The 72,089-nt window shown below is 41.7% G+C and overlaps 2 protein-coding genes across 2 annotated transcripts; both read left to right on the top strand.

Annotated features, from left to right (window-relative positions):
* Positions 1-22,622: 22,622 nt before the first annotated feature.
* On the top strand, positions 22,623-27,621 carry LOC110721192 (short-chain dehydrogenase reductase 2a-like). Its single transcript, XM_021900334.1, has 3 exons — positions 22,623-22,739; positions 22,865-22,927; positions 25,450-27,621. Exons 1-3 carry the CDS (start codon positions 22,720-22,722, stop codon positions 26,252-26,254), a joined length of 888 nt encoding a protein of 295 aa, XP_021756026.1. The 5' UTR covers positions 22,623-22,719; the 3' UTR covers positions 26,255-27,621.
* Positions 27,622-28,092: 471 nt separating this feature from the next.
* LOC110721191 (RING finger protein 10-like) lies at positions 28,093-50,366 on the top strand. Its single transcript, XM_021900333.1, has 9 exons — positions 28,093-28,458; positions 28,571-28,617; positions 29,181-30,398; positions 30,732-30,820; positions 47,750-47,852; positions 47,926-48,030; positions 48,581-48,698; positions 49,351-49,530; positions 49,837-50,366. Exons 1-9 carry the CDS (start codon positions 28,239-28,241, stop codon positions 49,986-49,988), a joined length of 2,232 nt encoding a protein of 743 aa, XP_021756025.1. The 5' UTR covers positions 28,093-28,238; the 3' UTR covers positions 49,989-50,366.
* The last annotated feature ends 21,723 nt before the right edge of the window (positions 50,367-72,089 follow it).

Raw genomic sequence — 72,089 nt, 5'->3', positions numbered from 1 at the left:
CTTCTGCGTTCACCCGGGAGATAATCGAGGCGGCACAACCAGCCAAGGTTAAAAATGTGTTGGTAGGTACCTATGATGGTACCACCAACCCGGAAGATCACCTCATGGCATACACCAACCTCATGTACTTACAAGGGTTGGATGATGCCACTTGGTGTCGATGCTTCCCGGCTACGTTGAAGGGCATTTCCCAACAATGGTTTGGCAACTTGCCAGCCGTGTCCATTGATAGTTTCAGGAATCTTGCCTTCCTGTTTGCTTCCAACTTCTCAATGAACATCCCTGCTAAGAAAACAAGTCTTGACTTGAACACCATTAAGCATGGGGAGAGAGAAGGGTTGCGCTCCTATGTCAGGCGGTTCAATCTGATTAGAATTCAGATCCAAGGACTGTCTGATGAGGTAGCTTTTACAGACTTTTTTAAGGGTCTGAGAGACGGGTCGACTTTTAAGTTCGACCTAGTCAGAAAAGGGGCTTTCACTTTACAGGCGGCCCTGAGGGAGGCGGAAAGTTATATTCAAGCAACCGACCTCTGCACGCCTGGTAATCAGTCGGACTCTAAGAACTCTGACAAACAGAAAGACAGCCAGCCTGCTTAGCCGGCCAAGAAGAAAGAAAAGAGCAAGAAAAGAAAAGAAGTCTGGACGGTTAGTGACTCTGACCAGCCGTCCCAGAAGAAGAAGAAGGAATTTAAACCGTACGTCCCTAAGTAAGAGTTTAACAAGGACTGCAACTCCATCCTCATGGAAATTAAGGACCGGCTATCCCTAGAGAAGCCGAATCCAATGAAAAGTTCCATTCAATCAAGGAACAAAAACAAATTCTGCCAATACCACGAGGAAGTTGGCCATGACACCAATGACTGCTTCAGCCTTCAACGGGCGTTGGACCGTCTGGCTGACAGAGGGATGTAAGTCCTACATTTCTAAGTCCAAGGGGACTAATAAGAAGAATCCGGGGCAGTCGTCCAAGACACCCCAGCCTGCTAGTAGTTCGGACACTAACAAGGAGCCGGTCTACACAATAGCAGGCGGGTTCTCATGCGGTGGCCCTACCATCCGAGGCACCAAGAGCCATCTTCGAAAGATGGACAAAGATGATGATAAGCAGGCGTCTGCTAGCTCCTCCTTCCCAAACGTCGTGATCACTGAGAAGGACATGACGACTCGGTCGTCATTGAATGTAAGGTTGCCAACCAGCTGGTTGGACGGATCCTTATTGACACCGGCAGCTCATCAGACATCATCAGCCTCCGGTGTCTGCAAAAGCTGAAATACAATGTCAGCAGCATGCATTCGGTTACCCACCCCTTGGTTGGTTTTGGGGGTGGAATGGTTTACCCAGTCGGAAGGGTAGATTTATCAATCCGGCTGGGTGAGAAAGGAAAAGGGCGACACCTGGTCGTCAAGTTTTTGGTCGTTGAGGAGCTGACCGCCTACAACATTATTCTGGGCCGGCCAACCCTCAACGAAGCCAAGGTTGTAATCATCCCTTCCCTCATGCTCATCAAGTATGAGAGGGATGACAGCTCTGTTGGTTCCTTGAATGGGGATCAGAAGACGGTTGGGAGTGCTATCTCTTAGCCGTCAAAGATACTGTGGCACCAGACGGCCGGGAACCAATAGACCTTGACAATGTCAAGGATGCCGACCCAACCCCAGCCCTACCAGCAGCCGGAAAGAAAAGAAAGGCACCGCTGCTGGTGGAGGTGAAAAAAGAGAAGAAATAGCAATCACTGACCGGTGAACGGTCAGATGAGCTCCGTCCCCAACCGGCTGCAGAACATGTTGATATACCTCTGGACAACAGCCGTCCGGAGCGTACTGTAAAGGTAAGGACGGTTGCTTATGCTAAGTTGGGTGCAAACTTGCACCTTCTGCTGAAAAAATTCAAAGACATTTTTGCCTTTGAAGTGGAAGAGATGTCAGGCGTCAGCCCAGATCCGGCAAAAGAAAAGAAATCACGGCGAGGAAAGAATTCAGGCGGCAGCTGCCAAAGTTAAAAAGTTGTTGGAAGCTGGGTTCATTCGGGCATGTAATTTCCCCGACTGGGTGGCGAATGTTGTGCTTGTAAAGAAGCCGAATGGTACCTGGTGTATGTGTGTTGATTACACAGACCTCAACAAGGCATGTCCCAAGGACAGCTATCCGCTTCCTAAGATCGATAGTCTGGTCGATTCGACAGCCGGGCATGCCTTGATGAGTTTCATGGATGCCTACTCCGGCTTCCATCAGATACCCTTGTGGAAGAAATATCAAGAGAAGACGGCCTTCGTCACTAATCAGGGGTTATTCTGTTACATTGTGATGTCGTTTGGCTTGAAAAATGCGCCGGCTACATTCCAACAGATGATTAATACGGTCTTCATTAATCAAATTGGGAGGAATGTGGAGGCGTACATAGATGACATGATAGTCAAATCCAAGCAGCAGGCGGATCACCTTGTTGATCTCCGAGAAACCTTCACCACACTCAGGCAGCATAAGGTTATGTTAAATCCTAAGAAATGCGTCTTTGGTGTTGAGTCTGGGAAGTTTCTCGGATTCGTGATTAATCAAAGGGGGATAGAGGCTAACCTCGAGAAGATACAGGCGGTAATTGACATGAAGTCACCCCGCACTGTCAAGGAAGCGCAAAGACTAACCGGTTTCCTGGCGGCATTAAGGAGGTTCCTCAGCCGGTCAGGTGACAAATGCCTTTACTTCTTCCAATTAATCAGGAAGAAGACCAGATTTGAATGGGGGGATGATGCTGAGGCGGCCTTTCAATAGATGAAAGAACACTTGCACTCTTTGCCAAGGCTTGTTAGTCCACTGCCTAAAGAGGTGTTATACATGTACCTAGCCATTTCAGATCATGCCCGTAGTGCTGTTTTCCTTGTTGAGAGAGAAGACGTTCAACTCCCGATCTATTTCATTAGCCGTGTTCTAAAAAATGTTGAGCTCCGGTATCCCATGGTTGAAAAAATTGGCCTTGCTCTATATATGGCCTTCAAGAAATTGAAGCCGTATTTTCTAGCCCATCAGGTGGTAATTTACACCGACTAGCCCCTCAAGCGGCCAATGTCTACCTTGGAATCATTCGGCAGAATGTTGAAATGGGCTATTGAAATGCTAAGTCTTGAAATCACTTTTGAACCTAGAAAGGCAGTGAAAGGTCAGGCGTTTGCCGACTTCATTGTTAAAATGACACGACCAGTGCAACCGGATAACATTGACCAGGTTTGGAAAGTGTTGTAGACGGGAGCTCAACAAAGAACGGCTGCGGTGCAGGAATTATATATGAGTCCCCTGAGGGGGACAGATTTGAATATGCACTACGGTTTAAGTTTCAAGCCTCAAATAACGAGGCGGAGTATGAAGCCCTGCTAGCCAGGATCTGCATGTGTAAGGCAGCAGGGGCAACTAAAATTGATGCCTACTCTGATTCATAGTTGGTCGTTAGCCAGTATGAGGGAAAATATGAGGCAACTCATCCGGCTATGATCAAATACCTTCAGGCAGTCAAAGAAGAGGTTGGGGCACTTGAGGAATTCCGTTTGAATCAAGTGCCTAGGTCGGATAACAATCAGGCGGATGCGTTGTCCAAATTGGCTTCATCCGCCTGCTATGATACGCCTCGGTTGGTCTTTTGGGAAGTTCTTGAAAAGAGAAGCATATATGAAGGTCCCATCGGAATTCTGGACCGAAGCTCTACCTGAATGGATGGCATCTGGGCATATTTAGCAGACGGCATACTCCCTGATTCACCACAGGAAGCAGCCGTCATGAAGAAGCGAGCAGAAAACTTCAAGTTGAGAAACGGAGAGCTCTTCAAGACGGGTTTCCTTAAACCTCTATTGAAGTGTGTTACCCTAGAAAAGGGGAAAGAATTTCTCGAAGAATTGCATGCTGGGTAGTGTGCCTCTCATATAGGCAGCAAGTCCCTAGCCGTCAGAGCCAGGCGGCATTATTTTTGGCCTACTCTTGAAGCAGACGCTAAAGAGTTGGTGAAGAGATGTGACAAATGCCAGAGATTTGGCAAACTTATTCACCGCCCGGCTACTGACCTGACGGCAATCCACAGCCCAGTTCGTTTGCTAAATGGGGCATGGATATCTTGGGTCCTTATACGCCTGCTCCAAGCGGAAAGCGCTACATTTTGGTGGCTGTGGATTATTTCACCAAATGGGAAGAAGCTGAGCCGGTTAAGAACATCAAGACAAAGGATGTCATCTCTTTCATCTGGAAGAGCATCATCACCCGGTTTGGGGTACCTATGTCTATGGTTTTTTATAATGGTCCTCAGTTTAAAACCCCTCATCTCAAGAATTGGTTGGGAGATCAGGGTATCTCACATTGTTTTGCATCAGTCGGCCGACCCCAAGCAAACGGCCAAGTTGAAGCCTTCAACAAACTCATCTCAGACGGCATAAAAAAGAAAATTGAAAGAGCCAGTGGCTTATGGGCAGAAGAGCTAATTCATGTCCTATGGGCCATCTGGACTACTGCTAAAGGGGCAACCGGAGAAACCCCATTTCTTATGGTATACGGTGCTAAAGTCGTCTTGCCCAATGAACACTACGAGCCGACTCTCAGAGTCTTGCTCTATGATGAAGAGGAAAATTGGGAAGCCATGCGACTGGCATTGGACTCCCTCCCGGAACGCAGGGGCAACGCTGCCCTGCGCCATGAGATATACCGTCTGATAATGACCAGAGCCTACAACAAAAAAAAGCACAAGCGTCCTTTGAAAGTTAACGACTTTGTGTTACGAAAATTGGAGGCAATCGGTAGGGTTAATGAGGCTGGAAAGCTAACCCCTAATTGGGAAGGCCCCTACCGGATTTATGAAGAAGTCAGGGATGGCACCTACCGTCTGGAAACCCCAGACGGCCGGCGTCTGCCTAGAACTTGGAATGTAGATAACTTAAAAAAGTACTACTTCTGAGAAATGTAAATTTTTGTAAACAGTAAGTCAATTAATGAGAATTCAGACTTTGTTTGCAGAATTATTTTGCTATTTTTTAATGCTTGCCCGCCTGGGTAATACTCAGACGGACTCTTTGTTTAACTAACTAAGTTTGATACTTAGTGTAATTTAATGTTATAATTGCTTGTCCGCTTGGGTAATACTCAGACGGACTCTTTGTTTAACTAACTAAGTTTGATACTTAGTGTAATTTAATGTTATAATTGCTTGCCCGCCTGGGTAATAATCAGACGGACTCTTTGTTTAACTAACTAAGTTTGATACTTAGTGTAATTTAATAATTGCTTGTCCGCTTGGGTAATACTCAGACGGACTATTCGTTCAACCTACTAAGTTCGACATTTAGTGTAAAATCAATGTTGTAATAACGCTCGACCAATGGTCCGATTAAAAACTGAGCACAAAAACGCTTAGTGGCTATACAACCGGTCTCAAACAAGACCAAAGGCCAAAGTGGCCGGATGGTTTCTTATTTTATAAAACCACCTGTCCCAACATGGACAAAGGCGTCCGGCGACGCCTCTCCGGGTGCAATCGTCGCAGAGAACAGACTGTTCGTCGGTTCTACGTACCTATGCAGACGGCGAAAATTGAACTACCGAATTAATCAACTCATAACCGCCTGACTAGAATAATCTATGAAGAACGATTAAGTTACCGAATACCGGATGCCTTGAGGCATCAGTCGGTCACCGGCTGAAGTTCTCCCTTAGGTTATTTATTACAAAGTTGCACTTTCTCTCCCTATTGGGGCAAAAGATTTTGTGTAATGGCTATGTGATAACCCCAGACGGAATATAACCGCCTGGGTTAGAAGCTCAAAGAACCCGCTCTCATGGCCGGCTGTGCACTTGGTTTGTGGCAATCACCATTTGTGATTGATTGGCCTAAAAACACTCCATGCTTCTCCTAGTATCAAGTCTTTTCAAGCCAATCAATCAATTTGAAACAAAACCAACCACACAGCCGCCCAGGGGCAAGAGCACTCGGATTGCAAATTGCCGCATGCTTTTTTAAGTTAGGCAAAATATTAAAGAATTGCAAACATACGCAAAATTCAAATTGAAAAATTCATTCAAACACAAACATATATAAACACCTACTGAGTCGGAATACTTCGTTAATATTGATAATGGCACAAAGGCCAGAATAAGTGTTAACCGAACACATCCGGTGAAGAAGGAAAGAAATAAAATGTTAACCCAACTCCTTAGTTGGTAAAGATACAACAATACACGGCATACAAGCCGGTAAAGAAACAAAATGGCATACTGCCACAGAGAATGGGGAGGCCCGCCTAAGGCTGAGGTGGATACTGCTGCTCCGGCTGATTTTGGCTGGTTTGGCCTTCATTTTGCTCATCCGCCGCCGGCTCCTCGTTATCAGAGACTTCATATCCCTGTTCGGCAGCCCAATCTTTGAAGCGAGGCGGAGGAGCCTCACCCAGTATTTGGGCATCATACACCTCAGTGGCGTAATCATACCTTAGTTTATAGACCTCAAAGTCTATATCTGGGTAGAGGAGGCTCCAAGTGATCTTCAGCCGAGCCAGATTATCACGCTCATTCTCCTCCATCAGCCGCTTTTGATGTTGGGCTAGCTCGTCCGACTGCTTGTTTCGCAGATTGACAAGCTCAGCCCCCAGGAGGGAAACGTCTACTCGGAGTTGAGTGTTTTCTTGATCAGCATCTTCTAATTCCTTGATCTCATATTTGGCATCCTTCAGTTTTTCCTCAAGGTCATCAGCCCGGCTGTTAGCTTCGTCGTTCGCAACCGTCAAGCTCCGGATCAGCTCCTCCTATTTCAACTCTACTGCTTTAATCTTTAAATCACACATATAATTAGCATATTCAGCAGAGTTGAGGTTTTCAAGGTGATCGGCCCCCTAGGTGTCGTTAGTTCCTAAAGGTCGAGTCAAGAATAAAAAGAAAACCCACGTCCTAAACTAACCAAAGGTAGCATAGTGGAAGAGGGGTCGAATCCTCAGGGAAGGTCAAACGTCTCTTGCTTAGATCACTTATAAGTCAATTGAAAAGGGAGGAATAAATTTTTGATGGATTTATCTATAGCTACTAGGGAAACAAATAAACTAAGAACTAAATTAACAAGCAACAAGCAGAGGTATAAAACTTCGAAAATCAAGGAATAGCAAACACTAGGGGATAGGGGAGAATTCCTAACTAACAATGATTTCAACAATTAGAGGCAACAAGAATGGTTCAATCGGTCAACCAAACAATTGGGGCCTATGGTCCAACATCTAGGATTCCCTCTCGGGCTCACCTAAACACCGCCTACCCAACCCCGCCTCGGTGGTCGAGGTCATCCCTAACCTAGTCATCATCACATACAAGCTCACTCTCGCGCAACTAGCATGCAACACAAAATAGGGTCTTAGAGGTGATCAATCTCTAATTCCTAACAACTAAAACCTAGGTTGGAATCAATTGCAAAACTTCTCAATCTACCCAATCTTGCACCACATATCATTCATTTCATCATTAGTTCATCATTTCCCCCTCCCCTAGCTAGAAACCTAGCCTAGAGAAGGAAGGGTCATACCAAAGCACACAAGAACATTAACAAAAGCAAAAACTAAGTTTAATGAGAGAAACATGGCTAAAACCAGAAAATAGGATGATTAAACTTTACTAAAGAAGTTAACTTTGAAGAGAATATGTTAAGTCTACTTGTAATCTATTCTAAATAGCATGAAATCTAAGCAAATAAGGATAATATTATACTAATAGCAAGAAAATAAAGGATCAAAACCAGAAATTGCAAGTTTAAACAAGGAGGCAACTAAGACATTAAACTATTCTATTGACTTGAAATAACAACTAAAGATAAGCTAAAACTAATTAAAATAGATAAATAAAGCAATAAATAAAGAGTAGGGATAGAAATAATACCAAAAGATTTAATCTTGGATTGAAAATGAAAGAGAGTAACAAAAAGTAGTGTTTTAGATGTAATGAGGAACTAAACCCTAACTAATCTAAAGTGCAAAAGAAAGAAAGAAAGACAATAAGCTGAAATCTGATTTTCTAATATTTCTCTCTACATACCTCTCTCCAATTACAAGGAAGAGAGGTATTTATACCCTCCTCTAAAACCTAACCCAAATCAAGGCCCAAAATTTTAGGCATCACGTGCAGAGTAAAATAATTAGAGCCGTCGGCCTACGCGTGTAGCAGAGTTCAAATCGGTCAGGGGAACACGGAGCGCCCGCTCTAAGGCCAGAGCGCCCGCTCTGAAGTCTCGCAGAAAATGCTCTGATTATTCTGGGAGCTAGAGCGCCCGCTTCAACATGAGAGCGCCCGCTCTGAGGTCTCGCAGAAAATGCTCTGATTATTCTGGGAGCTAGAGCGCCCGCTTCAACATTAGAGCGCCCGCTCTGAGGGTTGGGTACTTGGTTTTTCTGCAGCAAGGAATACAGAGCGCCCGCTCCATATCTAGAGCGCCCGCTCTGAACTCTTCTTTCCTTCATATTTTGGGCTCTAATGCTCCAATCCCTTTGACTCCAAAGCATGCCTAATCCTTGCATCCAATCCTTGCTTTCTTAGCCACGGGAGGACCTGTAAGATGGAAAACACAAATCATAGGAAAGGTTCTAATAGGAGCAAATTGAAATGGGTTAAAGGAGAGGGAATAAAACCTTAGGAAATGAGCCAAAAATGACTCAAAACCACTCCAAGTAACAAATATGCTCAATAATAACAAAACTAAGCTAAAATAGAGGAAAAAGGGCAAACAAAGGGCTCAATCGGGGAAGAAACGAAGTAGAAAAGTGGGCCAAATGGCCACTGATCAAATTCCCCCCAACTAAGTCCTTTGCTCGTCCTCGAGCGAAGTAAAATAAGCAAACAAAAATAACCAAAAGCATAAGTCTATACACTAACTCACTTTCGTAGGAATCACGGTCGTTTTTAGCGTAAACGACAAGCCATTTAAACCCCCAAGTCACTTAGGAGGACGAGTATGCTCTCGTGAGGGTTTTCGAGAGAGATTGACCCACAACTTCGCACTAAATCAAGGCAAGGTTTTTAGAGACAAATAGAAAAATAGAAAAATAGAAAAATAAAAAGGGAAAGAAACACAAACATGAATGGTTGAACTTTCACTACATTGCAATCACAAGGATGCGCAAGCTTCTTGACAAGATAGGTGGACAAGCTAGCTAATGCTCCTGGTTGAAGGCCACATAGCTCATGCTCAAAAGCTTGGACTATAAAGATCCTATCCTCCAATTGTCCCTCACCAAGGCAACCTTCCTCATCTCGATCATGTACACTAGGCGGCTAGTCGTCTCGAATTCCACAAGAGAATTAGGAGAACAACAAGGAGGTGGGCAAGGTAGGATTGCCCTAACTTAGTAAATGCAAATCCAATCTAAAAGCTCGACCCATGACTCTCTCCACCGACATTGACTCAATCACTCAAGGTCCAAAGGGCTTTTAAGGTGCAATGAAATGGCTTGGGGTAAGGGTTAAAAAAAAGAATTCTGGCTGGTGGTGTAAGCTCCTAAGAGTGAAACATTAATGAATCGAGCAAAACCAAGGCCAACTAACCTTAGTTGGTGGGTATTATACCCCCCAACTAACTCTAAACTATATACAAGATCGATGCCTTACTTATGCATTCTTATTCCAACTTTTTTTTTTTTTTTTTTTTTTTTTTTTTTTATACCAAAAGATTTAATTGGGGAAACAAACACGTCCCTTGCAATTTACATTATAGACATCCACTATGCCAAACTTTTAACTTAGATACAAAGCCAAGCTCGAGTTTCACTCATTTCTATAAAGGTGAAAATAAAATTAGGTTCATAAGGCTTGTAATGCGGGTAGACAAAAAGTGGAAGGCTCAAGGGGGTACGCAAAAGGTGAATGTAAACCCAAAAACCTGAAATTTGAAAGTAAAGGTGTCCTAGGAAATAAAAAAAAGGATCTAAAAAGAACGAAAAATTATGCCCTTATCCCGAAATGAATGCCTTTATCATCCTATGAGTCGATTCGGTCGCGGTCTCAAGAGTCAAATGGAGCGAGTTTTAGATCAAGTAGCAAAACACTAAGTCTCCAAATTTCTAGCCACCTAGCTTTCATTCACAAGATGAGCTACGCCCACAACCACAAACCGAGGACAAAAGGGATCAAGGCCTAAATAGCCCAAGATATGTCCAATAGGAGTCATTTGAGCAATGAAGCTATGTGATTTTCAACCAAAACATTAAAGACCTTGTAAACCTATCAAACCAAGGAACCAACTCATATATGTTCATACATTGTAGCTACTAATTCAGCCAAACACAAAACAAAGTTTTAACACTTGCCTTGGATAACACTAAGAGAAAGAAAAAGAAAAAGAAAACATTGAAGAGCAACAAGAGAAGTAGGACTTCGTTTGGAATAAATTCCATAAGTGGGGGCGGTAGAAGGTACGTGAATTGAATGCACGTCCTCCTAGGCATAAAGCCGGGCGCCTCTCACGAGGTGTGAACCTCGCCCCGTTGCTACTCTTCAACAAAAATAGAAAGGAAGGGATAGAAGGATAGAAGAGGAACTCAAGAATGAAAGCATCAATTCACACAATTCTCAGTACACAATTCCAAGTATGCAAACATCCATGAATCAATCAACTTAATCCTAACTCCGCTCCTAGGAACTAAGCAAGATAAAATAAATAGAAGAGAGTTTGGAAAGATCTCACCGGAGCCATGCCAATCCAAAACATAAAAAGAATGATGGGTTCCAAGTCAACCAACCTTGGCTCCTTCCAAAAGTAGTATACAACCTGCCAAAAAGTGAGAAATACCAGAACTCCAAAGCAAAAAGATTAGAAAACAAAATAAAGAAGAAAAAGGAAAAGTGATCATGTATAATACAAACCAACAGATACAAGCCAACAGATTATTAAGCACAAGCAAGCATAGGAAAGGCTGCTCATCCCCAAAATGATCTTTTCATTTGCCCCTAGATATGAAAATGCTAAGGCACCCCCCCAACTAAAACCAGGCACCGTCTCGGTGCGATAAAACATGTAATAGTCAAGGGTGGGGGGGGGTCAAAAGAAATGATCATCTATTCCTCAGAATCTTCCTCTTCCTCTCCCTCTACAACTACAGGGGGCGCCCAATCATAATCAACATCGCATGGCGGCCCATATGGCTCCCACCCACCGTAATAACCGGGGGGAAAGCCGTCGCCCTGATAAGGATAGGCGGGATCACCGAGGTAATCACACCCACCTGGGCGCTGGTAGTTGTAGGGGGGGAAGGAGTGGGGAGGGTCATGCAGGGTACCGGGGCCTTGCCAATAGGGGTATTGGCCGCCGGTACGAGGAATGGGGTTCCCATTGTCATCTACCTGAGGGGGCTCCCAATTCGGGACAGGCCCGTGCTGCGGAGGGTAGTAGGGGTAGTTGACACATGGGCTAAAATGTCCCTGGTCCACATGGTAATCATAAATATGGTTTTGATAAATATCAAAAGTGGGACCAGGAGACTGAGCAGGGGCCTCCTCTCTTTCCCTAGGCCGGGCTTGAGCAAGGTTCCTAACCTCCAGAGTGAGGCTAGCGAAAGCTTGCTCAATATTAAATGCAGAAGAGGAAGAGGGCTCACCTCCCCCCGGAAACTGGGGGGGCTGCTGAAGATGTTGCTGTGCTTGAGAAATAAGCTGATTAAATTGCTCTTGTTGCTGCTGCTGAAACTGTTGCTGCTGTTGCTCTTGTTGTTGCTGGAAATGTCGTTGTTGCCGCCTCGCTTGCCTTCTTACAACAACAATATAGAAATTTTCCAAAGCAACACACCACAACAACCCAACAATTTCCAACAATTCTACACAATGACCACAAAAACAAAACTCTCCAAAACTTTGCACAACCACCAATTCTAAAATCAAAACTTTCTACAAACCAAAACCTAGCAAAAATCCACAATAATTTTCCCTTGCCAAAGCACCACAACCAACAACACACTACAATTCACAACAAATTTTCACCACATAAAACACAAAACCCATTCATTCACCATCAATTCTCCAATTAAGCCAACCTTAATAAGCAAATATCCAACGAAATAGGGAAAATTAACTTAGTAAGAGTAGGATTATACCAACAATTGGAGACAAATTAGCCTAGAGTTGAAATTGAAGAAGAACCCGACTTGGCCCGACGCGAACCCGGTAGAACCCGCTTCAATTCTTGATGAAATCCGGACTAGGTGCTGAATTCTTGATGGAGATGTATGATTTTTGGAGATAGGGGATGAATAATTTGTGAATTTTAGAGGAATTCGTAGTTGGAAGGTGGAGATTTGGAGGAGATGAAGGTTTGGTTATGGAGGAAGAAGTTGAGGGAGTTTGAGGTGAGAGTTTGGGTGCTCAAAATTAAAAGGGGATAAAACGCAAAGTCTGAAATGAGGGTCGGAGCGGGCGCTCTAAGGGTAGAGCGGCCGCTCTAACATTTCGCTGAAAAATCAGGTTTCTGGGTTGAGAATCAAAGCGCCCGCTCTAAGACCAGGGCGCCCGCTCTAAAGCTGCGCAATTTTCCCACGCTTAGTCAATTTTTCACCCAAAACTCAGAGCTCCCGCTCTCTGACCAGAGCGCCCGCTCTAGCTTCTCGGATTTTAGCACAAAAATGTAGAATTTCTGAGGGACCTTCAAAGCGCCCGCTCTACACACAGAGCGCCCGCTCTAAATTCTCGAAATTTTGGCCTCAAGTATTCTGAATAATTCCCAATGATGCAGAGCGCCCGCCCTCTGTTTAGAGCGCCCGCTCTAGACTGTCGGATTTTTGGCTTTAAAAGCATTATTTCCCAAACCTGCAAACACTCAAATATCACTCAAACCAAAATCGTTAGTACTTCTATAGGATGCGACCTAAGTACCCGACTCAACCATTGATTGGTTGAGCCAAGAGGTCGTGCCCTTCGGTTTATAGCATTTTGGCTAACGATAACCAACATAAACCATCCCCTCTTTGGGGAAAAATCCTCCGGATTTTTGCAAAGTACTTAAAACAAAAAGTAACTAAAGAGATAGTTCAAATACAAATATTCACAATATACTACAAAGCATGCTAGTTTAACGTCCCTAGCTTGACGTTACCTCACGAGCAATAAAGTTAAGGAGGGGGAACGGTGTGGACCGTCTCAAGCATTAGGCAACCGATCTTTCCAATATCTCCTTCATCATAGTATCTTTTGATCCGTTGCCCATTCACCATGAACCGGCTCCCATCTTCATGATTTTCCAATTCCAACATTTGATCGATAAATGGCAAGGGGAAATGATCTTTTCTAGTGGCTTTATTAAGCCTCCTATAGTCAATGCACATTCTCCACCCCGTGACAGTGCGGGTGGAGATATCATTCCCCTTGTCATCTTGTATGATGGTCATGCCTCCCTTTTTGGGAACCACATGAACCGGGCTCACCCATTTGCTATCGGAGATAGCATAAATGATCCCCGCTTCACGTAGTTTGAGGATTTCCTTCTTAACCACTTCTTTCAAAGTCGGATTCAACCGCCTTTGAGGTTCAATGGAAGAGGCATGATCATCCTCAAGATGAATGCGATGCATACACAAGCTAGGGCTAATCCCCTTAATATCATCAATGCTATACCCGATAACACTCCTATATTTTTTTAAAATCTCAATTAATTTTTGCAATGAGGTGTCATCGAGGTTAGCATTGACAATAATAGGATATAAGCAATCATCATCCAAATAAGCATATTTGAGAGAAGGAGGGAGGGGTTTTAGTTCTACCTTGGGAGGAGGCGTGGAACTCTCCTCCTTAGACTCACTTTGGATCGATGGGAGCTCATCCACGGCTCCTTGAGTCTCGGGATGAGTTTCACCTTCAAGGCTTTCAACCTCCAAGGCACACAAAGATTCTCCTTCACCCACCTCCTCACATGGGAGGTCTTCATCACCCTCGTACTTAATTAGCTCATGAGACTTCACCATTTCATCAAGTTCGGAGTCCACCAAGTCCACCCGCCAAATCTTCTCTACCATAGGTTGCTTCAAAGTCTTTGAGAATTCAAACTTGTACTTCTCATTGGCCACCTCACATGTAATGGTATTATCTTTGCAATTGACGACCGCTCCCATGGTCTTGAGTGCCTCTCTTCCAAGGATAAGAGGAGTATGAGGGTCCTCCTCCATATCCATCACCACAAAATCGCAAGGCACAAACAAATTCCCAATCTTGATAGGAACGTCTTCTAACTCACCGCATGGGAATTTTGTGGACCGGTCGGCTAATTGAATCACCTTTCTTGAAGGTATCATCTCGAACTTGAGCTTCTTTGCAATGGATAGTGGCATGAGGCTCACACTTGCCCCAAGATCGGCTAGTGCACCCGTGGTCTCCATATCACCAATCTTGACCGGAAGAGTGAAGCTTCCCGGATCACATTGCTTGGTAGGCAAGGTTCTTTGCACTAGGGCACTAACTTGATGAGGAAGAGTGATACACTCATCACTTAGCTTCTTTTTGTTGGAGAGGAGTTCCTTGAGGAATTTTGCATAGGATGGCATTTGAGTCATGGCTTCAAGGAACGGAATGTTGATGTGAAGGGACTTGAGCATGGCCATAAACTTGTTGTACTTGTCATTCAATCTCCTCTCAACAATCCTCTCGGGATAAGGCGGTGGTGGTTCAAACCTTGATGGTTGATAAGATGATGATGGTTGCTTGTCTCTCCCAACTTCCTTGCTTTTTTCACTACCTTCACCCTTCTTCTTCTCAATGCCTCCTTCAACACTATTCTCAATTCTTTGACCTTGGTTATCTCCATGGACCTCCTCAACCTCTTGCTCTTCACCCTCCTTGTTGTGCTCCGATTGATCACTCCTAGGCCCCTCATAAGACTTTCCGGACCTAAGAGAGATAGCTTTGATATGATGGGTGGTAGCCGGGTTGGTAGTAGGTTGGCCCGGGAGCTTCTCATTGGCTAGATTGGTCACCCTCTCGGCGAGTTGAGCCACTTGATTATCCATCATCTTTTGATGTGCGGTGACCTCTTGATGCCTTTGATCCGCTTTTCTCTCACTATTGGTTATTCTTTGATCCATGGCGGATAGGCTTGATTGGATTCTATTGAGAGTTTCCATGAGCATTTGTTGATTAGGATCATTTTGCATGGAAGGGTTGGGTTGGAAATTCTGAAATTGGTTGGGTGGTCCTTGCTTGAATGGTGCTCTAGGGTGATTGCTAGCATTTGGATTTGGAAAGGGAGCCATTTGACCCGTGTTGTGGCTTGGGCCACTTGCATCTTGAAATCTATTACCATAATTGGCATTGGGGACTCTCCAATTATCACGTTGATTGTTCATGTACCCCATTGCCGCTACATGCTCGGGATCTCGACCACCACAATATGATATGTCGTGGTTGGTACCCCCACAATTCTCACAAGAGAAAGAGTGTACTTGATTGGTGGAGGAAGATGAAGACCCTTGGCTATTTCCCAGCTTCTTGTCAATGACTTGTTCCATAAGAGCCTTGAGTGAACCTTGATCAAGCTCGAATTTGCCCGAAGCTCTCTCTTCACCTCTTCTTCTTCCACCACTCGTAGAATAGTACCTCACAACTTCCTCTATGGTGTCCTCCAATTGAGCTTGAGGCACCTTGCTAATATGTCCACCACATCCGGAATTCAAATTTTGCTTGGGTATGTCGTCAAGACCATCATAGAAGAACTTGATGAGAAGTTGCTTGTCAAACTCATGGTGTGGGCAAGCTCTCACATACTCTTTAAACCGGTCCCAAGCTTCCCCCAAAGATTCATACCTTTCTTGCCTAAATGATGAAATTTTCTGCCTCAATTCGGTTGATTTGTCTTCGGGAATGAACTTGTTCAAGAAAGCTTTGGCCGTGTCTCTCCATGTGGCCAACGAGCCGGGCTTTAGGTTTTTGAGCCACCTATAAGCCTTGCCTGTGAGCGAATACCGAAAAAGGTGCATCCGGATGTGTTCTTGAGTGACTTGGTTGGTTTGGATTAAAGCACATGTCTCGAGAAATTTGTCCAAATGCTCTATCGGATCTTCATGAGCTGCTCCAGAAAATTGATCTCCACGCACCATTTGAGTGTAGTGCGGGTGGATAGTGAAATTTGTTTCCGTTGTAGGAAGTAGAATCCCAGATTGCAATTCATGACTACCCGGATTACCAAAGTCACCAAAAAGAGCGCCATTGGCATCCCCCATGTCTGAAGAAATATCACTAGAAGAATCAAAGAACTCCTCCTCCTCACCCGTTTGTTCAACAAATAGTCTCCTCACTCGCCTTAGAGTGCGGTCAATGTCGAGATCGAGGTCGTGAGTAGGTGGTCCCTGTGATCTTCTAAGCATTCAACACAGCTAAGCAGACAATTAGCGAATGACAACAACGGAGAAATAAATGAAAAATAGAAGGATAGAAGTAGAAAACAATTGAAAAACAAGATAACTAAGCAATAAACAATGTTGCCACTTTCCCCGGCAACGGCGCCAAAACTTGATCGGCCCCCTAGGTGTCGTTAGTTCCTAAAGGTCGAGTCAAGAATAAAAAGAAAACCCACGTCCTAAACTAACCAAAGGTAGCATAGTGGAAGAGGGGTCGAATCCTCAGGGAAGGTCAAACGTCTCTTGCTTAGATCACTTATAAGTCAATTGAAAAGGGAGGAATAAATTTTTGATGGATTTATCTATAGCTACTAGGGAAACAAATAAACTAAGAACTAAATTAACAAGCAACAAGCAGAGGTATAAAACTTCGAAAATCAAGGAATAGCAAACACTAGGGGATAGGGGAGAATTCCTAACTAACAATGATTTCAACAATTAGAGGCAACAAGAATGGTTCAATCGGTCAACCAAACAATTGGGGCCTATGGTCCAACATCTAGGATTCCCTCTCGGGCTCACCTAAACACCGCCTACCCAACCCCGCCTCGGTGGTCGAGGTCATCCCTAACCTAGTCATCATCACATACAAGCTCACTCTCGCGCAACTAGCATGCAACACAAAATAGGGTCTTAGAGGTGATCAATCTCTAATTCCTAACAACTAAAACCTAGGTTGGAATCAATTGCAAAACTTCTCAATCTACCCAATCTTGCACCACATATCATTCATTTCATCATTAGTTCATCATTTCCCCCTCCCCTAGCTAGAAACCTAGCCTAGAGAAGGAAGGGTCATACCAAAGCACACAAGAACATTAACAAAAGCAAAAACTAAGTTTAATGAGAGAAACATGGCTAAAACCAGAAAATAGGATGATTAAACTTTACTAAAGAAGTTAACTTTGAAGAGAATATGTTAAGTCTACTTGTAATCTATTCTAAATAGCATGAAATCTAAGCAAATAAGGATAATATTATACTAATAGCAAGAAAATAAAGGATCAAAACCAGAAATTGCAAGTTTAAACAAGGAGGCAACTAAGACATTAAACTATTCTATTGACTTGAAATAACAACTAAAGATAAGCTAAAACTAATTAAAATAGATAAATAAAGCAATAAATAAAGAGTAGGGATAGAAATAATACCAAAAGATTTAATCTTGGATTGAAAATGAAAGAGAGTAACAAAAAGTAGTGTTTTAGATGTAATGAGGAACTAAACCCTAACTAATCTAAAGTGCAAAAGAAAGAAAGAAAGACAATAAGCTGAAATCTGATTTTCTAATATTTCTCTCTACATACCTCTCTCCAATTACAAGGAAGAGAGGTATTTATACCCTCCTCTAAAACCTAACCCAAATCAAGGCCCAAAATTTTAGGCATCACGTGCAGAGTAAAATAATTAGAGCCGTCGGCCTACGCGTGTAGCAGAGTTCAAATCGGTCAGGGGAACACGGAGCGCCCGCTCTAAGGCCAGAGCGCCCGCTCTGAAGTCTCGCAGAAAATGCTCTGATTATTCTGGGAGCTAGAGCGCCCGCTTCAACATGAGAGCGCCCGCTCTGAGGTCTCGCAGAAAATGCTCTGATTATTCTGGGAGCTAGAGCGCCCGCTTCAACATTAGAGCGCCCGCTCTGAGGGTTGGGTACTTGGTTTTTCTGCAGCAAGGAATACAGAGCGCCCGCTCCATATCTAGAGCGCCCGCTCTGAACTCTTCTTTCCTTCATATTTTGGGCTCTAATGCTCCAATCCCTTTGACTCCAAAGCATGCCTAATCCTTGCATCCAATCCTTGCTTTCTTAGCCACGGGAGGACCTGTAAGATGGAAAACACAAATCATAGGAAAGGTTCTAATAGGAGCAAATTGAAATGGGTTAAAGGAGAGGGAATAAAACCTTAGGAAATGAGCCAAAAATGACTCAAAACCACTCCAAGTAACAAATATGCTCAATAATAACAAAACTAAGCTAAAATAGAGGAAAAAGGGCAAACAAAGGGCTCAATCGGGGAAGAAACGAAGTAGAAAAGTGGGCCAAATGGCCACTGATCACAAGGGCCCTCCGTTTGGCGTCATTTACCTCTTCTTGTTTCCGCCTGAAGGGGCCTCGGAGGCCATCCACTCTCAGCATTACCTGAGAGAAGAGCAGCCGGATTATGATATGCTTAGTTCAAATAAAGGAAAAGTATTGGGGTTGTGGGATTTTTTACCTCAGCCAGTTGGCCCATTATCTGGTCGAATTCCACCACCTGCAAGTCAGGTATGGAGTTCTTCTCCGACTGGGTGAGGGTCCTCACCATCCGTTTTGCGAAACCCACAAGATCCGGCTCGTCGGATGTCAGATCTGCACCAAAAGTAGTACTTTGTGAGTAAGAGGCAGCATAGTTGGAACTCATCCGTTGCCGGCTGCTGATTGAACCCCCAGAGGGGTCTACCTTAGTCTTGACTCTCATAAAGTCAAGTGGCCAAGGTATCTCAATTCCTCCCTTACCTTGGGTATCCGGATGGGGCGCAGGCTTCTGCTCCTCCCCAGTTGTTGCCGCACCGGCTGCAACATTAGGTGGCTCGCCACCCTTCGATGCCGTAGAGGCACCGGCGCTTTCTGCTGTGAGCGTTCTGAGCTTTCGCTCGAAATCTTCATGCAGCAGGAGATTTGCCTTCGGTCGTTGGACGATCGAATTTGGCAGCAGAATGTGTCTGGGGAGGGGGGTCCTTTCTGGCGGCCTTCGCAGCCGGAGCTTTCTCCAGATCTTCTCCTTGCCTTTTGAGAAGCTTGGAGAAGGATCGTGGTATTCGCTTTGCAGAGTCCTGAGAAATGAACAAGGGTAAGTATCCCAACCGGCAAATTGCCTTAAAAAAAAGTATGAATACATATAAATTCGGGCGGTCTTACCCCGCCTTTCTTAGACTCTTTTGCATCGACGACTGCTTTCTTGGCAAGTGCAGCCTCTTTGCACAGCAGCGCCGCCGACTTAGCCGGTGTCTTTGCCGGATCGACCATCTTCAAGGCGTCGGCTGCATGAACAGAATTCAAGGTTAGAAGAAATTGTGGCAAGTTTGCAATAAAAATAACACACACTCCGGGTGTAAGGTAATCTACCCTTGGGAAACATGGTACTCAACCCGCAGGCGGAAAAGAAGCACTCGTCTTTGAAGAAGTCCGGATTGGGGATCCAATTCTTGGGAACTATAATGTGAGTCCCATCCCCCATGGGCTCGGTTGTTGTTTCAAAAAATCTCGGATCTATTATTTGCTCCCGGACCTTAGTAGAAAGCTCCAGGAGAGGGCACTTCCTGCCTAGAAGAGCCGGCTCTGTGTTGTACCGGCGCAGTGTCCGGTTATGCCTTAGAGTTGGGGAAGAAATCAAGTAAAACTTGTCCTTCCACTCGGACCATTTGGACACTTTGTCCTAATCCCGGGGTGGAGGGGGAACCGGAGGCCGGCTTCGATGACCGCCTCATAGCAGACAAAGTAATGGTATGCATTATCAATATCATCGTTCCAGGCCATTACAGCGTCAGCCGGCGGAACGATGATGTCCCAGCCCCTTCCAAAGGGGTGCTTTTCTTTAAAAGCCCTAAAGCCGCTCTTAAGTAGGGCAATGTTACCCGGCAGCATCCTAGTCCGTTTGGGGTTGGGGTTGTCGGCGACCTTAGGCGGCTACTGATAGTCAGCCGCAAAATTATCTTGGTCAGAGCCGGAAGATTCGGCCCTTGACCCTTCGCCGGCCTCAGCATCGCCGGCTTTATTAGAGGAGGCGGCTCCCTCGTCGCCTACCTCTCGTACCCCCGAGCTCCCGGAAGTAGAGGGAGCCTCTTCATCAAACCTGCTCTCATCCAAATCCCTCTGTTCCCCGTCTAGGACAACCTAATTGACTGACACTGATATAGTGCGCCGGCTCCTAGACCTTCTGGCCGTCTGTTTCGTTCTGGCCATTGTGTCCTGCACAGACGCAGAGAGGGAGGAATTCGGGGATGAGCACATCGGTTCTGACAGTCCAGAAAAGGCACCCCCTGTTCTAGACTCAACCGTCCCAGGGGATCGGCTGAGTGTCCTAGGCAATGCCGAGTGTGTGGATTGAGAACTCGTTTATATTTTCTAAAACTATGTATACAGGCGGGAAAGAAATGTATACAAGTTGAAAAAGAGAAAAGCTAAAATGGTACAGGCGGTTACCTTACTTTAACTCTGAAAAATCTGAAAACCGCTACAGCCGGTAAACCGGGTGTTGAACTGCTAGCACACGGAAACTCGAAAATGCTCTGACGCAGACGAAGGCAGAAAATCTCTCTCTAAAAGCTCTCTCTTTCTCTCTCTAAAAAGTCAAATGAACGTAAGGTGAAAGAAAAAGGGGGGTAAACTTCTATTTATAGAAGGTGAAAACGGGGGGAAATTTTTTGTTTGAAATTTAAATTTACTATCCGTTACTGTTCACCTCTGATAGGTGGACACGTGTCACAGGCCCCACGTGATACGCACGTGTACCCTAGACATGTGGACCAATGAGAGGAGGCCACGTGTTGAGTTCAGAATGGCCCACGTGGCTTAATATCCTCTTGACACATGGCCCCCTTAGATACATCTCTGAAATGGCGGCCTTCAAGGGCCCAAATCCCAAAAAGCGCCGTAAAACGGCGTAGCCCACTAAAATCTAGGTCAAGTGACCTAGATAGGAACACATTCTCCAATGACCCTATAAATAGGGAGATATTTCCCCACTTTTGGGACACATCTCATTTATTACACCTACATTCTCTCTCATCAGAGAAACACCTAAGTTTGGAATCTAAGCAGATCCCCACCTAAATTTCCGTACTCTTTATTCCCGTTCAAGTTACTAACTTGATCTTCGGAGGCGGAGCTCCAACCACCCGGAGTCTCCGTTGTTTTGCAGGTACAACTCAGCCGGACCAGTCTTTGTGACGTAACTCTCCCGAGGGACAAAAACACCCAAAACAGAAACCACCTCATATCTCTCCCTCCATCCCCGAAACCACTAATCTCCTTTATCTAACCCCTGAAATCACTGCAAATCTCCATAATCATATCTGTGTGATCCATTTTGAGGATGAGAAAAAAAAATTTAGGGTGTTTTTGGGGGTGGGAAAAAGAAATGTGGGTGATTTCGGAGATAAAGGATTGTACTTAGGGTGGTTTTGGGTTATAATTAACCCTTATGATTGACAAAATTAACAATCAGTAGTCATCAAGGGATATGATGTAATTTTGTGAAAATTCGAGGGCATATGATGAATTTTAAAAAGTTCACGGGTATATGGTGACTAAATAAAAAACTCATGGGTATGTAGTGTATAAACAAAAAACTCAGGGGTATATGGTGAAAAACCCGTATTTTTTTGGGGTGTTTAACCTGGTTCCCTATTTGGGCTAATTCGGATTCAAGGCTTATTTATGAGTGGTTCGTTAAGTTCAAGTCCCCTCCTAATTATTGTTGCGAGAGATTAAACACACGATTCTCCCTACCAAAAATATCCTCAATCACCACTGCACTGACAGTCAATTAGTTCCTCTCACAATTTAATGCCCATGCGGCCATGCCCTCGAGTATAAATTCTTAAACACGATTTCTCTTGAGTATGTTTAAAATCTTAAACTTTATACTCCTACTTAGGGGTGTTCATAAATCGGTCTGGACCGAAAAATGGACCGGGCCACCTCGGACCGTACCGGACCGAATTAATCGGTTCGGTCTTCGGGTCTTGAAATTCATTTTTCCGGTCTTCGGTCCGGTCCAAAACCCTATAAAAACCGGTTTTGGACCGGACCGATTTTTTTATTAAAAATATGTGTGAAACCTTAAATAATGGTTAAAATTATCCTTAATAAACTTAGAAAACTTTAAATTTATAAGCTTTTTTGCACTAAACATACAAAAAAAGACGTAAAAATGACGTTACAATATAGTTTTTCCAATACTTTTTTTGTGTTTTTCTAAACTTTATAAAAAATTTAGTATTCTTTTTAAAAAATTCTTAAATCAGTCTAAAGCGGTCTGGTCCGGGTTTTGGACCGATTCTTTTGGTCTGGTCTGAGTTTGGTCTTAACTTAATCGGTCCGGTTTTCGGTTCTTAAAATTCTAATTTTCGATATTTGGTCCAATCCGGGTCGGTCCGATCCGATCCGATCTTGGACCGATGAATAGCCCTACTCCTACTAGTACAATAGTGGTGTAGTAGGGCCCTACTCCTTCCTTTATAAAATAAACACGATTTGTCTTGAGTATGTTTGAAAGTTGGTGTTCACTTTCCCTTCTTTTTTCCAACTCTCTTAGCTTGTTCTCTCTTATTCTCCCTCATCTATAATAAACTTTTTTCTAACCAATTTCAACAAAATGCTACGATTGTTGCAAAGGTATGTAAGTATCCATTTATTTTTGACAAAATTTGTCACATGTGCATACATAGTTACATGCATATATTCACTGTGAATTATTGGCAAATTTCTTTGTTTTTCATTTGTTTTTCCCTTTTTATCAGAGAAATGAAGTGGGTGTTCTATCACCAAGCAAGATTTTCTTCCTCCACTTCTTCTCCTGGAAGGTATGCCATTGTATTTAGTTTTACGCGTTTATGTTTTCGTTAATGTGTAGAGAGACACAAAGGCAATGACATATACAGAATTTGATCAACTATACATGCCCCACACATTCAAATCCTGCAAATAAATAAACGTCTTTTTTCTTGAAAATAACTACATTATTATTTTCAAGCAAATCAAGTCCAAGGTAAGAAGATACAAACTCATGTAGTCATGTGAGTAAGATTAACTTTGATACCTGATGATTAATAAAGTGCTTGTTCCTTAGGCTTTAAAATATTGGAGCAATTGAAATTCATGTTAGAGTTGAAACTTTAATTGAGGTTGAGTACTCTTATTAGGCTTTTTGGAAATTAGGTGTGACGTGTGAGTCTTACTTTATTTAATTTGTTGTTGGCTTTTATTTATTCTATTTTACAAAATGATTAGTTGTTTGTTGGTAACACTAATTTTGTTATCATTATTTGAGAGTTGGCTGCTAACTTTGTTTGGTCAGCCGTTAGCCTTGGCCATATAGAATTACAATTTACAAGTACTATGTATGTACGTAGTATTAATAATAATCATAGTAGGTTTGGATGACAATGGTAAGGGAAATAGAACGTTGAAAAGTCTTTATCAATAATTGATCTTGCCCATTGGTGTTTAAGCCTCCTAAGCTACTTCTACAATATTGTACCTATACGAGGTATAAAAATATCAAAGACTTGTTATTGTCTAAATAAGGGCTTGTTTGGTTCACCTTATTTTTTCTTATCTGATCTGGCTTGATTTGGTTTGATCTGATTTGATCTGATCACTTGACCAAACTTTGACCTTAAATGTACGATAATCTATCGGAAAAATATAACAAGTAGGGTCTTGTTAGATTCGTAATAATGTGTATGTTATTAATATGTGATTTTCATTACGAAATTAATGATATTTAGCGATAAAAAACTGTACATAAAACAATAATCTGATCTGAACATATTTTTTCTGAAATAATTAAAAATAAGGTGAACTAAACAAGGTCTAAGGGCCTGTTCCGATTGACTGAACTCAACTGAATTGAACTGAACTGAGCTGAGCTGAGCTGAACTGAACTGAACTGAACTTATTAATTAGTGATTTTTAACTACGGATTAGTGATATTTGATTATTTATTGATTATTTATTACTATACATATGTGTATATACAAATGTACATATTAAAATATTTACGAAAAATATACTATATAATTATAAAATTTATGGAAAATATATTAAAAACTTGAAACCTCTAAACATTTTAAACACATATTGATTATTATTATTATTATTATTTATTGATTATTATTATTATTATTATTATTATTTATTGATGATGATTATTATTATTTATTGATTATTATTATTAGTATTATTATTTCAATTACTATTGTTATTATTATTATTATTATTATTATTATTATTATTTATTGATTATTATTATTATTATTGTTATTGTTATTGTTATTATTATTATTGTTGTTGTTGTTGTTGTTGTTGTCGTCGTCGTCGTCGTCATCGTTGTAATAAGAGCTTAAAAGAATTAAATTTGACTTTATATCATTAGCAATATCATTAGACATAAATTAAGAGATGAACTGAACTGAACTGAACTAAACTGAATTTCAACGAAAGAGAACAGGCCCTAAGGGTGACCTTGTATCATTTCCTATTCAAATACCCAGTATGTACTCTCTCTCCATCTCATTTTATACTATGTTAAAAAAAGTGAAAGTACAATTATAGACAAAAGTTAGAGAGAGAAAGTATTTTCTCTAACTTGTGTCTATAGTTGTACTTTTCACTTTGTTTTTTTAATTTAAGGCAAATGAAAAATTCAAGGGTAATTAATATTATTGGGTCTCCAAAATAGAAAAACAAGAAATAAAATGTGAGACGGAAGAAGTATTTAATTATTTAAAAATATTATTTCCACGATTTTTTTTAATTTTCACATTTTGACTTCAGTATTATCATGAAATCTCCATTGACCGTATGTTATGATCTATATACATATTGAATATACAATCATATGGGGTGTTCCTGATTCACTACTGAACCACAACACACCTATTTGCATCATTATAATTTCTATATAAGGAATCTTGGGTTTAAGCTCCAAGCAATTTTGGGCCTGTACAAGTGTACATACGTCAACATTCTTTCAATTTGCACTCATGGCCTCATGGGTGTGTGTCTTCGGCCACCCTGTACCATATAATGATTGTGTTAACTCTTAAGTAATAAGAATCTCATTTTTTTCTTTCTACCATATCAATTTTTTATTTTTTAGTTGCTACACTTTTATTTTCATGATCTTTAGACAGTTTTTTAGGAGGAAAGAGACAGAGAGAAAAATAAGACGGACCCATGTGGATAGGAGAGAGATAGAGAGAAAAGAATGTCAAAAATGGAAAGTATTGTAGTTAATTAAAATTTTCAAAATAGGAAAATGTAGCAGCTAAAAAGATACAGAGGAAATATAATATTTTTTTTGCCCTATTTCAAAAAATAGGCTTGAAGGTAAGATTGCTCTAATTACTGGTGGTGCAAGTGGAATTGGTAAGACAACTGCCCAAGAGTTCATCAAACAAGGAGCACATGTCTTCATTGCTGATATAAATGATAAACTAGGCCTAAAAGCAGCCTTTGATTTAGGCTCAAAAGCTCAATTTGTCCAATGCGATGTTACTGTTGAGGCCCAAGTAGCCCAAGCAGTAGACACCGTGATGGCCCACCATGGAAAACTCGACATCATGTACAACAATGCAGGCATAGTAGGCCCATACTACCCACCTAGCATAACAAACCTCGACTTAGATCAATTTGACCAAGTCATGCGGGTCAATGTCCGAGGCACGCTAGCAGGGGTCAAGCATGCTACTCGGGTCATGAAGCCAGTTGGTTCGGGTTCAATCCTTTGCACCGCGAGCATATCTGGGATCTTAGGCGGAATTGGGCCACACCCGTATTCCATATCAAAATTTACAATACCTGGGTTAGTAAGGTCATTGGCTAGTGAACTATGCAAATATGGGGTAAGGATTAATTGCATATCCCCAAGTGCAGTTGCAACTCCTTTGGTAATGGAAAATTTTAAGAAAATATATCCAAAGGCAACAAATGAACAAATAAAGGAAATAATTGGTGGATTAGAGGAATTTAGTGGGACTCAATGTGAAGAAATTGATATTGCAAAAGCAGCATTGTATTTGGGTTCTGATGATGCTAAGTATGTTACTGGCCATAATCTTGTTGTGGATGGTGGCATTACTTGTTTTAAGTCTCTTACTTTACCATCTCCTGATCAATTTGTGTAATAAACTGTGGGAAATAAAATACTGTAAAATCAGAAAATATAGTTTGAAATGTAGGCCGAATTTGATTAATGTAGGTAAAACACTGTGACGTGTTAATAACACTGTCTTAGAAGCAAAATTCGCCCCGACTATGGTGCAATCGAAAATGGCGTTGCCCCCCCAAGAATTAACACAACGATCTCTCTTAATGTGCACTCAAAAAGAGAGACTAGGAACTCACAAAATGCTCAGAATTATTTTAGAGGAAAACTGGAAGTAAAATAGAGAAAGGAAGGAAATTGTTTGTGTGTTTTGAAAGCCGCGAAAATAAGTTTTTTATAGAAGAAGGAAGGCATAACTGATGGAGAAAATAAAGCCACAAAATAATTCGTGGGAGGAAAATCAGGGGCAGTTACAAACGTTTATAAAACCGAGTCAAACGTTGTTGCGAGCTTTCGTAACTAAACCTTCTCATAAAAACTGGAATGTCAGTTACGACTTGGCCCAAAAAGGAAGCCCCACCACACCGCGCACGTGCCACAAACACGAACCGGTCGGACGGCGGCGGCGACGCGCGTGGGGATACCCCCTTCTAGCCCACAACAATAGGGAAAGTACTTCAAATACCAAAGTATAAACACACATATTTAAACCAAGTTATAAAACCTTCCTTATCCCACCAATGTGGGACAAAGAGTTTTCCTCCAAAACTAAGAAACTTTCCTTTGCATTATTTCCAACATAAACTAAATGTTAGCATCATTGTTTTTTTTAGTAATTGAAGCTCTATTTTTGTATAATGTTTCTATTTTATTATTTTAACATACTTTTTTTTATGACAATAAATAGCCAAGTTGTGCAAATAAAAATCAACAAAGAGGTTTAAATATAATCTATTCTTGACTTTTCTATTATTCACCTAAACAGGTTAGAAACACTTTCAATAAATTGATTTTGAATTTTTCCACTATCCACAATATGTGCATTATTTTTTGGTAATTTTATTTGAGAAAATAAATATTATCATGTAGATTTTTGTTATATACATCTATCGCAATGCATATTTTAGATATTATGAGTAAATTTTAGTTATGATTTAAAGTACTAACGATCATTGAGGAATTTATTCGTTGGCAAGCTTAAAACTCAAAATACTTCATACAAAACTATATTAAGAGTTTAAAGTAGAGTAGATCATGATCAACTAGGAGCGTAGAATTCTTTCCTAAAAAAAAAAAAAGAGCGCAGAATTCTTAGCTTTGGGTAGAAATTTTGGGCGCCACTATTATCGGTCCAAAATAGCAGATTTATAACGGATTTGTACACAACTTTTTTGGTCTAGACCTGGGCTCGACCCTAAGACGTGGACTAAAATGGGCCGAGCTAGACCACCCATGATCAAGTCTAGTTTTAACATCTCTTTTAGTCCTTTATATGCATTTTAGGATTAAAAAGTTAAGAAATTCGTAATGCACAATGCAGAGACATTAAAAAGGATTGTTAGGATTGCAATGATCCAACCGATGATGAACGATTCCAACGATGCTGCTTGTGTTCAATTTTGAGACCAATTCAAGCTACTTAGCCACTCCAAACATACAATTTAGATCGAGATTTTGATAACCTTGCCTATACCCTAATTCAAGCAATTTGGCCAATTCAGACGTACAATTTGGATCGTGATTGTGATAACCTTGCCTATACGGCTATATCATTGAATCCACTAATTTTTTTTTTTGGTAGATTAGTTACTGTGTACATACTAGTCCAAGGTAAAGTTAACAACTAACAAGTCATAAAAGATTATCATCTAAAACTTTCATTTTCGCAAAGCATAGATTCGTTGAGGGATGCGTAAGATGCTCCAAAAATCCAACACCTACACCACGAATATTATAAAACCATTCTACTAGATTCGTAAAAATTCTCAGAAATTAAAACTTTTTCGAACAGAGTTTCTTCAAACTCAAAATAAAATTCCCCCAAATTCTCTCTCCATAATTTCATGTCCATCTTGCCCTCTCACACCCATCAAGGTTCAGCATCATCGTCTTCGTCTTCCTCTGCTCAAAACCCTAATTTCAATCATGGCTTCCCAATCTCCATTGATGAACCTCAATCTCAACACCAACAGAGCTCTATCTCTTCCCCGCAAACTCCACCTCTCGATTCGCTTCGGATCTCCGACCCTCAATCTGAAGCTTCCTTCCCCAATTCAATTTCAGGTGATTTTAGGGTTCTTACTTTCGAATTCGGATCAATTGAGCTAATTAGGTTGTTTGTATTACTTTTGAATTTGCTTCTTATTGCAATTTATTTTGGTGGTTGTGGTTTTAGGTTCAATGGCTGAAACTGCAGGAACTTCTAACGGATCTTCCAAAAAGGTACATTTCAAAGATGTTTTTTTCCTAGTTTTGTGTCATTTGGAATTGTTTTCTGAGGTCTATTTTGAATTAATTAATGGAAGCCGGAATTCCGTTGAATAGATATTGCTCGCAGTGGCAGTGTATTACCATAGTGGATTACAGAAAGCATTTGTTCACTTTCATTTATCAACTGTGTGGGATAAGCAAATAGGGTATACTAGAATAGATGAGGGATAATCATTATGGAGTGAAGGGAGAACTCATAGATTAAGGATGTTAAGAACTGATTTATTTTCATGTAACGTTCTCTGTATCTTTTCTGTAAAACATTTTTGCATGTTGTGGGGGTGGAGGGTGGTGTTTATTGTAAGTAGCTATATACTCTATTTTATTTTTGGAAATTGTATGATATGAAAGAGTATGCATGTGCTTTTAAGTAGGTTGGAGGTGGTAGAACAAAATTCTCTCTCAAATGTTGAGCAAGTTCTTTGCCAGTATGAGTTTATGTGCGTGTATATGGATGTCGTTTTATTTATTTATCTTTTGCACATTTTGATTATATACACCCCTTATCTTTTTAGGTGATTGGACATGGGAGTTCAAGTGGTAAGAAGACATCTAATCACAGTATCAACAGTAGAGTTCAATCTCACTCTGTTGCTCAAGGAGGTGTTGGGTCTCCTCCATCCAGTGGGGAAGTTTCTGGCTCTCCGCCAAATGGTAGAGCAAGTGGTTCTGCGCGGAGAAGGTATCAAACAGTAAGCGGTAATCACTTACTAAATTTTCAATATAATCCAATCTCTCGTGCTCAACCTAGGGGTCCTCCACTGAAAAAGCCTCAGAAGATTAAGCCTTACAACAAGGACCTTTTCCTCCAGGCTAACTACAAATTTGTTGTCTTGGATTCTGGAAGCTATACTATTGAATCTATGGATCCTGACAAAACATTACAGTGGGAGGATATAATATGTTTGAGATACTCAACTCCGCACCCTATTCAATGTCCAATTTGTTTGGATACTCCTCTCTGCCCACAGATCACGTCTTGTGGACATATATTCTGTTTTCCATGTATCTTGCAATACTTACTTATGGGTGAGGAAAATCATAAAGCAGAATGCTGGAGAAAATGCCCACTTTGTTTTATGATGATATCCTCAAGGGATTTGTATACTATCTTTGCGGAAAATGTTACGGGCCACAATGTTGGTGATGTGCTAGAATTTATGCTTTTAACTCGGAAGAAAGACTCATTTTCTCTTCATGAAAAGGTCAAGGAAGGAACGAGTAGCAAGTCTTGTGACTCCTTTTCAAAGTTCATACTTACTTTGGATGTGGATCTCTCTGTTAGAGAAGCAATATCAGCATTGGATAATTGGCTAGCACGAGCTGAATCAGGGCTTGTTGATGACATAGAGAAGCTTCCATATGTTTGTGCTGCTATGGAACACTTGAAACAAAGAAAAAAATACTGGACTGCTCGTCGAAATTTCGGAGGCAGCAAATCCTCTGAAACTATTGATTGTGAACCTGTTAGCAGTACTTATCCTAACTGCAAAGATGATGAGCTTGGACATGGAACTTCGTCTCCATCAATTCTTGATAACAAGGGGCCAAACAATGTAATGGCAGATGTTGTCCATGAAAGTGCTTGTTTAGTTCAGTCCTCTGAAAATGATGAATCACTTGAAGGACTTGATGTGTCCGTGTCCTCTTCATATGAAGAAAGCAAGACCTTGCTAACTCCAGTAGGTTCCCCGGGAGACACCAAGGAGAAGGAATCATACAATTTCTACCAGGTATGTGATCATTGTCTTATGCTCTTGCTAGTGTCGATATATGATATTCATACTACTATTAGCCCATGGCTGTGTCAAGCGTCAACTGTTATTGACTTTGCTTGGTCAAAGGCATTGTTCATGTTAATGAGTGTTCATGTACATCAATTATCTTTTAGAGCTGAATTAACATGGCGAATTGTAATATAGATTTAATACTTCTGTATGAGGGTTGCAATTGATGTCACATTTGGACAGTTGCTTCAATAGTTCTGAAGCTTAAATCTGGTTCTAATTCTTCCCAGATACCTATTCAATCTTAATGGGGTAAATGTACTTTTTTATATGTTTCAGGCCGTTGATGGTCAGCCTATTATCCTTCATCCACTAAACATGAAGTGTCTTTTGCACCATTATGGTAGCTATGATCTGCTTCCTGCAAGGTATGTACCATTCTGTTTTTTTTGTTGGCTGCAAAAAGAAAGACATACTGTTACCTCCAATACTTTTTGTTCATCCCAATATGGCCAATATTAACTATTAAAGAAAACTTTTATAATTATTCAAATATAAATGAAAAATCATAGGCATGTGGGGTTTTGTTTGATTTGTCTCAATGAGTACTTTAATATTAATATTTATATATGTTTTTTTCTAACATGTAATTAAAGATATTAACGATAAAAAAATGTGCTTTGTAAACGTGCCAAAAAAAAGGGGGAAAAACATTTAGGATCGAAAGGATTATTTTTAGGGCTTCCTGGTTAAGGACAGTTTAATAGAGGTTTTTGATCCCTATGAGATTGCTTTAAATTGTGTGAATTAGTTATATTCTATCAATCTTCTTCATATGATGGCAATTTATGTGCTATAACTAGTGCCTTCCGGCCAACAATTTTGCCTCTATGGACCGACTTTGCCAAAATAATTGACCGCTCAGGTTTGGTTCTAAAACGTAAATGGTTTTGTACTTCATTACAATACCAGCAAAGCTATGTTTCCAGTGGCCTCTGCCAGCTCCGCCACCTCCGCCGCCGCCGCCACTTCTCCAGCCACCTCCGCGCCACCCACCTTGGTCAGGTGGTTGCCATTCCTATTCCTCGTACGGCCTCTCCCCAACCGGCGTTGGAATTTGTTCCATCTCCGGTCGTGGGCTGTTCTCTCCTACCAACGGAATGGCCTGTGTGTTTAATTGAGGTTGAGCTAGCTTCGCCTTCTCAATTCTTCTGGCAGTTTAGTGATTTTGCCTCGATCTATTGCTTCTTGCGTGTCGACATTGGTTCGGAAACGGTGTATGCGACCTTCCAGTCGAACAATGGTGGCCGCCATCATTTCCTCTGTCTTCTTCCGTTCATCAGCCATGGCTGCCTTCACCGCCACTACCACCACTCGTGTAAGAGCATCCTCCTCTGGTGGTTGCAGCTTTCCCTCAATGGCTGTCAATTGGTTTTTCAGGCCGGCGAGGGATTCCTCCATGGCGTCCAGTCGTTGCGGCATGCTTGTCTCCATGACCGACCGTTCTGATACCAGTTGTTATGTATCAAATTCTGCTCAACAATAGTTTAGCTAATTTGAGATAATTAAGAAGGAAAGCTTGAAGGTTGATTGATTGATTAATCGGGTTACAAGCTAATGGGGGATAAATATAGATTTAGGGTATAACTCTAATAGTAACTTGAGGCTACAAGTCTCTCAAATGTTTACTCAATTTTCTGGATGATCCTTCCTTCTTGCTACTACTACATTCTTATACTAAGGCTTGCTAATGGTCAACGAAGACCTTAAGACAATTACATGTGATACTTAACTAAAATGGAAAAACCATACTTAAACATATAAGAACTTGGTTGCTTGCTTTCCTTCTCTTTCTTTTTATTAACTTTGTCATTTTGCAAAGTAATGAGTCCCTAGGCTGCCTACTGCTTATTTCCTCTTTTGCGCCTTGAGTAAACCTACCTGGGTTGACTCGGGTCATATACCCGGTCCATCGCATTGGATTTTATAGAATATAGGTGATTTGCTGGTTTAGTTAGGTAGTTCTCATATTTTTTTCAATTTGTCATTGCTTTAGTTCCCTCTTGGAAATTATTTAAAGTTTCTGTTGGATGTTGGGTGGCCCCGGGGGATGCTTTCACGTTATGCTTAAATGTCTAGAGACTTGGTACTAATGACCTATGTTTATGCTCTCTTTAAGTTCTCTTGATACTAATATCTATAGACTTGATACTAATGTAACAGCTATGTTTACCTTTCTATTAGGTTCACTCCTATACATGATATGGACCCTCTAACAACTATATATTATAACCACCACCAACAATGACTTGAGTCACCTTCCCTATTGCCTACTATTCTATATTTGTAACTTTAATTAAATCCTTTTTTTTTTATATATAGTTTTTTTTTTCTTTCATCCTTTCTATTATAATATTATTCTTATTTGATTCTCCGACTATGACTACAATATCTAGTATTCTCTTATCATCTAACATTTCTTTTTACTACCTCCGTTTCATATTGTTTGCAACAATTTGACATAAAGTAGAGAGTAAAAATGTCTAATTGTAGCAAATAATATGAAACGGAGGTAGTAATTTATTTTTTCCTTGTCTAAAATTAAATATAAAAAGTACCCTAGGATCAACAATCACGCAATTTTTCAGAAATCAATTAAGTTGCCTAAAATTAAATGCTGGTCAAAGTGTTGATCACAGTGTTTGTAAAGCCTCCTTTTAGACCACATACTTTGCAAACTGCTATTGTATTGTAATAGATCAACCTAAGGAAGGGTAGTATAGGTGTTCTACTAATATTAGCTCACTAGGTTAATAGTCCTTAGTATAAATAGAGAGGGAAGGAAAGGAAATGGGTAGGCAAAAATTGGATGAAACTTGTTGAGAGTTGTGACCTCAAGTCACTTGGAGAGTGGTAACCTAAAGTTACCAATTGGGAGAGAATCAAGCCTCTCGAAAGCTTGATAATCTATCTTACGAGTAGTTTGTTTAGTGTGTTAGTGTGTGTCATTTCATCTCATCAATTATAATATTTAACATTTAGCTTTTATTATTCCTTCTTTAATTTGCAATTTTCTGCCATTAGTTACTGTTTAATACCTAGCCATGTCGGTACATGACAAATGGTATCAGAGCAGTACGACCCTCGGCGACAGAGGTGCTGCCGCATGTCGATCGGTGAACGGAGAAGACGTTAATCTGTTTTCAGGGGCAGATTTCAAAGCAAAGATGGATGAAATCACACAAAAATTGTGTGAGGACATCACGAGGGAATTAAAGAAAGCAGTTATAGCTCCGATCCGGCGAGAGCTCGCTATGCTCCGTGAAGAGCTCAAGGAGGTGAAAAATCCACTCGCCGATATAAAGGGCGAATTGGCGACATCAATTGAGCAGGAAGGAGGCAAGATGGCGGCAGCAGTGGTGGAAGGAGATGGGATGGTGGCACATCCGGTGGAAGTGAACCTCAGGGAGAAACTTCCGACTGATTTGCTTCGGGAGAAAGAACAAGAACTTGCTGCTGTTGGCGGTGGTCCGTTGGGGAGTGAAGGTCGTGGTAGAAGATGTGCATGGGATTGTGAATCTGGTGATTTCAAAAGCAAACCCACCAAAGTTTTGTTTGAGAGAAGCGAAGATGACAAAGGCAGGTCTGAAATTGACTCTTCACTACCGATGGTCGCAAGAAAGGGGGGTGATTTCTCACGTGGATTTGCTGGTGGGGGTCACGGTGGAGTGGACGGCAGAGCTCGTGAAAGGTGGGCGGTTTTCTGGACCGTACAAAGGGCAGTGGTCGATGTGTTTGACGGTGGTGGGATAAAATATTTGTCTGAGAAAGGCGGAGCTGACGGTAGTGGATCTGGTGGTGGCCCAGGTTTCCTAGCCGGAAAAGGAAAACGTGGCTGTATGACCACCATTAGCGGTGGCCTAAAGAGGGACATAGACGGCGTTGTGGAAGGAGGGGCTGGTGCGTGTGAGTCAGGTGCGTGTGAGTCAGGTGGAGAAAAAGGTGGGGGTTTGGCCGGATGTGGAGCAGGTGGGAGGTCTCAAGAGGAGTGGTTAGACTGTTTACATGGTGGTTGCCTGGGAAATGCAGACATAGCAGCTTTTGGCAGGAGTTTGACTAAAGTCTTTGGCTTGGAGAGGAAGCCAATAGTGGAAGGTACTAGTAAGGGTGGAATTGTAAATATGAGATTTGATGATGTGGCAAAGGATGAACATCATGCTCAGATTGCTTACTGTGCATTGGAAATGAATCTATCATTTTTAGAAGGCAAGATTTTATTTGGGCCCATTGCAACATGGCCCAATTTCCGAATTCATAGCCTGATGCCCAGCAATCCTTATTTACATCCAACCTCCCTTGTTTAAAGCCCCTTGCCTTTTATTTCCTAAAATTAACATTGCCCAGCAGTTGTTATTTGACTTATTTCCACACTTCTTGCTACAATGCAGACACCACTCACTCAACCCAAAATTCAATTATCCCACTTGACAAGCTACATCAATTTTCAGTTTCTTATGCCATGTTAAGAGTACTAACCTTCAACAATGAACAACTCTCACAGCAGCTCAGTTTTGGCTCTTTCAAGAGTTGGAACAAGCATCAATGTTGCCGAGGCCGGAAATTCAGACATTCAGTGCAGACTACTATCCACCTTGAGGACAAGGTGGAAGTTTAGGGGGCCGGTATTGTAATAGATCAACCTAAGGAAGGGTAGTATAGGTATTCTACTAATATTAGCTCACTAGGTTAATAGTCCTTAGTATAAATAGAGAGGGAAGGAAAGGAAATGGGTAGGCAAAAATTGGATGAAACTTGTTGAGAGTTGTGACCTCAAGTCACTTGGAGAGTGGTAACCTAAAGTTACCGATTGGAAGAGAATCAAGCCTCTCGAAAGCTTGATAATCTATCTTACGAGTAGTTTGTTTAGTGTGTTAGTGTGTGTCATTTCATCACACCAATTATAATATTTCACATTTAGCTTTTATTATTCCTTCTTTAATTTGCAATTTTCTGCCATTAGTTACTGTTTCGGGGTTTTCTGATGTCCTGCGGGAGAGTTACAATTCCGAGACTGGAACCGGACGCCTGTACCTGCAAAACAAACGGATGCTCCAGATGATTGGAGATCCGCCTCCAACGGTCAAGTTAGTGCTTGATTAAGGAGTAATTAATGCGGAAATTAAAGTGATTGGGTCTCTCTAGGTGAGAGTGTTTAATGTGTGTAATCTGCGTAATCTCCCTTAATGAGGATTAAGGGAGGTATTTATAACCTCGGGAAACGTGCCAATCTAGGTTTAGGTTAACCTTGGGCTGATTGGGCTTCCCTCGGAAGTTGGGCCTAGGTGACCGGTTATCCCAGGTGTCATGGGAGGGACACGTGTCGTGTCGTAATTGGTCCATAGTGGACGGATCATTGCTTGACACGTGGCAGTCTCCTATTGGCCCATGTGACGGACACATGGCGGAACCTGATTGGTCCACTTGTCAGATGGTGATTGGTGGGGAAAAATCCCCTAATCATTTGCCCCTCACAGGTGGCACGTGACTGGTCACGTGTTACCGCACCACGGAAGCACACGACTCGACCTAGGTTAGTGATCAGCCGGTCACCGGGGACGGCTGAATCTAGGACTAGGAGTGCCGCCTGCCCTTTTCTGGACCCATCTTTGCCCTTTATACAAAGTCCGACTGTATCTGTGTCTATGCAGAGCATGATGGCCAGAACAAAAAAGACTGACAGGATCTCAAACTCAGACGGCTCTTCCCACAGGGTGCCGATTAGTGAAACATCTGACCAGGCGCCAGATGTGGAGGTGAAACAAAGCGGCTTGAAAGCCGGCAGTTCTGAGGGAGGAGTCAAAGTGACCCCTTCCCATTTTACAGTTGACAATTCTTCATTCTCTCCTGCTCCTTTTAAAGGAGAGGAGGCGGGCCCCTCCGGGAGAGGGGAGAAGTCGTCCCCTTCGGACTCGTCAGAGGACGATTCTGAGTCTAGCTCTTCTGGCCATGCTTCTCTGGACACAGAAGAGAAAAACAGTCGCTTGCAAGAGGCGAGGCTTTCTCACGAAGTTGAGAAGGGAGACGATTGGGCGGAGCCATCCGCCTCTCACCGAGAGCAAAATACCCCCCTACTACTGCACGGTACCTCAGGGCCGGATCACAGCCATGCAAGAGAAAGTGGAGAGCTTTATCGCAAACCACACAATGGGCCCCGGCTTTTTAGTGTTCGTGCCGGATCCAGAAGACACAGTCGTCTGGCCGGCTGGTACCAGTTATGATGGCGCCTGCTTTGGCTGCTACGAGGCGGCCATCAAGGCTGGGCTGCGCTTCCCACTACATCCGGCTGTTCAGCGGATCTTGGATGGGTATGAGTTGGGGTTATGGCAGTTAGCCCCAAACTCCTGGGTCAATGTACTCGGCTATGTGGCCGGGTGCGAACTGCACGGGGTGGAGCCGAGCTTCGAGGCTTTCGCCCACATGAACTACCTCAGCCGGACCCCTAAGGCAGGCGGTACCGGCTGGTATCAATTGACGAGCCACAGGGGCTACCTCATGACGAGAGGTAAAGCAAACAAATGGAAGGACTGGCGGAGCACCTTCCTTATCATTGAGAGTTCAGACACAGAGCTGAACAAGCGCTTCAACAGGTGGAACAGGAATCCGCCCCTTCTTGCAGGCGACCGCAGCATGCCGCCTGTTCCCCCCAAGGCTAAGAAAGAGATCCTAGATAAAGGACTCTTCAAAGTAGAGTCGAAGGTGAACTCTACTTCAGGGGTACGAGAGCAAGTACCCCTGCACTGCGTCCCGAGCTTCAAATGGCTCTACGACGAGTACTTTTTGGCCGCCTGTGGCCTCAGCAGTCGGTGCTCAAGAGGTAGCCGGCCTGTCGAATACTCTGTTGTTCCATGCATTTCTTGTTATGACTTTTATTAACTTTGCTATTTGTTTTTGCAGCGGACGCCATAAGCAAAATTACCGCCTCCAAGACTGCGGCGGCCATGTTGCGGGCCTCCATCATGCAACAGTCTTCAACCGACTCCCCCAACAAGGGGGCACCCTTGGTGGGCTTCGAACCTTTCACCCTCTTTTTGGAGTTGTGATTATGCATATACTGACTCTTTTCTTCTTTTTTAGACGGGCGCTCCAAGAGCTTCTTCTTCCCAACAGCCGGACCCCAAGTCCCGGAGGACGACTGTTGCGAGCTCTTCTGCCAGGAAACATGCGGCGGCTGAGAAACAGCCGGCCACTTCTTCTAAAACTCCAGCTGGGCCACCTAGAAGTATGAAATTATCCTTGTAAATTTTAGACTTGCTCCCTTCTTTACTAGGTCTAATCCGTTTGTTTATGCTTGATGCAGCCGACCCTCAGGAGCCTGACTTGGTCGAGGTGGCCAAGTCTATGATCAAGGCCGTTCCTCCAGCTGAAAGGGAGGCGGTCAGGGGTGTCGGCACCCTTGACCTAGACGGGATTGCAGGGGTCCTTGCTGAGGTATACTTAGCATACTTTGAGTATTTGAATTCCAGGACGCCTGTTTTCTTTTTGTTTGGAAACTGACGCCTGTTCCCCCTTTTTACTTAGGCCCTGCTCCGAGTGAACGACCTTCGCAAGCCGCTTGACCGGAAGAACAAAGAGGTAAAGGCTGCAAAAGCTATGGCCGCCTCTGAATGTGATAAGGCAATGTTTCAAATTGCCCAAAATGAAGTTCTGACCATTGATATTCTTTGTTATCAGGCGCAGGCTACCGCCGCTATCCGGGCTCAGTTAGAGGCGGCCCAGAAGAGGAATAGCGAGCCGGAGGCGACCATCAACAACCTCAAGGCCGAGCTGAGACCTCTTCGCCAAAAGATGTCCTCATACGAAACCTTGGAGAAATCCTTGGCGAGCGTAAAGGTACGCCCGGTGACCCAGGAGAAGAGTCTTACTCAGGAGCTCTCGGAAAAGGCCGAGCAAGAAAAGAAAGAGCTGGTCCGGGAGATGATGGAAGACTCTGCTCAAATCCAGCGCATGACTTGGGGCCGCCTCTTCCCCAATGCCGACTTTGCCTCAGGGGAAAAAACGTACCGCCAGTGTTCTGATAGATATAATCAAGAGATCCTGGCGGCTGCTGAGGAAGAGGCGTTGGAGGAGGCGTTGGAGGAGGAACAGCCGGTAGTGGCGCTTGTGCCGCTTGGGGGTAATGCATCAAAGGATGCAGCTGAAGCCGAGTCCAGCAAGAAGAGTGCTGACCAGGCGGCAGCTGCTAATATTGAAGATCTGCCCCCTTCTTAAGCTTTATGTCTTCTTTCCACGGCCTGCGTGCCGTTTGTTTGTATTTACCCGGCCAGGGGGCCGGGGCTCTGAATATTTTGCCGGTTTTTAATGACCGGCTTCTTTTTAATGAATTTTTTTGTTTTGCTTCAAATTTGTTTAAGTATTGAATATTCTGATATCCAATTGTACACTATACCGACTGTTTTACATGGCCGATAGTTGCAGATAGGTACGGATAGTTAGTCACGCCGCCTATGCCCCTGGACGACTGGTTGTCTGTTTCCAGACTAGACGATCAGTCGGCCATTTATCCAATCGGTATTCGAACCATTTTAAAGACTGGATCCCCTTTAGGCAGGCGGTCCTGTCATTTGTAAAATTAACCAAGTAGGAAAGTGGTTTGACCAAGTAAACATGGTTGTTACCTAGTCGCCAATTAACTGAGTAGTAGAGGTATCAAGCGGTTGGTACCGGTTGTTCCCCTTCATTCGCCAATGTTTGTTGGCTTTTAACTCATAGGTTGTTAACCTAGCAGGAGTAGTGGTTGAGAGCCCCTGTTTGCTAAAAACAGGCGGACGACTCATACCTTTTAGGCTCCATACAAAGTTTGAGAGAGTGACTATGAGTTAACTTTGGAGTTACTCAGTCGCCGTCACTCCTGCTTGAGTAGTAAAGGTACCAGGCGGCGGAGGCCGGCTGAACCTTTTGATTCGCCAATGTTTGTTGGCTATTAACTCAAGAGGTACCCCCTGCATTTATCCCAAGTAATACAGGCGGTCATCTGACTCAGATGTCAACTGCTACCACTGGTTTGGTTAGTGATAGAGTTATCCTTGTCTCAAAAACGGCTACGTGGTTGCCCTTGGGGACAGTCGTATAGGTGCCGTGTAATTAGTTTATAGAGCAATGTTCCACCCAAAAGGGAGCTGCTCTTTGCGACGAATTTCATCCGGAGGGATGCCGCCGGACGCCTGCTATGATGTTGGGACAGGTCGTATTAGTTTTGAAGATTGGATCAGTTGGCTTGGCGTTTGGTCTGATCATTCGGCCTGTGGCCTTGGTTAGTTCTTGGTGAACGTAGGTGCTAAGTAAAAGGAGGGTAGCCGCCTGTTTAGGCACAGGGTCGACAAGGCCCTGATCATTTTTAGTTAAGTATAAGGGGGGTGGCTGTGTGTTTGGAACCAGTCGGCCCTCTTCTATGGAGAGTAGCCGACTATATGTCCAGACGGCATGCCCCTATGGTGATAGAGTAAAATATTCAATGGAGAGTAGCCGACTGTAAAGGTACAGGCGGCATGCCCCTCTGAAGATAGAGTAAAATACTCAATGGAGAGTAGCCGACTGTAAAGTTACAGACGACATGCCCCTCTGATGATAGAGTAAAATACTCAATGGAGAGTAGCCGACTGTAAAGGTACAGACGGCATGCCCCTCTGATAGAGTAAAATACTCAATGGAGAGTAGCCGACTGTAAAGGTACAGACGGCATGCCCCTCTGAAGATAGAGTAAAATACTCAATGGAGAGTAGCCGACTATAAATGTATAGGCGGCATGCCCCTCTTAAGTAAGAATAAAAACTATGGAGAGTAGCCGACTGTTTGTTAGTAGGCGTGCCTCTCTTAGTACAAAATTGAATATTAAGTATGCAAACTTTTATTAAGTAGCCCTTGACTATTTACATCATTCAAAAGAAATATTTCTTAAGATTATCTACATTCCAAGTTCGAGGCAACGGTTGTCCGTCTGGTGTTCCCAGACGGTAGGTACCGTCCCTGACCTCTTCACAGATTCGGTAGGGTCCTTCCCAGTTGGGAGTTAGTTTGCCAGACTCATTAGCCCTACCAACTGCTTCCATTTTTCTAAGTACAAAGTCCCCCACTTTGAGTGGACGCCTGTGTACTTTTTTGTTGTATGATCTAGTCATTCTCAGGCGGTAAATTTCATGGCGCAAGACAGCATTGCCCCTCCTTTCAGGAAGTGAGTCTAATGCCAGGCGCATGGCTTCCCAGTTTGCCTCTTCGTCATATAGCATTACTCGAAGAGTCGGCTCGTAGTGTTCTATTGGAAGAACAGCTTTCGCACCATAAGTTAGGAGGAATGGAGTTTCTCCAGTCGCCCCTTTTTCAGTCGTCCTAATGGCCCAGAGAACATGTGGTAATTCATCCGCCCATAGGCCGCCTGCTCGTTCAATCTTTTTCTTGAGACCGTCTGAGATGATTTTATTAAAGGCTTCTACCTGGCCGTTTGCTTGTGGACGGCCGACAGATGCAAAGTAGTGTGCAATTCCTTGGTCACCCAACCAGCTTTTGAGAACAGGCGTCTCAAATTGGGGACCATTATCAAAAACCATAGACATGGGAACCCCGAACCGAGTGATGACATTTTTCCAAATGAATGAAATTACATCCTTCGTCTTGATTCCCTTTACAGCCTCTGCCTCTACCCATTTAGTGAAGTAGTCGACGACAACAAGTATGTACCTCCTTCCGCCTGTAGCAGGCGTTTATGGACCCAGAATATCCATGCCCCACTTAGCAAACGGTAGTGGGCTATGAATGGTAGTGAGGTCAGTAGCCGGACGGTGAATTAGTTTGCCAAACCTTTGGCACTTGTCACATTTTTTCACCATCTCCATTGCATATGCTTCTAAAGTAGGCCAAAAGTAGCCCTGCCGCCTTGCCCGTTGAGCAAGCGTCCTACCGCCTATATGGGAAGCACAGTAACCAGAGTGAAGATCGTCTAGAATCTCTCGTCCCTTTTCTGGAGTAACACACTTTAAGAAGGGTTGAAGGTACCCCCCTTTTGTGAAGTTCTCCCTTTATTATTTCAAAACTGGTTGCTCGTTTTTTCAGTGCTGTCGCCTGTTGATGATCATCCGGCAGGGTACCGTTTGTCAGATATGCCCTGATTGGATCCATCCAGGTTGAGCTTCGGTCTAACATTCCAATAGGTTCTTCCTCAATGCTTCTCCTCTCCATTACTTCCCAAAAAACAGTTCGAGGAGTATCACAGGAGGCGGATGATGCTAATTTTGAAAGTGCATCCGCCTGGTTGTTTTCTGATCTCGGCACTTGGGTCAGATGGAAATCCTCAAGGGAGCCGACTGCTTGTCGGACCGCCTGTAAATACTTGATCATGGCCGGATGGGTTGCTTCGTATTCGCCATTGTACTGACTCACTATCAATTGTGAATCGGAACAGGCGTCTATTTTTCTTGCCCCTGCCGCCTTGCACATGCGGATTCCGGCTAGTAAAGCTTCATATTCTGCCTCATTGTTTGAGGCCTGAAAACTGAAGCGGAGAGCATACTCGCCCCTGTCGCCCTCTGGCGACTGACATATGACGCCTGCTCCACAACCATTTGAAGTAGAGCTTCCATCCACATATACCTTTCAGACTTGGTCTGGAACTTGAGAGTCAGGAGGACGAGTCATCTCAACAATAAAGTCAGCAAAGGCTTGCCCCTTCACTGCTTTTCTAGGCTCGAAGGTAACTTCGAGGCTCTGTATTTCTATGGCCCATTTGATCATTCGACCTGACGACTCCATGATGGTCAGTGGCCGCTTGATAGGTTGGTCTGTATACACGACGACTGCATGTGCCAAAAAGTAGGGCTTCAATTTTTTAACAGCCATGAATAGTGCAAGACCAAATTTCTCCACTAAGGGATACCTCAACTCGGAATTTTTCAGTACATGACTGACAAAGTAGACCGGGAGCTGACAGCCGTCTCTTTCAGCAAGGAGAACAGCGCTTAACGCATGATCAGAGACGGCCTGATACATGTAGAGTACTTCTTTGGGCAAAGGGCTGACTAGCCTCGGTAAGGAATGCAAGTGAACTTTCAATTTCTGGAAGGCCGCCTCAGCATCCGGCCCCCATTCAAACCTTCCCTTTTTCTTAATTGCCTGGATAAAGTATAGGCATTTGTCGCCTGATCGGCTTAGAAATCTTCCCAAGGCCGCCAGACAACCTGTTAACTTCTGAACCTCTCGGATGGTACGAGGCGACTGCATGTCAATGACCGCATGCACCTTCTCAGGGTTCGCCTCTATTCCTCTCTGATTGATAAGGAATCCGAGAAATTTCCCAGACTCAACTCCAAATACACATTTCTTGGGATTGAGCATGACATGGTGCCGCCTGAGTGTGGCGAAAGTTTCTCGGAGGTCCGACAGATGATCTTTCTGAAGTTTAGACTTGACAATCATATCATCAATATATGCCTCCACATTTCTCCCAATTTGATCAAAGAACACAGTGTTTATCATTCGCTGGAAAGTGGCCGGGGCATTCTTAAGACCAAACGACATGACCGTGTAACAGTATAACCCCTGAGTGACGAAGGCCGTCTTCTCCTGATCTTTCTTCCATAAAGGAATTTGATGGAAACCAGAGTAGGCGTCCATAAAGCTCATCAAAGCATGGCCGGCTGTTGAGTCGACCAGGTTATCAATTTTAGGCAGAGGGTAACTGTCTTTGGGGCACGCCTTGTTTAAGTCTGTGTAGTCTACACACATTCGCCAGGTGCCATTCGGCTTTTTAACAAGCACCACATTTGCAACCCAATCTGGGAAGTAACATTGCCGAATGAACCCTGCATCAAGTAATTTTTTAACTTCGGCGGCTGCCGCCTGACTTCTTTCTTCGCCATGGTTCCGCTTCTTCTGCCTTACTGGCTTCTTTTTCGGATCCACAGCCAGTTTATGTACCGCCAGGTCAGCCTGACATTTCGTGGACTTCGAATGCAAAGATGTCCTTGTATTCTTTCAATAGGTTGTGAAAGTTGTCACCAAGGTTTCTCAGAGTAGTCGTCCCAACTTTGACTGTTCGGTCAGGTCGCGAGTCGTCTAAGATCAGGTCCGTATGCTCACCAGCCGGCTGAGGGCGGAATTCATCCGACCGCTCCTCTGCCAATGATTGCTATTTTCTGTCTTTTCTTGCGGCCCCCGTCTGGCTGCCTTTCTCTTCTTGCCGCCTGCTTCTTGATCAGGCGCACTCTCCTTGACATTGTCAAGGTCTGTTTTTCCACCACTTGACCCAGTGGCCATAACAGTGGGCTTGACATCCGAGAGATAGCACTCTCGGGCCATCTTCTGATCTCCCCTTAGGGACCCGACTGTTCCATTATCCCTCTCAAACTTGAGCAACATAAGAGATGGGATTATAACAGCCTTGGAATTATTCAGGGTTGGTCGTCCCAGAATCATGTTGTAGGGCGAGAGTTCTTCTACTACCAGGAACCGGACTACCATGTGTCGTCCTTCCCCTTTTTCGCCCAGGCGGATGGGTAAATCCACTCGTCCCACTGGGTGGACGACTCCTCCTCCAAACCCTACTAAAGGGTGGGATGCCGGATGTATGCAATCAGTCTGATATTTTAGTTTCGACAGACATTTGCTACTGATGAGATCTGAGGAGCTTCCGGTATCTATGAGGATTCGACCAACTCTCTGGTTGGCCACTTTACATTCAATAACGATAGGGTCGTCATGCGGCCCTCTTACCCCTCCTAGATCTTCTTCAGTGATGACAATCTCAGGAAATGAATATTTGGAGGGCCGTTCTTGGTGAACGGAATTTACATCTAACCGTCTGATATTGTCTTTGTTGCCCCTAATAATGGGGCCGCCTCCTGAGAAGCCGCCTGCAATGGTGTAGACGACTGCATCATCTGTATCGGAGCTGTCGGCCTGTTGATTCTTTTTGGTCGACTGCTTTTTTGAGGAAGTGTTCCCCGTAGATTTCTTGACATAAGTGTCAAGATCACCTTGCTCAGCCAGGCGGTCCAGATACCGCATGAGACTGATGCATTCATTGGTGTGATGACCAACATCTTCATGATAAGCACATAATTTTTCTTGGTTCCGGTTGTTTGCAGAACCCTTCATGGGGACCGGCTTCTCAATTGAGATTCGCCCCTTGATTTCCTTTAGGATAAATTGGCTATCCTTGTTAAACGCATACTTTGGGGAGTATGGTTTGAATTCTTTTTTCTTCTTCTGGGCCGGCTGTTTAGAGGAATCAGCCGCCCAAACCTCTTTTCTCTTCTCGTCTTTGTTTGACGACTGTTTCAGTCGTCCTTCTCTTTTGTCGGACCTTCTCCCGTCCGACTGTTTTACCGTACTACAAAGATCAGTCGCCTGTATATAGGCTTCCGCTTCAATCAAGGCCTCTTGAAGAGTCGCCACCCTCTTTCGGACCAAATCAAATTTGAAGGTCGACCCGTCTTTGAGACCTCTGAAAAAGTCAGTATAGGCTACTTCATCCGGTAACCCTTGAATCTGTATTCTCATCAGGTTAAACCGCCTGATGTAAGAACGAAGCCCCTCCTTCTCGCCCTGCTGAATTGTTCCTAAATCAAGGGTCGTCTTCTTCGCAGGGATGTTCATGGCGAAGTTGGAGGTGAATAAGTAAGCAAGCGTCTTGAAGTTATTTACACAACCAGTCGGCAGGTTGCCGAACCATTGTTGTGCGATTCCTTTGAGAGTCGCTGGGAAACACTTGCACCAAGTGGGATCATCCAACCCTCATCAGGTTGGTGAATGCCATCTGATGGTCTTCTGGGTTAGTTGTGCCGTCATAGGCGCCTACTAATACATTTTTCACTTTGGCCGGCTGAGCGGCTTCAGTAATTTCCTTAGAGAAGGCCGACGGCTGTTCACCAAGTCTAAGCAACCGTAGCTGCCAGTCCATAGGTTGGACATTTTTTGCTGCATATCCACCAAACGGAGGTGGCTGTAAAAAATACTGTTGTTGCGGTACAAACGGTAGGTTTGGTATCGCCTGGTCGCTATGAAAGCCGGACTGACGGGAGGTGCCGCCTGACTGACTCTCATGATATGACTGAGTATGCATCATCGAGGTATTTCGCAGACTGTCTTGGAAGTTTGAAGTAGAGGCCGACTCTGACAATCGGTCACTCTTCTTCTGCTCTAGCAGTAGCCGAGCGTCTGTGTATGATTTCCTCGACCCGTCCGCCTGAATATGACGAACAGGTTTCCTATTTCCTGGAGTAGGAAAACGGTATTTTGTGAAATCAAGGGCAGGTGGCTCCTGCTTCCTAGATTTAGGATGAGGAGTCGCCTCTCGCCCTTGAACTGGCTTCCTCTTCTGTGAAGTGGAGGGTTTCTTAGCCGACTGCTCCTTGTCCAGAGTTGGCGGCTTCTTGTTGATCAACTCTTGAATTTCTCCCTTAAAGTCCCTCATGAAGGTCATGAGTTCACTCCTTGTGATGGGAGCAGACCCATCAGTGCGGTGCGCCTGCTGGCTCGCTTCCTGTATGAAGATGTTCCCGTTCCCTCCTTTCGGTATGACGGGTACGTCGGGCCCTTAGGGTCCCGTCTGAAGCTGTGTGAGCTTCAACTTCAAATTCATTCTCAGTATTGTGGTCCGACTGAACTAGAGGGTCGTCTAGGGGACGCCTCTCTTCAGGAGTCGGTACAAACGTGGATGCCATCTCAGAAGTACTCTCCCCACAGACGGCGCCAGATGTTTCGGGGTTTTCTGATGTCCTGCGGGAGAGTTACAATTCCGAGACTGGAACCGGACGCCTGTACCTGCAAAACAAACGGATGCTCCGGATGATTGGAGATCCGCCTCCAACGGTCAAATTAGTGCTTGATTAAGGAGTAATTAATGCGGAAATTAAAGTGATTGGGTCTCTCTAGGTGAGAGTGTTTAATGTGTGTAATCTGCGTAATCTCCCTTAATGAGGATTAAGGGAGGTATTTATAACCTCGGGAAACGTGCCAATCTAGGTTTAGGTTAACCTTGGGCTGATTGGGCTTCCCTCGGAAGTTGGGCCTAGGTGACCGGTTATCCCAGGTGTCATGGGAGGGACACGTGTCGTGTCGTAATTGGTCCATAGTGGACGGATCATTGCTTGACACGTGGCAGTCTCCTATTGGCCCATGTGACGGACACATGGCGGAACCTGATTGGTCCACTTGTCAGATGGTGATTGGTGGGGAAAAATCCCCTAATCAGTTACTGTTTAATACCTAGCCATGTCGGTACATGACATGTATACAAGACTTAAATGATAGAGTATAAAACATATTCCTAATGGTTAAGCTAATGATGCTCTTGTATGAGGGGGCGTGATAGAGTATAAAACATATTCATGGGCCTCAACCAGTATCTTAAGCTTTTGGTTGAGATGGTCCTTTAACATTAAAAGCATGAGTTAGAAAGAATCAATATTTGCAGGAAGTTAGTAGAGGTGACAGGTGAGTGGAATACTAGGGGGACTCGTGTGTGAGTGTGTGGCATATCTGTTTTCTTTACCTTGGGATTCGGAAGAGTAATAGAGATTTTTTAAGCTACCATCTCCTATTTTATTTTGCAACTTTTCCTTTTCCTTTTCCTTTGAATTTTATTTCATACAGTGTTGCAATTAAAATGGGATGAAGGCAATATTTAATACAATTGATCTTGTATGGACCCAGTCTACAATAAATTATTGTAGACCCAAAATTTGACTCTTTCAAATAATATAATCACATTCTAGATGATATAATCACTTTTTTAGATGATATAATTCTCTTTTTGTGAGTCATATTTTGATCTCATATTAAACCATTTAATGAGATTATATAATTATCTTTAGGATGATAAAATTTTAAAATCATCTTTTAAATGATGTAATTTACTATTTGATACTTTTTATAATGATAAATTCACTTTTTGAGCGATACATTTACATAACAGTTTCAAGATGATATAATCACTTTTGTAATAATATAATCACATTTCGTATGATATAATCACATTCGTATGGTATACTAGAAGGTTGGGTCTACAATAAGTTATTGTAGACCGGGTCTATTCTAGTCTTTATATATTTAATATTGGCATCCTCTTCAGAGACCAATTTTTTAGTGACAAAATTCTTGGAATGGAACTTTGGAAGGATTATGATTGATATTATTTATATGTAAAAATAAAATTTGCAGCTCTGTTGATCAGCATTTAAGTTCACTTTGATATTGATTCATGGGAAGCATTTTCACTGTAAATTTGTCTTCTTGTCTTTGCAATCATTATTGTACTTTTTACCAGCTTTGCATTACCCCATATTCTGATTAAGCTGCATGAATTCTAGAGTGAGTGGGAAAATATTACAATTGGAGTCTGTGACTCAGTCTGAGGCCATGAGGAGGCGCTACCGCTACCTGAGCCATTTTCCTTTGACGACCACATTTCAGGTAATACTATAATGCTGTATTTGGGTTCTTTTAGTGGGTTTGGATCTTGTCCTAATTCTAAAAGTGTTAACAGCTATGTGAAGTTGACTTAAAAGACATCTTGCCTGCTGAAGCCTTGGCTCCTTTCAGAGATGATTTAAAGAAACGTGAAAGGCAGAGAAAGCAGCTTGCCAGAAAGGTATTGATAGCTGATTTAATTATCTTAAGTTTTTTTGCTTTCTGCTCTCTTATAAAGATATATCAACTGGCGAGTAACGTTGTGCCTGAACTTATGATGAATTGTGGTGCTTGGAATGTGTATTTTGTAAAGGAGTACTTTCCATTCTTATCTCATGACATTAGTTCTGGCTAAACCTGCTGTAGAAAAAAAGAGATGTCAAATCTTCCTTCTGTAAATTTAACAATCATTAATTTTTTTTTTAAAAAATTGACAAGAATAAATTTTGCTATATTCTCGGATTTGATCTTTCTATTGGTGATTGGCTTTTTTAACGCTCTGTTGGTGTCTTGGTGAGAATGGCAGCTGTTAATTATCTAGCTCTTTGATGTGGTTTCCATTCCTCATTCTCTATAGCTGTAAGCTATGTATGGTGTGTGGCGTAAATGATAGTTTGTGTGCTATGGGTTATTAAATCCTCTGTGAATTCTACTTGTTTTCCGTGATCAGACTGAATTACATAGATTGGACATTTTTAAATTTTCTCCTGTCGGCAATTTTGCACATGCAGGAACACGAGGATAAAATCAAAGCTGAAGCTGATACTTCATATTCCCTACCTGTTCATTACAATAATAATATGCAAGCTTATGATAGCTCATCTACTTTCTCCATGGATGACTTTGAAGGTAATAGTATGTTCTAGATTTTGTCATCCTCACACAAGTTTAATCTACTTAGAAATTTCTTTATTGTGTACTTTGAAACCAATTGGTATTTTTTGCTCAACACATGATTTCCAAAAAGTTGAAAAAAGAAGCTTTTAAGGTTAGCTGGTTGTGAAATTTAGCCTAATGAGTAATGATAACTTTGACATAATGTCTAAACTTTACATATCTTCCTGTCCAATTACCCTATTCTATTACTTATTTAGCATTTCACTTGCTCATAACAAAACAGCTACAAGTTATTAGCTAATACTACGGAACACTCTTTTATAAATAGCTACTGCGTAATACAAACATCTAGTCAAAACATCTTATGCAACTAACTAGTCAAATTAGCTAATGCAACCAGCTCGTAACAACCGAATATAACTTAGACTATTGGGAAACAACTTTTTTGTGATTTGCTTCCTTTTTTGTAGGTCTCCAATGTTCTGCTCTATGCAACAGTTTGCTGTTCTGAATATTTTGGTGGCCTGTTTATAAGATCCCGTCATATAGTTTCTAACTTTCTGTCTTGGTTAAAATCATCTAATCAAGTTAATAAGTTAATAATTCCTTAGTTATAAAGTACTGATGATTGCCAGTTCACTGATAGATTTGTTTTATGATTCAGCTCTTGGAAGTCCTGCCACAACAGTGGCGGCATCAAGCCCTTCAGTTCAAGGACGACAATTATTCTCAAATGTTACGAGGCTGGGTTTTGCAGCAGGGTGTGGTTCTCCTTCCTTGCATATTCAAGAAACTGCACCTGAAGCTGATGTTGGAAGAACTAGTTCTTCCACCGGGATTAATGGTACTCTATTCTTAGTAACTTGAGCCATTTACATATGCAATATTGGGAACCATCATGTTTGATCTGGATTATAAAGTAACTGCCACCATGCCCCATTACCTTAGTCTTGCTACTTAATATTGGAGAAAGCAGTATTAGCCGCTTTCTTGTGTATATAGATCATTGGATAATAAGCTTGTTATCTGGTAGATGATGGGGTGGTCATTTTTAGCTTCAAGCTGGGTGTATTGAGCAGTTTTTCTACCACTGCAATAATCGATATAAATATAACTTGTGATCTGATTTAAGGATTTGGTGCTTGTGTAGGGTCAACAAATCAAGGTGTCCAGACTGTACACTCGTTTGCAAATGTAATTTCTCGGGAGAGACCAGAGACACACAAGACCAATGAAACAGGGAAGAAGGGTAAGAAATCAAGTCGTGTACTCCTGTCTACTGCTGGTGGTCGCCGCTACTAGAAATCTGCCTTAAACCGTTCATAACCCCCTCTTCTGCCATCATATTCTGTATTATATGACGACTAAGTTCTAGTTTGTGGTGAGAGTTTAAGTTCAAGCAATAAAATATGGTTAGAATTTGTATACATATTTGTTGAGTTCTGTGAATGCAACAAAAGCTTGTCAATGGCTTATAAAATGTCATTACTAAGCCTAATTGACTATCAATGCTTGCTGATTTTTCCTACTGTATTTGTTAGCATCCTGTCTTCCTGAGACGTAGAAATCTGTTTGCTGTTCATAGAGATGATTATGGTTATATATAGGACGATTGTGTACTAAAGTTTCCAGACGGTAACTCTTGAGGAATTGAAGATATTTATTTATTCGTTTATTTAACTAGGTTAAAATTCTGTGCTGTGCACAAATAATTTTTTTACAATAATATTATAAAATAATACATAAAGTATATTAAAGATATTCAGTAATATTTTATTTGGGTAGATATGAAATATAATTGTCAAATTGGAAAGAAAATATCATAAGTTATAAATAGTTTACTTGAAGATTTTGCACACACACACAAAAAAAAAAAAAAAAAAAAAAAACAAACAATTGGTATACCCGTGATTTTGACTTTTTCCATCTATATACTCTTAAATTTTTGCCTTTCCATCGGTTCACTCATGGTTTGGTTTTTTTCTCAACTGTGATTAACACTGATAAAAACTATTTTACTAAGTTAAACTAATTAAGGAAAAGACTAATACCCCTTTTAAACATTTAATGTTTCAATTTGCGTGTCGAAAATTGTTTGGTGAAAGTTTTGGGAGTCATGGTAGTCCATAATGATCCAAATTAACCTCAAAATTAGAAAAAAAAAAATAACGCAAATGTCTCATATGGGTGTAAAAAATGTCTCGGTTTGCAGGGCATTACTTTTTTGTGATATTAATTGTTCGGTTAAGGTTTTAGGGGCCATTTTGACTTTTTTTGGGTCTAAATCGAAGTCGAAATTATCAAACAATTAGTGGAGTAGAGGAAAATAGTTTTTAGTTAGTGGTTCCATGCTATATTTAGTGAGGTGTCAAGCGTCTCAAGCTATTCCGGGATGAAGCTACAATGATAATTCCACTATCTATTGGTATGCAATCACAGAAATTTCAGTTGGAGGGATATCTAAATTTGAAGGCAATATTACAAAGGTCAGGCAGCTCCAATGCAAGTGAGCAACCCAAAATGCAGAGCTGAAATAACGATAGATCCAGGGCGTATGATATCCATTTATTCACATAACTAAAAGAGTAGTAGTAAGTAGGGGTGAACATGGTCTGGTTTGGTGCGGTTTTAGTATAAACCAAACCAAACCGCAAAGTACGGTTTTTTCCAAACCAAACCAAACCAAATCATATTAGTATTGAAACCAAACCAAACCAAACCGTAATAATGGGGTTTGGTGCGGTTTATGATGAGACGATATTTTTTCCTAAAAATTGTCAAATATTAATAAATTTATAATAAAGTTCAAATAATTAGCCCATAGGGATATACTACAAAATTTTAATAAAAATAACAACCAACTAATCAATGCTAAGTTCTAGCACAGTAACACATAATAAAAATAATACATAACAAATTAACGGTGGAAAAAAACATAATACATTTGTCCAAAAAAAATTTCATACTACATTATAGTTTTTAATAATTGGCAGCAACATGTGCCAAGTTGAAAACATCAGGGGCTTTCTTCTAATGATTTTTGAGTATTGATATTTGAGAATGAGTATAGAGTATAGAAGTATACTGACCGTATAGTCTTCTAATAATTTTTTATTTTTTTATAATATATAATAACTATTTTAATTTATTTAAAAATTATATAAATATTAAAATGCGGTTTACTGGTTTACGGTTTGGTTTGATTTATAATTTTTGAAAAACCAAACCAAACCGCAAACCGTATTTCCCAAAAAATCGAAACCAAACCTTAATTTTCCAAACCTTAAACCAAATCAAACCGCTAAAATGCGGTTTTGGTCTGGTTTGGTTACAGTCCAGACCAAACTGTGTACAGCCCTAGTAGTAAGAGTAGCAAAAGAAGGCCTTGTGCTCCGTCAGGACGTCAGGAAAACGAAGTTATTGCTGCAACATTGGATAATTTCTGCTAATCATGCAGCTAACTTCGAAAATAATTTGACATTGTACTCTATCATATGGGCTATGGCAGAATACTAAACAGCCGAAAGGAAACACATCAATTAACACATCAATTACAAATCTAAATCGGTAATCACGTCTTCCATCCAAGTGGCATCAAGATTAAACCAGTGACTGCCATAATCCATTCTAATTTCAAGTACAGTGTAATCATTACTCAAAAGATAATCTGACAGGAAAGGAGTTGATGGACTGATTATACATCATTCTAATATCAAGTACTTCGTATACTGTAACTGTAGACACCCATTTGTGTCTCCCCAAAACCAAACCTAGTGATGAATACCTTTCACGTCGAACCATAATCGAATGAGGTGAAAGTGTGAAAAGTCTAGTGTTGCGGTTAGTTTTTGTTAAAATTCTTTCTTTCTGTTTTCGAAAACCCACTCTATTTTATGAAAACGTCCATTCCAGTTTAGTTTGGTCCATGATAAGGGTTCAATAATGGTGTAATTGGATGGGGCTTGAAAAGACCTTTCCAACGATATATTATAAGCCCAATTCCGATGGATAATGAGGAAGTTATGGCCAAAATACTAAACTGGGCCCAAACCGGATTTTACCTACGACCCAATGATCACGAGGAGGGTTCAAAGGTTTAATCCTATTCCTAAACTAATTAGGATTGATTAGAATCTTCTATAAGTTTCTAAAATATCTTAATTATTCTTTTTTGAAAAGATAAGATTAAGGAATTTGATTTAAATATAAACTTTCCTTTTTTATAAAACTTTCCTTTTTTAAAGTCCTAATTCTATTCGGATTTAAACATGTTCAAAGACAGTCAGATATTATTTTCGTGCATCATATTTTTTATCCAAATTTTATATGGTTGAATATATCTTGAAATTATCTTTCCAATGATATATTATAATAATAATTCCGAGCTATAACGGAAAAGATATGAATAAGATATCAAACTCTATCCAAAGCTGACACCGTCTCACTATTTCGTTCATATCTTTTATTCTACAACATATTTTAATCTGATTCTAATTGGTTTAGAAAGTAGACTTCAAGATCTTTCCAACGACTTCTTATTCATCTTATTCCGTTTCTTGGATCAAAAGATATGATAAAAACAAAATCCGCAAAAACTGTTGTCTACGAGTTTTATTTCGATTCGAATTTGGATTCTTTTCTTAATTCTTCGACCCTCTTTTTTCCTATAAATAGAGGTCATATCTCCCCTTTTTCATTAACCATCTCTCATAAAGATTTTCTTGATTATTGTTTCTCTCTCTCTTTTCTAAACTAGCCTTTTCTCAAATACATAATTCCGCATTCATTAGATCTAGAAACACCTATCCATATTCGAAGTTGCCTTCGCCCTAGACGTGAAAGGTTTTAATTTATGAGGGTTTGGTCCCAAATCTCTATTTCAATTATTTAATTTAATTATTTTGATTATTATTTTCCTTGAAGTTACTAACGTGTGTATTTTGTTATTAGAAAGAGGTACGAGGCATCCAAGTAAGTACTTTAATTGTTTTTATTGATATTATGATGTAGAAATCATGCTTAGATTGTTATTTTGATTCCTAGTATCATGTCTAGGGTAACTTTAATATCAAGTATGATTAAAAGTACGATGCTTCCTATATTCTTCCTAATATTTATGATTGTTAGTATCATGTTAGGGCTAAAGATTTGATTTTTATTGTTTAGTGACATGCTAGGGTTTGTGATTAATCTTGTTAGTATCATGCCTAGGATCTTGCTGTGCTTTAACATGATTATGATGATTATGATTATGATCAGTAATATTATTATTAATGATGTTGATATTCATTATGTTGCTTGATATGCATATATTTTATTTGTTAATGCTTGATCACCTTTTATGCATGTTTAAAGGGAATTTGGTACTTGTAATCACGCTTGATAAGATAATTAATAATCTTGTTAGGTTAATTGTGATTATAATTTCAAGTGATCGCCAATAATAGTTTATTTGTGCATTAAATTCAACCAACATAGATTAAACAGGTTTAGGGTTAATCCTATTGATTGTATGTTAATCAGAAAGCGCACATGAATACGAGCAGAATAAAGTAGAGGCCTATTATTAGGGCAGGTTCGATCTCTTTTAGGTTGGATTTGTACCTTCATCCCCGAACCCTTATTTGGTTCATGACCTTATGGAGTTGGCGATCTCTTGGATCGTTAAGGGGTGTAACTTTCATCCTATGAACGGTTTATATGTTCCTTAAAAACTTGTTAGCGACTCTTTTGCTCTATCTTCTTCCCTTTTGGACGCCACCGTACTTTAGTGTATGATCACAGTGGGGTTCGAGCTAGTGGGATTTTTAAAGGCTTGAAATTATTCCCTACAGTTTTTGGCGACTCCAATGGGGAGGATTTCTATTTTAATTCCTGAATTTGTTTCGGCAATGATTTAGAATGAGTGGATGAGACTCGAAAAGTTCTAAGTATTTCATGTGCGTAATTTTGATTAACATTATTGTCATATGCATAAAAAGGTTCTCATTGGAAAGACCATCCGTAATGAGTAAAAAATATAGGATTTTACACGTAGGAAATTTGAGAAATGTCTTTCACAACTAGGACTGAAATAACACCGCGCGAAACTGGATGATTTTATTGAGCACAGAAAGCTGCTGAGGCATGTGGGAAGTAGCGTCAGGGGCCAGAGCTTGGCGCCAAACTTTTAGCCGTAGCGCCAGACGCCAGTATTGGCGCCAGGCGCTACAGTTAAAAGTTAGCGCCAGTCTCTGTTTGCTGGCGCCAATTTCCCCCAATACCGAGCCAGAAATATGCGTTCTAATTTCGACCGGTTTTTCGTATTGTTTGCTCGATCCTGCTTCCTGATTGAATTTTTTCTCACTTTTCTGAAACCCATATGTGTTCTACATATGGACATAACCCTCTGGGAATTCATGCTCTATCTACCCGATTGAACGCTCCTGGCAACAAAGGGTACATCTGAGAGGTTGAATTCACCAAACCATGGAAGTGAGTTTTTTCTAAAAACTCGCGGTATCCTATCCACACGTGTTAACCCTTCACGGTTAGGCTTCTACGCGGTGCATCTGGACAATTAACCATGGACCCTGTTTTACTAAACCATATCCCGAACTTTAGAGAACTAGAGCCATGGTTAGGTTGCGAACTCATTGCATCATGTTGTGCCTACTTGACTAATTGTGCATTATTTGTTGTGCATATATATCCTATGCTCCTCTTAACCGTTTGTCGATTCGTGTTGAGATTATAATTAATGACTTAAAGAACTTTGCCTAATTAATTACTTAATTAATTAATTTGTGTCAATAAAGTTTTTTCTTCTTATAATCGGAATTGACCTAGTACGACTTTAGGCATACCCCAGTTGACTAATAATACCGAAAACAGTCCCAGACCGAGGCTCCAATATTGGTGCCAAAATCTGAGTTGTAGCGCCATTGTATGGTGTGTAGCGCCAGACATTTACTAAAAAGTCTGGCGCCAATCACCATATTGTGACGCCAGTCCTGTCGCTTGGCCGACAGTTCGGATTATTTGTCGAGTCATCACCTAATGTCTATTTAGTCAGTTCTCTGTTTAACTCGATTAACTTTGCTGATTATAATGCTTAATTAAATTAATATTCGAGTCTAGGCACCAAGTCCCATGGTCTTACACAAGAGTCCAAATATGTCACTTACACTCAATACACACACCAATACACATGTCTTGACCATGATTAAGAGAGTCTTGTGTGCGCGCCTTTTTTTGTCATTTTTTTTAGGGGGGTAAGTCGGATATTAATCCTCCAATAAATAATAATACTTAAGTTCCCTAAACACATGTACATTATATGCTCACCTAAAATATGCATACTTTTTTTAAAATAAAAACCATAAAGTCAAATTGATTCGAGTCAAGTAATTAAAACGCAAATTGGCTTAATTTACAGCGCGTGGTCAAGAAAGGAAGGACGATTAATCAAAGATAACCTCTTCGTACAAGTCCATCTTTTCGACAAACCTATAACCCGCAAGAAGAAAGCAAGAGTCATAATGGCAACTCAGGAAGAAGTTAACGATCTCAAGAACCAACTGGCTACTGTAACTGAGACACTGAAGCTTCTCGCACTTAAGATCGAGGATCCCGTGAAGCAACAACAAATGGACCTCATGCAAGAAAGCTTAAGCAAGTTGTCCAGCGACTACAAGTTTCAAGAACTCACATCTCAAGGGGTCTCGGTGGATAAAGATCTTCTTCCGCAGAAGTTCAATGCCAACGACATCCCAAAATTTAGGGCAATCGACAACCCCTACTTCCATCTAAGAGCATTTGAAACAATAATGAGTATCAAGGGTATCGATAAGAAAGTCTTCCCTTCTCTGTTCTCGCTATCTCTCGAGACCGTTTGCCAACAATGGTTCTTTTCTCTTGAAAAAGAAAAGACCTCTACCTGGGAATCCATAGCAAACACTTTTGTGGATAGGTACAAATGCAACATTCAAGTCGAAACTGACCATAGAGAACTTGAAATCCTCAAACAGAAGGAGAATGAAGGCTTCACTGCTTTCTTTAACAAGTGGAGAGAAACCTCAGCTAAAATGATTGAGGTACCAAGTGAAAAAGAGTCCGTGAGACTGTTCATTAAAAACCTCCAAGAAAAATATTCAAAACATCTTAAATATCAAAATAACCTTCATACCTTTAAGGCTGTTTATGATATTGGGATTAATATTGAAGATGACTTGGCTAAATCTAAAGCTGCCAACAATAGCTCCAACAGTGGCTGGAAAGGAAAGAAGAGCGACAATCCTTCTTCTTCCAAAACCGCCCACTCAAATAATGTTAGCACCTTTAATCTAGGAGAAGTCCTCGCCATGAACAACCAAGGATAAAAGAAACCATTTAGGAGAAACTTCACTCCTATTGGCATGAGTTATGACACCGCGTTTGATCGATTAAATGCCAAAGGTCTTATAACTCCCATTGGACCATTTGGAGATCCACTAGTTGAGAAGAAGTCGCCTAACTGGAACCCTAATGCACATTGCAAATATCATCAAGGTAGGGGCCATTCTACTGAAAGCTGTTGGAAGCTTAAGGAAGCAATCCAAGAACTAATTGACAGTAACAAGCTGCCGTTGCCCCCTGCCAGTAAGAAGCCGAGTATTGACAATGCACCTCTAGCTCATACTTTGGCTATCTCCGATGAAGAAAGCGAAGTTGACCCTTCATCTCTCATTAAGCCTGTCAAAGCAACCAATGTCGAAGAAGGAGAAGAAGAGATCTTTTTCGATGTCAAAGATAACCTTCTAGAACCAGCAAACGAGAAAGACATACGATTGCTCACACTATTTATGAGGGAGACACCACAACTGTTACGTGAAACTCTCAAAATTATGAATGAACTTCACAAGAAATATGATGAACTTCCTAAGAGAGAATTCACACCAGTGAAAATGACTTATGAGGAAAAGTACTTTCCCTTACAAGTCACCGAAAGACCCAAGAAGAGTAATAAAGTTTATAATCCAATTGGGATCCCGTATGCACAAATGTTTGAAATGCTCTCCGAGAGTGGCAAGGTCAAACCTCTCGAACCGAGACCATTTGAATCATTAAAAAGGACAGATAGATATTACTGTCAGTACCATCAGTCAGGGGGGCACACCCTAGAAAACTGCTTCAAATTCAAGGATTTGGTGCAGAAAATGATTGATAAAAAGGAATTAGTCCAAGTTCAACAGGAAGAGGACATAACTGTTAATGGAGTATGGGACAGTGATGAAGAAGATGTCTACCTAAAAGACATAGTAGGACCTTCACCTTCTGTATCATACACCACGGACGACATTTGGGCTGAAGAAGATTCATCAACAGACGTCCTCACAAGATCCGGGAGAATGCAACCTCCCGTTTCAACACAACCTATGCCTACTGTACAACTAGTTCCCATACCTGTCATCGAAGACAATGACATCGTTAAACAATTCAAGAAGACAAAAGTTGAGATGAATGTATGGAAGCTTTTAGCAACATCTTGAGAACATAGGTTGGCTGTGATGAAGAAGATGTCTATCTAAAAGACATATTAGAACCTTCACCTTCCATATCATACACCACAGACGACATTTGGGCTGAAGAAGATGCATCAATAGACGTCCTCACAAGATCCGGGAGAATACAACCTCCTGTTTCAACACAACCCATGCCTACTGTACAACAAATTCCCATACCTATTATCTAAGACAATGACATTGTTAAACAATTCAAGAAGACAAAAGTTGAGATGAATGTATGGAAGCTTCTAGCAACATCTCGAGAACATAGGTTGGCTGTGATGAATGCCTTGGATAAAATCGGGATAGATTCTGACACCACTCCCGAGGGACTAGCTAAATTCCTCACGAGTGATCTCCCTAGTCCAATTAATCTAATCACCTTCTCTGATAAAGATTTACCCCCGGAAGGTGACAAGCACTACAAAGCGTTGAACCTCACGATAGTCTACAAAAGGATGAATGTTCCCATGACTCTTGTAGACAATGGATCGGCTATTAATGTATGTCCACTTAGGACTGCGAGGATGCTCGGCATAAGGGATGAGGATTTAACTTCGTCCATACAAGGAATAAGAGCTTACGATAATACTCGACGTCAAGCTCTTGGCAAAATAACTCTAAATGTGACAGCAGGAGCAATAGAACATGCTACTACTTTTCAAGTGGTAGACATCAAAGAATCGTTCAATCTGTTGTTAGGACGCCCTTGGCTCCATGATCTAAAGGCCGTCCCTTCATCTCTCCACCAACAAGTGAAAGCCATAGTTGGAGGAATCCCCATCACTATTGATGCTTCGCCGATGAGGATCAAATCAATAGAGAATCCAATCATCAACGTGGAGCATGACGAAGATGATGAAGACCTATGGGGCTTTAACGAAGAAGTCTCCTTAATCCAAGAGGATGAAAGGACATCTCTTTGCCACGACCCCCATTCCAACATGATTATCAACACCATACTGAAGAAACAAGGACACTTCCCTGGGATGACCTTAGGAAAGAAGAAGGGGATAGCAAAATCGATAGAGTCACCTGGCCTCCCTAAACTAGATACTTTCGGACTTGGTTTTGAACCGACTCGGAAAGATCTCAAGCGAGCCCAGGACAAGTTGAAAGCACGTAGGGACGCTCGCATTCAAAAGAAAGCAATTCCAATGGATCAGTACCCTCTTACGCCTAATGGTCAGTTTATAAAAGAAGGAGAGGACTATCCATGCCATGAATTTTCCGAACCATTTGTTGTAAATGCCATACGAAAACCAGGATTCGAGATTTTCTTGGATTGCTATTTCACTGATGAAATCCCAACTCCCGTCCATAAGGAGAAAGTACCCCCATGTTTTGACTTTAACGTCATGGGATTACTGTTTGGGCAAGAAAAGAACGAGCCAGTTCATGAGGAAGACAACTCCTCACTCATTCAAACGGTCCTACAAAGCGAAAACTTCGACCCCTCAAAGCTAATTACTCCAGCTGAAGGATTATTGCAAGGGTGGCGCAAGACTATCAAGGTGACTACTCCGAGTGGAAGGAAGATATCAATCACGACGGGAAAGGGCCAATGTTTGAAGAATCGTCATAGTCAAAGTCAGAGTCTGAGTCAGAGTCTTTCCCTTTAGAATCTTCTAAGTCTTTAGCTATAATGCCTCCCCTTCCTATTTCTTCTCCTAGGATAGTTAGTGATCCAGTCCCTGAGGACATATCACTCTTTGATGTAATGATCTCAGAGTATAATAATATCGCTCATTCTTCTTACTTCTCGTGTTCTTCCCTAACCCAAGATGACGAACATTGCTTAGCTAACGATGAAAAAGATAAAGAAATTATTAAAGCAATGGAAACACTTGAAAAGAAAACACCAGTAATTGAAGAGACTGAAATAGTTGACATCTCGAACGATTCGACTCATAAAAGAGAAGTCAAAATCGGACTAACATTGAATAAACAAGAAAGAACCAATTTAATTAACTTACTTAAAGAATTCATCGATGTATTTGCTTGGTCATATGAAGATATGCCAGGCATTAACAGAGAGATAGCTCAACACACTATACCAATAATACCAGGAATGAAACCTGTAAAACAAAAGTTGCGTCGAACGAAACCCGACGTAGCACTTAAAATAAAAAAAGAAGTTCAAAAACAAATAACTGCAGGTTTCATCAAGGTATCCAAATACCCCGAATGGGTCGCCAACGTCGTCCCAGTTCCAAAGAAAGACGGAAGGGTAAGGATGTGTGTCGACTATCGAGATCTAAATAAAGCAAGTCCAAAGGACGACTTTCCTTTTCCACACATCGATATTCTTGTAGACAACACGGCAAATCACGCGCTTCTCTCATTCATGGACGGATACGCAGGGTACAATCAAATTCTCATGGCGGAAGAATACATGGAGAAAACGACCTTTATCACACCGTGGGGCACCTACTGTTACACGGTAATGCCATTTGGGTTGAAAAACGCAGGTGCTACTTACCAACGTGCAGCAACTGCCTTACTCCATGACATGATGCACAAAGAAGTTGAAGTATATGTCGACGACATGATTGTGAAATCAAAGGACCGTCCAGGCCATCAAGTAGCCTTAAGGAAATTTTTCGAAAGGATAAGAAAATACAATATGAGGTTGAATCCATCAAAGTGTGCTTTTGGAGTCACCTCAGGCAAGCTCTTGGGGTACGTCATAAGCTCTAGAGGAATAGAGATAGATCCAACCAAGATTAAAGCAATCATGTCGATGCCACCGCCCAAGACCGAGAAACAGATTCGAGGATTCATTGGCCGGTTGCAATACATAAGTAGGTTTATATCAAAACTGACAATGATATGTGAACCAATCTTCAAAAAGCTCAAGAAGAACGTACCAGTAATATGGGATGATGAGTGTCAAAAAGCCTTTGACCGGATCAAAGCCTATCTCGCAAATCCTCCCGTATTAGCGCCGGCACTTCCCGGAATACCTCTTAGGTTATATTTGACTGTTACCAAAGAGACAATGGGAGCCATGCTAGCACAAGAGGTAGAAAACAAAGAGAATGAAATCTATTACTTAAGTAAGAAGATGCTCGAATACGAAACACGCTATACACCACTCGAGAAATTGTGCCTCGCTTTGGTGTGGGCCACAACTAAGTTGAGACATTACATGTTGGTGCATACCGTTTTCGTGGTATCTCGATTAGATCCACTCAAATACTTGTTCGAGAAATCAACACTCAATGGACGTATTTCAAGATGGATAGTCAACTTAGCCTAGTTCGATGTGCGGTTTATGCCACAAAAAGTTATTAAAGGATCTGTGGTGTCAGACTTTCTGGCAGATTTTCCAATAGAAGACTCGACACCAATACAGGACAACGAATTTCCAGATGAAGATTTGATGGTCACCGAAGATGATACTTGGACCTTGTATTTTGACGGAGCCTCAAACCAAAAGGGATGTGGTGTCGGAGTGCTACTAGTATCACCTAAAGAAGAACACGTCCCAATCTCAATAAAACTGGACTTCGACGTTACCAACAATACTGCTGAATATGAAGCATGTGTGGTAGGCCTTGAAACAGCTCTGGCATTGGGAGTAAAGAAGTTAAGGATATTCGGAGATTCCTCTCTAATCATCAATCAAATATCTAAAAGGTGGAAAGTAAGGAGCGAAAGCCTAGCCCCTTACCAAACTTATCTGGAAACTCTTACCGATAAGTTAGAGAAGGTGGAATACACATATCTACCTAGAGAAGAAAATCAATTTGCTGATGCCTTGGCAAGATTAGCCTCAATGGTTAGGGTTCCCACGGATATCGAGCAAATGCCTCTAACTATCGAAAAATGGCACAAACCGGCATATATACAGGCTATAGAAGACGACGACCCAGTCCAAGACGAAGATGAAGAAAAAGAAGAAGAACCATGGTACACAGACATTCTCAACTATGTCACCAATGGAGAATACCCTCCTCATGCTGACAAAAGAGCAAAACGAGCCTTGAGACTTTTGGCTTCTCAATATGTACTCATAGACAACGAGCTACATAAAAGGGTACCTAAAGGTCGAGCTCTCCTATGCGTAGGGAAGGTGGATGCACAAAGAATAATGAGAATGGTCCACGAAGGAATCTGTGGAACTCATGTAAATGGAAAAATGTTAGTCTAGAAAATAATGCGAGAAGGGTATTATTGGAGTACCATGAATAGGGATTATCATCAATACGTTAAAAGATGTCCTAAGTGTCAAATTTATGCCAATTTGCAACACGTTCCTCCATCTTTGCTCTACACCTACACATCACCATGGCCATTCTCTACATGGGGAATTGACATAATTGGCAAGATCACTCCCCCAGGGACAGGAGGCCACGGATTTATTCTAGTAGCAATTTATTACTTTATAAAGTGGGTTGAAGCGCAATCATATGCTAAACTCACTACAAAACATGTAGCACTCTTTATCGAGAGAAATATCATTTGTTGATATGGAGTCCCACATGAAATGATAAGTGACAATGGAACTCACTTTCAAGCCGAATGTGAGGAATTGCTACATAAATATGGTATCCAACATCATCATTCGTCCCCTTATAGACCTCAAGCAAACGGAGCAGTCGAGGCAGCTAATAAGAATTTAAAGACTATCATCGAGAAAATGACAGAAAATTATAAGGATTGGCCTGACAAGCTTCACTTTGCATTGTGGGGTTATCGCACGTCAATCCGTACGTCAACAGGAAATACACCATTTTCTTAGGTATATGAAATGGATGCCGTACAACCTGTCGAACTAGAAATACCATCTCTACGTATTGCGCTAGAGAGTAAACTCGATGAAGTCGAATGGACTAGGGCACGATATGAAGAATTGATCATACTCGACGAAAAACGACTAGAAGCTCTACATCACACTCAGTGCTATCAAACTCGTATGGCTAGACATTTTAATAAGAAGGTCAAGACAAGAAATATCAAAGTAGGTGATTTGGTATTAAAAGCACTAAGGAAAAATGTTTTAGATCCAAGGGGAAAGTTTAGACCTAATTGGTCTGGCCCCTATATTGTCAAAACAATCCTGTCAGGTGGTGCAGCAAAATTAACTGATATGGATGGCAATGAATTCTCAAACATGACCAATCTTGACCAACTTAAAAAATTCTACCCATAATTACTTGAGTAGGACACTCAAGAGAGCTACGTTCGACCTGATTCCTTAGGAAAGGATACGTAGGCAACCCATTACGGGTGCGACCACTTTATTTTTTGACATCTCCGCGTTCCAGAATCAACAAAATGTCAACAAAAAGTCGGAAAATTATTGGCGTCACAGAATAGAGTCTGGCGCCAGCCAAAAGCCATTAGCGCCAGACGATGGAATTGGCGCCTGGCGCCAAACCTCAATAGCTGGCGCCAATCTACAATTACTGACGCCAATTCAGTCATAAAATCTGGGCGAATTTCGGTGTTTTTCGGAAAATCCTCGACTTCTGTACTCGAAAGATTTTTGGAAAATTAATTTTTTTCGGTTTTTTCATTGCTTTAATAAAATATATTTAAAGTAACAATTTAATTGAAAGCTGAAATTTCATTAATAAAATAAAATTACATTGTTAATGGAATTTAAACAAGGCTGAAATAAATTAACTTTAAATAAAAATTTAACAATCTAATAAATCTAAAGCTAAGCAATGTTTTAATCTTTTTTCTCCTTCTTTTCTCTTTTCCAATTCTTTTTTGTTTCCTCCTCTTCATCCATTACTTTAGCTAGTAGGCATCCTTTAGACGACCTACATTCAATTTTGGAATAGATTGTTTCCCCTTCAGCTAGCACCCCATGCTTCTTTTCCACCCAAACCTTTTTGTCAGTGGTGTTAGCTTTCCTTTTCCCTTTGACTTTAGTAGTATTCTTCTTCCTAGGCATTGTAGGTGTTTTGAATTCAATTCTTGAACCTAAGCGTTCTTTGGCTGGTGTCACCCTGTCACCTAGACGATTCTTCACATCGGTTCTACCCTGATCAATTGAAGACTTCTTCAACAACCACTTCTTTACATCATTAGGTAAAGAGGGGGGAACCTTTTGGGTAATCACTTCCCATAAAGGTCTAGCGCTCCAGTAAGTGTTAAATTTATCCACTTCTTGAGATACAGGATACTCATAGGGAGGACGAAGATCCCCGGAAGGAATATTTTGAAGCAAGCCATATTGTCTCTTTACTCTGCAGGGATAATAATATGTCACGCGAGACAAGCTTGGGAGACGGCAGAAAGGTTGCTTGTTAACACCAACCATCCTTTTTATTTTCCACCATGGGATGACCCACTTGATAGCAAAATCACGTGATTCAAAGACTTTTCTCCACCCATGGCGCCCAATTTTAGGGATGCGCTTCTTCCTTCTCACAAAGCAAGTGGGCGTATAATTTTCAATGTCTTCCGGAGGGTTAATTAGTCCTAGCCTCTCCATTAGCCACATCTGTAAAAAAATTGCAATGCAAATAAATTAATATTACAATACAAAAATATATTGATTTCTATAATTAAAAATATTATTTTTTTTTCTACCTGTAATAAAATTGGAGAGCCGCGAAGAGGTGCTTTTGGGTCCCTTTTTAATTCATCTAGACTAATCATAGTTTCTCCAACTATCAATGACATTGGATTTCTCCCTGATTCAATTTGTTCTAGCACAGTGGTTATAATTGATTGTCCCTCATTAATTTTACCACTACAAAGACAATATTGATTAAGCATACAGAATAAGAACGCCCTTCTTCTATATATGTGAAAAGATTCAGAAAGCGGTCTATCAAAATAGTAGCGTGCGAATTCTTTCAAGTTCACCATATTTCCATCTACTATCTTTGATAAATCCCTTTCCTTCAAGTTAAAGAAGCGCTCAAAATCCTTATAGTAATATGCATCTACTCTAGGGGTTACTACCAGGTCTATTGCAGGGAAGCCTAAGATAGCACCAAATTCCTCTGGCAAAGGGCTAATTTCATCATACCCTATTCTAAAACAATGTGTATCAATGTTCCAAAATTCTAAAGCGGTATGTATGAAGTCTATGTCTAAATCTACCCCTTTGATGCCATAAATTCCCCCCAAGTGAAATAAATCCAATTCTTTTCTTTCTCTAGCATTAAGAGATCGACACCATTCATGAGAATATTGGGTGAAGGTTTTAGTGGCTAAAGACATGATTATGAGAAGAATCGGCTGAGCAGGGGGCTATTTATGCACAAATTGCGAGGAATTTCAATCTGACTGGAATACGGAGTCAGCGTCAATTGGCGTCGCAGCCTCGACATTGGCGCCACCTATAAGTGCTTGGCGCCACACGCTAGGTGTAGCGCCTGGCGCCAGCTGGCGCCAAGTTAGCAGGAAGGCCGCGCGTGCTCAGTTGCGTTTTGATATTAAACTTGAGTAGATTAATGACTTTATGGCCCCCCGTTTTAATTTTTTCTAAATATTTTTTCTATCCTTCTCTTAATTAATTAATTAAATATAACAATTATTATTTCCTTTTTTGGATTTTATATTAAATTTCAAAAATCAGCTTTTTTCTCCGTTTTATTTTTCCTTTTTATTTTTCTTTCTGGGGGAGAGAGTCGGATAATACCCTCCATCAATAATAAAAATGACGAAATTTTTGCGCAAAAATTATTATCACATCTGCACACACTAACATACACTAACATAATAATAGATAATAATGAATTCACAATAACATAAAGTACAAAGTGTCTAAATAACAAGTGAAAGGCAAAGTTCTATAAAAAGTCAAAATAAAATACATATACAGAAATAAACTACGGCGCCAGAGGACGTAGGCCCATCATGCCATAAAACTGCGCCGTCCGAGGAGTCACCTCTCCGCAGCTCCGGCCTCAGCACCAGCTCCAGTCTCCGTAGGAGGTGGGAAACTCAAAACAGGACCGTTCCAGCCAAGGTCAACCTGAGGCTGAGACCACGGAGGCTGCTGCGATGACGAGCCAACCTCGTACATCCCACCACCTCTGAAAGCCGAGGTAGCCTCTCCTACCGGTGCAGCAGGAGCACCCTCAGAAGAAGACCCTGAGCCCTCAGCAACGTCGGCTCGAGCAGCCTCGGAACGACCACCTCTATCTCCTGACGAAGTACGACGACGTCTCGTGCTAGACCTCGCCGAATCTCTCCGCCCCTCAGGCCTCGTACAGGTGTGAGAAGCAATCGGCTGACCTTGCAAAAAGAATTAAATCAGAAACAAGGTAAAACTGAAGCCATAATGCAGAAATAATGAGTGAAGAAAAGTTACCTCTCGGACAGCGTCGTCTCGACGACAGGTAGCCGCGTTCCTCATCCGGACGAGCTGGCTCCGGAAGGCATCTATACATCGTTCCATGGCCGAAACCAGCTCGCGTGGGAACTGTTAAGAAAATAAGGCAGTGAAAAATACATGATAACTGAATACAAGATTCTGAAGTAAAACTAGACTTACACTAGTCTGGTGACGAGGAATCAACCGCTCCACGAAGCGCTCGCCCTCAGGAGCCGGAGAAATCATCTCCTCGATCGGCCCGTACGTCCCCTGGTAGTGAATGGACATACGGGGTGGAACAAACTCAGTGGGACCATCCTGATAAAGAAACAAAAAGAAATCAACAAGGTATTACTTGGGGGCTACTTAACGAAAAACAAAAGCTAAAGATCTTACCCTCACATCCTCGGCCGGTACAGGGGCTGGAGCCAACAAAGGAAGTAGCTCCTCAGCATAACTCCGCCCAAGGATCACATGGGACCGCTGATCGGCCCCCTAGGTGTCGTTAGTTCCTAAAGGTCGAGTCAAGAATAAAAAGAAAACCCACGTCCTAAACTAACCAAAGGTAGCATAGTGGAAGAGGGGTCGAATCCTCAGGGAAGGTCAAACGTCTCTTGCTTAGATCACTTATAAGTCAATTGAAAAGGGAGGAATAAATTTTTGATGGATTTATCTATAGCTACTAGGGAAACAAATAAACTAAGAACTAAATTAACAAGCAACAAGCAGAGGTATAAAACTTCGAAAATCAAGGAATAGCAAACACTAGGGGATAGGGGAGAATTCCTAACTAACAATGATTTCAACAATTAGAGGCAACAAGAATGGTTCAATCGGTCAACCAAACAATTGGGGCCTATGGTCCAACATCTAGGATTCCCTCTCGGGTTCACCTAAACACCGCCTACCCAACCCCGCCTCGGTGGTCGAGGTCATCCCTAACCTAGTCATCATCACATACAAGCTCACTCTCGCGCAACTAGCATGCAACACAAAATAGGGTCTTAGAGGTGATCAATCTCTAATTCCTAACAACTAAAACCTAGGTTGGAATCAATTGCAAAACTTCTCAATCTACCCAATCTTGCACCACATATCATTCATTTCATCATTAGTTCATCATTTCCCCCTCCCCTAGCTAGAAACCTAGCCTAGAGAAGGAAGGGTCATACCAAAGCACACAAGAACATTAACAAAAGCAAAAACTAAGTTTAATGAGAGAAACATGGCTAAAACCAGAAAATAGGATGATTAAACTTTACTAAAGAAGTTAACTTTGAAGAGAATATGTTAAGTCTACTTGTAATCTATTCTAAATAGCATGAAATCTAAGCAAATAAGGATAATATTATACTAATAGCAAGAAAATAAAGGATCAAAACCAGAAATTGCAAGTTTAAACAAGGAGGCAACTAAGACATTAAACTATTCTATTGACTTGAAATAACAACTAAAGATAAGCTAAAACTAATTAAAATAGATAAATAAAGCAATAAATAAAGAGTAGGGATAGAAATAATACCAAAAGATTTAATCTTGGATTGAAAATGAAAGAGAGTAACAAAGAGTAGTGTTTTAGATCTAATGAGGAACTAAACCCTAACTAATCTAAAGTGCAAAAGAAAGAAAGAAAGAAAAACAATAAGCTGAAATCTGATTTTCTAATATTTCTCTCTCTACATACCTCTCTCCAATTACAAGGAAGAGAGGTATTTATACCCTCCTCTAAAACCTAACCCAAATCAAGGCCCAAAATTTTAGGCATCACGTGCAGAGTAAAATAATTAGAGCCGTCGGCCTACGCGTGTAGCAGAGTTCAAATCGGTCAGGGGAACACGGAGCGCCCGCTCTAAGGCCAGAGCGCCCGCTCTAAGGCCAGAGCGCCCGCTCTGAAGTCTCGCAGAAAATGCTCTGATTATTCTGGGAGCTAGAGCGCCCGCTTCAACATGAGAGCGCCCGCTCTGAGGTCTCGCAGAAAATGCTCTGTTTATTCTGGGAGCTAGAGCGCCCGCTTCAACATTAGAGCGCCCGCTCTGAGGGTTGGGTACTTGGTTTTTCTGCAGCAAGGAATACAGAGCGCCCGCTCCATATCTAGAGCGCCCGCTCTGAACTCTTCTTTCCTTCATATTTTGGGCTCTAATGCTCCAATCCCTTTGACTCCAAAGCATGCCTAATCCTTGCATCCAATCCTTGCTTTCTTAGCCACGGGAGGACCTGTAAGATGGAAAACACAAATCATAGGAAAGGTTCTAATAGGAGCAAATTGAAATGGGTTAAAGGAGAGGGAATAAAACCTTAGGAAATGAGCCAAAAATGACTCAAAACCACTCCAAGTAACAAATATGCTCAATAATAACAAAACTAAGCTAAAATAGAGGAAAAAGGGCAAACAAAGGGCTCAATCGGGGAAGAAACGAAGTAGAAAAGTGGGCCAAATGGCCACTGATCAAATTCCCCCCAACTAAGTCCTTTGCTCGTCCTCGAGCGAAGTAAAATAAGCAAACAAAAATAACCAAAAGCATAAGTCTATACACTAACTCACTTTCGTAGGAATCACGGTCGTTTTTAGCGTAAACGACAAGCCATTTAAACCCCCAAGTCACTTAGGAGGACGAGTATGCTCTCGTGAGGGTTTTCGAGAGAGATTGACCCACAACTTCGCACTAAATCAAGGCAAGGTTTTTAGAGACAAATAGAAAAATAGAAAAATAGAAAAATAAAAAGGGAAAGAAACACAAACATGAATGGTTGAACTTTCACTACATTGCAATCACAAGGATGCGCAAGCTTCTTGACAAGATAGGTGGACAAGCTAGCTAATGCTCCTGGTTGAAGGCCACATAGCTCATGCTCAAAAGCTTGGACTATAAAGATCCTATCCTCCAATTGTCCCTCACCAAGGCAACCTTCCTCATCTCGATCATGTACACTAGGCGGCTAGTCGTCTCGAATTCCACAAGAGAATTAGGAGAACAACAAGGAGGTGGGCAAGGTAGGATTGCCCTAACTTAGTAAATGCAAATCCAATCTAAAAGCTCTACCCATGACTCTCTCCACCGACATTGACTCAATCACTCAAGGTCCAAAGGGCTTTTAAGGTGCAATGAAATGGCTTGGGGTAAGGGTTGGAATAAATTTGGCTAGTGGTGTAAGCTCCTAAGAGTGAAACATTAATGAACCGAGCAAAACCATGGCCAACTAACCTTAGTTGGTGGGTATTACACCCCCCAACTAACTCTAAACTATATACAAAATCAATGCCTTACTCATGCATTCTTATTCCAACTTTTTTTTTTTTTTTTTTTTTTTTAATACCAAAAGATTTATTGGGGAAACAAACACGTCCCTTGCAATTTACATTATAGACATCCACTATGCCAAACTTTTAACTTAGATACAAAGCCAAGCTCGAGTTTCACTCATTTCTATAAAGGTGAAAATAAAATTAGGTTCATAAGGCTTGTAATGCGGGTAGACAAAAAGTGGAAGGCTCAAGGGGGGTACGCAAAAGGTGAATGTAAACCCAAAAACCCGAAATTTGAAAGTAAAGGTGTCCTAGGAAATAAAATAAAAAAGGATCTAAAAAGAATGAAAAATTATGCCCTTATCCCGAAATGAATGCCTTTATCATCCTATGAGTCGATTCGGTCGCGGTCTCAAGAGTCAAATGGAGCGAGTTTTAGATCAAGTAGCAAAACACTAAGTCTCCAAATTTCTAGCCACCTAGCTTTCATTCACAAGATGAGCTACGCCCACAACCACAAACCGAGGACAAAAGGGATCAAGGCCTAAATAGCCCAAGATATGTCCAATAGGAGTCATTTGAGCAATGAAGCTATGTGATTTTCAACCAAAACATTAAAGACCTTGTAAACCTATCAAACCAAGGAACCAACTCATATATGTTCATACATTGTAGCTACTAATTCAGCCAAACACAAAACAAAGTTTTAACACTTGCCTTGGATAACACTAAGAGAAAGAAAAAGAAAAAGAAAACATTGAAGAGCAACAAGAGAAGTAGGACTTCGTTTGGAATAAATTCCATAAGTGGGGGCGGTAGAAGGTACGTGAATTGAATGCACGTCCTCCTAGGCATAAAGCCGGGCGCCTCTCACGAGGTGTGAACCTCGCCCCGTTGCTACTCTTCAACAAAAATAGAAAGGAAGGGATAGAAGGATAGAAGAGGAACTCAAGAATGAAAGCATCAATTCACACAATTCTCAGTACACAATTCCAAGTATGCAAACATCCATGAATCAATCAACTTAATCCTAACTCCGCTCCTAGGAACTAAGCAAGATAAAATAAATAGAAGAGAGTTTGGAAAGATCTCACCGGAGCCATGCCAATCCAAAACATAAAAAGAATGATGGGTTCCAAGTCAACCAACCTTGGCTCCTTCCAAAAGTAGTATACAACCTGCCAAAAAGTGAGAAATACCAGAACTCCAAAGCAAAAAGATTAGAAAACAAAATAAAGAAGAAAAAGGAAAAGTGATCATGTATAATACAAACCAACAGATACAAGCCAACAGATTATTAAGCACAAGCAAGCATAGGAAAGGCTGCTCATCCCCAAAATGATCTTTTCATTTGCCCCTAGATATGAAAATGCTAAGGCACCCCCCCCAACTAAAACCAGGCACCGTCTCGGTGCGATAAAACATGTAATAGTCAAGGGTGGGGGGGGGGGTCAAAAGAAATGATCATCTAATCCTCAGAATCATACTCTTCCTCTCCCTCTCCTTCTACAACTACAGGGGGCGCCCAATCATAATCAACATCGATTGGCGGCCCATATGGCTCCCACCCACCGTAATAACCGGGGGGAAAGCCGTCACCCTGATAAGGATAGGCGGGATCACCGAGGTAATCACACCCACCTGGGCGCTGGTAGTTGTAGGGGGGAAAGGAGCAGGGAGGGTCATGCAGGGTACCTGGGCCTTGCCAATAGGGGTATTGGCCGCCGGTACGAGGAATGGGGTTCCCATTGTCATCTACCTGAGGGGGCTCCCAATTCGGGACAGGCCCGTGTTGCGGAGGGTAGTAGGGGTAGTTGACACATGGGCTAAAATGTCCCTGGTCCACATGGTAATCATAAATATGGTTTTGATAAATATCAAAAGTGGGACCAGGAGACTGAGCAGGGGCCTCCTCTCTTTCCCTAGGCCGGGTTTGAGCAAGGTTCCTAACCTCCAGAGTGAGGCTAGCGAAAGCTTGCTCAATATTAAATGCAGAAGAGGAAGAGGACTCACCTCCCCCCGGAAACTGGGGGGCTGCTGAAGATGTTGCTGTGCTTGAGAAATAAGCTGATTAAATTGCTCTTGTTGCTGCTGCTGAAACTGTTGCTGCTGTTGCTCTTGTTGTTGCTGGAAATGTCGTTGTTGCCGCCTCGCTTGCCTGATTTCATTTCTATGATCAATCTCGGGCTGGGAGAGGTCAGTCTCGTGAATCTGCTCCATAGGGACTCGCCATGGTAACTCAGTTCCCGGGGGCGGATTCATCATGAACGGACACGGCATGTAGCACCAAGGGACGTCCCGGATACGCCAAATGAAGGCTTTCCCCGTAACTCCCGTGGAATCCG

Source organism: Chenopodium quinoa, unplaced genomic scaffold, assembly GCF_001683475.1.
Source record: "Chenopodium quinoa cultivar QQ74 unplaced genomic scaffold, ASM168347v1, whole genome shotgun sequence".
NCBI classification, from domain to species: Eukaryota; Viridiplantae; Streptophyta; class Magnoliopsida; order Caryophyllales; family Amaranthaceae; genus Chenopodium; species Chenopodium quinoa.
This window is presented reverse-complemented; position numbering and strand designations above follow the sequence as displayed.

Coding starts and splice junctions, on each gene's coding strand:
- LOC110721192 (XM_021900334.1), top strand. CDS start 22,720: ATGCTACGATTGTTGCAAAG. Junction 22,740..22,864: donor ATGCTACGATTGTTGCAAAG/GTATGTAAGTAT, acceptor CCTTTTTATCAG/AGAAATGAAGTGGGTGTTCT. Junction 22,928..25,449: donor TCCACTTCTTCTCCTGGAAG/GTATGCCATTGT, acceptor TTCAAAAAATAG/GCTTGAAGGTAAGATTGCTC.
- LOC110721191 (XM_021900333.1), top strand. CDS start 28,239: ATGTCCATCTTGCCCTCTCACACCCATCAAGGTTCAGCATCATCGTCT. Junction 30,399..30,731: donor AATCATACAATTTCTACCAG/GTATGTGATCAT, acceptor TATATGTTTCAG/GCCGTTGATGGTCAGCCTAT. Junction 30,821..47,749: donor TATGATCTGCTTCCTGCAAG/GTATGTACCATT, acceptor CATGAATTCTAG/AGTGAGTGGGAAAATATTAC.